The following is a 72,089-nucleotide window of genomic DNA, read 5'->3' as shown; positions in this document are numbered from 1 at the left end:
TAAATAATGGTACAACTTTATCCTGGCTATTTAATATTTTAACAGTGTAATGATTTTACATCACTGTTCCAGGGATATAGGTTTAAATTATTCATGCAAGGGTAATCTTATTCTAAAAACAAATTGAGAAATACACCTTATGTAAGTGATACTTATATATCATTATCTTGATATAGTTTCTTATTGGAAATGCTTATGTTTAACATTAAATTGACTTTTCCATCTATCATTTGACATATCATTTATCTTTCCTAACAAGCAAGTATTTTTTTCAGACAAAAATACTTTCTTTATAGTGGCAAGAAGACATTTTATATTATTAAGTGTAAAATATTTATATTCCACTGTATTTTAACCCAGAGTAAAAATTTAGGTAAGCCAGAATAATAATGGGTTGTCCATAAAAGATACAGAGGCACTATTATATTAAATTTACCAAAAAATATTATTTTAATATATAAAGATTCCAACACATATGAAAATTTTCTTTTATACGGATCACTGACTCTTCAAGGTAGTTACTGCTGATGTATAAAATGCTATTAATGCTTATATATATATTGTATTTAGCTGTTTGTTAACTTTTTTTTTAAAAGGGGAGGAAGGGGTGCAGGGAGAGAGAGAATCACAAGCAGGCTCCACACCTGGCACAGAGCCTGATGTAGGGCTCAATCTCATGACCCTGAGATCATGACCTGAGTCAAAATCAAGAGTTTGACATCCAACCAACTGAGCCATATAGCTGCCCTTATTTGCCAACTTTTAATGATAGTAGGTTTGTATTGGCTATTTGGAACAAAACAAATCATTATCATAATTTCTCCTTTTGTTCTGATATCAGAATTTTTTTTTCTTTCTCATGACACACTTTCTCATTCACCAACTCATCTATTCAAGAAATAGAGAGGTCATGAAAGTTGTGCCAAGCATTGTCCTAGTTTCTGAGAATGAAAGAGTGAAAACAATAATCAGAGCTCTTGGTTCTTCTGAATCTTAAATCTAACAGTAAAATTGAACATCTTATAAATTTAACTAATTCCAGTTACCATAGTATTACAAGTTGCTATAGATGGACACAGTGGAAGTCTGAGGCATGTGAATTTATTATTGCACAGTTCATATTTAAAAGAAGTTATATAACTAAATAAGAAAGCCACAGTAATACAAAAAGATACAGTTTTTAAAGCAGCAGCTGCATCTTCTAAGAAGAAAGCTGCTTCTTCTAAGAAATTTTGATAGCATGAGAAATGAAGAACTTCAGAATAATAAAAGGAGACTTAGATAACTCTCAAAAGGAAATTACTTTCTGCCAAATGCCAAAGAGATATCTTAAGGTTCCTGCACTATAGCACCAGAAAGAATAGGTACACACATGTAATAGTGGCAACATTTAACATAACTGGTTATAAGCCATATATCTAGCTTTCATATCAATTTTCATAAACTTATGCAATGACAAAAAAATTTTAGAGGCCATTGCTGCTGAACTACAATCTTTGAAAACTTTATACCTCTAAATCTCAACTTTGACAGAGACTGAGAATTTTTTGCAATTCTGATATCAGCTATGTCCATAAGGAAATAGTGAATCAAATATGAATCAGCATGGATGTGCATGGAACACAGATGCAATTAGAATAGTAATAAGTATGAGGATGGAGCAAAAACAGACAATAACAACAAAAAAACCCACAAAAAGATAGAAAGAAAAACAGTAATCACAAAAATGAAAATGCATGCCTCTATTAAGAGATATATTTTAAAGCTGGATATTTCCACCTCTTCACTCTTCCAAAACTAGGACACTGACTCATGGGGGGGGAAAAAAAGGACAGTAATGTTAGTAATGAGGGGAGGAAGTAATGTAAAGGAAGAAGACAAAGGGTTAAAAACTATGGAATACTAAAAGAGATCATGGAATACATAGAAGAATAGAGTTGCTATAGAGTTGGACAATGGAGATCATGTGGTGTTGATAATGTGGGAAGGTAATTAGAGATAACATTTGGAGAAGTTGGGAGCCAGATCATTAGGGGCCATTAATCCAGAGTTTAGTTTGGGAAAGCCAGTACAAATATTCTAAGAACAACACAATTTAGAAGGTTCATTCTGTTTGCATTGTGAAAGGTAGGCTGAAGGCAGGTAAACTTGTAAGAGAACTTCTTTTAATAAAATAGAGAAGATATAGTGGGGAGTCTGCTGCTTTCTCTCCCTCTGCCCCCCTCCCCTGCTGTGCTCTCACTCTGTCTCTCTCAAATTAATAAATAAATAAATCTTTATAAAAAGAGAAAAGAATATATGAAAAGAAGGTTAGGAAAAACAGAAAATAAATTGAAAAGATCAAGTATATAAGTGAAGTTCTGAAAGGAGATAATAAAGAGATGAAGGCATATACATTATTAAAAAATAGTAATTGATAATTTTTCAGAAAGTAAGAAAAATACATCTTCAGATTCAGGAAGGCTAATAGATTCACAAGCAGGAATAATTTAAAATGACCTACATCTAGACACGTGGCAGGCTAACTACAGGAATTCAGGGTACAGAGAACTTAAAAGGAGTCATAGGGAAAAAAGATTACCTACTTACAATTTGATTTAGACAACAACTTTCCAAAATCAAAAATGCATTGAAATGAAAGCAGCCAGAATGGACTGGAATAGTATCTTCAATGTGCTGAGACAAAATAGCTGCCAACTAGAAATTATATAGCCAGCAAAGTTTATTTCAAGAATGAACCTGAGGGGCACCTAGGTGGCTCAGGGGGTTAAAGCCTCTGCCTTGGGCCAGGTCATGATCTCAGGATCCTGGGATGGAGCCCCGCATCAGGCTCTCTGTTCAGCGGGGAGCCTGCTTCCCTTCCTCTCTCTGCCTGCCTCTCTGCCTACTTGTGATCTCTGTCTGTCAAATAAATAAATAAAATCTTAAAAAAAAAAGAATGAAGCTGAATAAAGACCTTTTGAGATATGCCAAAATAAAAGAAAATCTAAAATCAGCAAACCCCACCAAAGGAATTTCTAAATATCATTGTTCCTGAAATGAAGAAAAGTGATCACAGAAGGAATACGTGAAATTGGAAAAGCAGCAAAATAAAGAAAACAATAACATATATCTAAAGCTAAACATTGATTATGTTTAATTGATTATATTAAATAATTAAAGTAATTACCAGTTTGTAGAATTTTAAAATGAAGCAAGATAGTTAATAGGAAACAAATGCAGAAAAGCAAAAAGATGCATAAATATATATTTATTAGTACTAGACTTTATTAGATGTGCATCTTAAAATGTCAAGGATAACCACTAAAAGTTGTATTGTATATTGTAGAGAGAGAAAAAACTTCAATGCAAGATACTTCAAAATGAGAGAAAAAGAAACAAAAATCTCAGTAAGTAAACAGCACACAAAAAGAAAGCAGGAAGGAAAACCACCAATAATTGCAAAGATGTAAATGTACTACACCCTTCGGTTAAGAAATATATATTTTAAGACTGGATAAAAAATATATATGTATAGCGAACATCCCAAAACCTAGCAGTTGCTGGTGAAATTGAAGGACCACACAAACACTCCATTTATTATGGCGAGAATGGAAAATGATGCATCCACTTTGCAAGACATTAAGTTATTAGTTTCTCACAAAACTAAATACAGTTTTACAAAATCTAGGAATCAGCCTTCTAGATTTTCACCCAAATGTTTTGAATACTTGTGTCTACACAAAAGACAGCTAGCAAATATTCATAGCAGATTTATTCATAATCACAAAAAAATTGAAAGCAGTCAAGATGTAGATATGTGTATATACATGAGTTAATATGAATAATTTTATTTCTTTGCTCCACAAGATGAATAGGCTTGGAAATGGGACTCTCCAGGACAAGAGTACACCTTACATTCTGATCTAATACCATTTTCCAATAAAAGGGGCCAGACTTTCTTGGAATACATATATATATAATTATATATAAGATTAACATACATATGTTAAAATATATATTTCTAGGACTGGGCAAGAAATATATATAGAACTAGAGTTCTATATATCTAGAGTATTTTCTTAGTACCACAAAGTATGAAAATGCCTGAAAAAATTAAAATTTACATTGATGTGGTTAAGTCAGAGGCACGCAAGAGCCATCTGAAATATCTCCTGAGGCTAATACTGCAACAGTTCAAGCAACAAAAAATAAATTATAACTCAAAATATAAAATAAGTATTCATGTGTTCATACTGATATAAATGATTGAATTAATAAATAAATGGGGAGAAAGAAATAATTATTCCTTGCAAAAGAATTCCAAAGAATTTCAGTAGTAGAGGGGAAGCAAGTCATGCACTACTCCCTAAGTATAGCCTTCTTCTAAGGACTTCCTTTCAGTGTACAGTATGCAAGGAGGGGGCTGTGGAGATAAGACTAACTGTTCAGTTAAGAAACCTAAACTATCTCAGCTGGATAATGAAGGTTAATATCAGCGATAAATCACATTGACATTATGTAACCTTGGAGTGAGGTGACGAAAATGACACTTTACCTCTATGGACTTCCTTCCCAGGAGCCCATTTCCCCATACCAATCATGAAAAAAAAAAAAAAATCAGATAGGAAATGAAAAAAAATTCTGATAGGAGAGAATTCTACAAAATACTTCACTCATCAAAACTGTCAAGGTCATCAATGGAAGGTCTACAAAACAAAGTCAAGAGAAGCCTACGGAAATGTATTATAACTAAATGTAATGTACTCTGGATGGGATCCTAGAATAGGGAAAAAAAAAGGCTGTTAGGAAAAAACTAAGGAAATTTGAACAAAGTAAGAAATTTTGTTAATTGTAACAGTGTGTCAGTATTAGCTCATTAAATGTAACAGTTGTACCATATAAAATAAAACCTATTTTTAAAGGTACTCAGGAATATAATGAATTGTTGTAGTGTAAGCCCAACAGTTGGTTTTTCTTCTTCTGTAATGCAAGTGACTGACTTGAGCTTTGATTACTGAGGCATTCATTTCAAAGAGGCATTGATTTCAAAGATGACTATCTTGAATAAACAAACACATTGCCAGCCACAGAACTAGATGAAGGACTAGAAGACCCTCCCAACCTCCAGTCTCCTGTGTTTTAGAGATCTTAGTTGATTTCAATAAATGGCAATTTAGGCAACTTGTTTTTTCTCTTCCAGTGCTTTAAATTCCCACACTTGTTTTAACTATTCCAATAAATAGTGAGTTTGTTGAAACCCCAGGCCCCTGTCTTAGAGCCCAGTAAAGGCAGAATCCCAGACCAGGGTGCTCTCTCTTTCCCTTCCCACAACCTCGCTTGTGGCCCCAGGTGTGCTGCGTGCTTTTCAGGGCCTGTGAGTAGTAAACCTTTTTATCAAATTCGTGGCATTATTACAACACTCCAGACAGGAGTCTGCCCTGTTATGCACTGTGATCCTAACATATTACTGAACATCCACAAACTAAATTTCTACTTTCATTAGTTGGAAGTAACCATGATGTGGACTCTTCTCCAAGGCCGTAAAGTTTAGAGTTCAATAGTAAGCTAACACATGAAGAAAGGATATGAACATACTTTAAAACATAATAACAAAACACTTGAGAATTAATGCCATGTAAACACAACAAGCGAGCTGCCACTTCTCTGCACTTCCTTAAGGCTCCGTGGAGGTTTACCCTGATGCATCCTTCTCTCCTAGCCATTCTGGGCACTGTGAGGTCCTTGCCAGAGATCATGCAATTCATTAAAACCTTTATTTTAAAACATTTGGCAGAAAATTTCAAATAATATTTAAGACAATCAGGAATAGAATATTTTGTTCAGGCAGACGTGGTTGATATCTTTCTAATAGAAGATTATTAACTATGAAATTATCATAGATTCCATGCTTCAGATAGAAATGTGTGTTTTAGTTTCTTTTGATAAGTTGAAAATTTCTGACATAAGGCAAAAATACTGCTTCCAGTTGCAGTTCATTTGAGTTTCCACTCACATTTTATATTTATGCATGATTATATTCAATTTTTTCACAATAATAATGTATTTAACTTGAGGCAATCATGAAAGGAGCTTTTTATTTGATTTTTAAATTAAGAAATAATAAATACATAAATCTGAATGAACATAATGTGCAAGAAATAAATTTTGTATGAGGATTCAGAGTATTTGAAAAACAGAACGGCTCTCTTTCATAGTACATATAAATATATCCTTATTCATTTTAAACTACCCACTTCATCACAAAATTTTTAAAGGAGTACTGTTCACTTACATGTATTGTGAACAATTATTTGGGAGGAATAAAAATGTTGCTGTTCAACACTTCAATCACAAAAATTTGCCTTATGTTTTATTAAAAGAATATGATTGATATTGTTCTGAAATATAACGTAATTGTCCTTGTTTTTTGAGAAATTGCTTCTTTAAGGGAAATATTTTTTACCAGAAATTCTAGAGTAGTTTAAACTTTTTGGCCCCACAAATGACAGGGACAGATTTAAGTAAATCTCTCTGTGGTCAATGTCTCCATTGATCAGAAATGCACAGGGGCTAGAAAAAAATTATCAGTACAGATTCTTACTACATAATCTCAAAAGTTTTGGGAACATCCAAATTATAAAAAGGAAAATTATAATATGTGGCAGAAAGGAAAATTGAAGAACCTAAACAATGTAGATTTCATATGTTATGTTCCTTCAGACGGGAGTTTCTGTGATCCTTCAAATAATAGAGCAACTCATATCATAGGAAAAAAGAAAACATTCACTCAGGCATATGAAATTAAGGGGGAAAAAAACCCCAGTAATGATGATGCAGGAAATGGAGACACACCACAGATAGTCTTGTGATCCGATCTAAAAATGCACTATCCTTCCTTAAGCATTGATCCAAAGCATACAAGTCTAACATTTCAAGGAATCAGTCCTGGTGAAGCTTAGTAACTTGAAGAAGGCAAACACAATGCAGAAGTTTTCTTAGGCTGCGTCCACTAGGATGCAAAATGTGAGAATGTGTGCTACTCATAACATAAGGAAGGATGTGTGGATCAGCTATGCTTTTGCCTGATGGGAGAAGTGTATACCTCCAAAAGAACTCTCTTTCACTCTATCCTGTTAGTTCCCTCTCTTTTTAAAAAATACATCTTTCTTGTTTTATTTGCATAATCCTGTTATTGTGTATGAAGATAGTTCATTACCCAATTAAAGGAGGAAAGATGACTTTTCACTTGTGTAGAAAAACAAAATAAAGGCTAAATACCCATGAAATGAATTTATTTCTTATTTTCAAATCCTAAAGCAGGATCTAATCTTTATTCCCATTTCAGTGACTATGATTGTATGAAAACTATTACACACTTCTAAAAGTTAAGTTGCATTAGATAATGCTTTAAATTAATCACAATTATTGGACAAAATTACATGGAAAGGTCCCAGAAAATGTGGGCTTTTATTTCTGCTGTGACTTCTTAGAATTTGTTTCTGTGATGGCTTGAATCCAAAAAAAATGAAGAAGCTTATCCAGGTCCTTTAAAATCAAGAATTCTGAATAGATCCCTATGCATAAAGTTGTCTTTCCAACTTTATTCCCATGTCATTCAATGTGAAGAGATACTGGCTGTAATGGGATTATTCTCAGAAGGGCTTTATGACAGTTATTACATCTCCATTTTTTTAAAAAGACAAGGTTCATTTGATTCTCCATTAGAAGAGTATCAGCCCTTCACAAAATGATTCTTTGTATCATCAGTTCTAAGTGAGGCACTCTCCTGCACTCTTCACATACCTATCTAGTGAAAAATGGAATTCTGTTATGGGCACTTGCAAAGGAGACTTATCATTAGACAAAGGCTGAAACACTGACTCACCGTATTATATAACATTATCAGCCATTTTTATTGTTATTGTTGTTGGTTCAGTCTTCTTCCTTTCTGAAAACAAAAGAGGAGTGTCTACTTCTGGAGTCCCTATATCTGACCCAATTAGCTTTCTTATTATTTAAAAACAAATTGACTTTCAAAATCCTCTTTTTGCAAATATTCAGATTCAGTAGCATAGCCTTCATGAAACAGCATTTTCAGTGTATTTAAATTATGTATCTTTCTTTTCTGCTAGATTTTTAATTTTTAAGAATAGATACATGATATGTGTGCACATGATATATACACACACACGTACATACACCCATATGTGTGTATATGTATGTATGTATGTACGTATATGTGTGTGTATATATATATATATATCTCCACAGATGCTTGCATAAATCCTGCTACATGGTGGATAATCATCATGTCCAATTGAATTGATTTATACTTCACATGTCCAGATGTAGATGTAGATCAACTGGTTTAAAACATTTGCATGATAATGCTGCACTTGAATTCATAGAGCTTTAGTCATACCTACATTGAGTTTGTCCAATTCTTTTCTTCTTATTTTTATAAGTGTTTGGTTATTTCTGATACTCCTCTGTAAACCTAACATATCTCTGAGTCACAAAACGTTTGGCTCAACATCCTCTGATCTGTTTTTGCTACTAGGGATCCTTGGTAATTCTATAGCATCTTGACCTGTATTATACTCTGCCTTCCAGAAAAATTCCCTCATTCCTACTCCTCTTTCTGATTAAATTTCCTCTGTTTAAACTGTCCCTGTTTTTTTTCTTTTAGTGTGCCTCAGGTTGGGTATGGGACACAACTAGGGGTAACAATAAGAGCTCTCAAAAATTTACCAAGTGTTTTAAAATATATGTAGGACCCTGGACCACTTCAGTTTAACTCATATAACAGTTTTAATAAATATCTATTTCTTGCCAATGTGGTGTCTTAAATGGAGAAATACGAGTTCCATTTTCTACTCTTTAAAAAAGCTTCTATTGGGGTGCCTGGGTGGCTCAGTGGGTTAAAGCCTCTGCCTTCAGCTCAAGTCATGGTCTCAGGGTCCTGGGATCAGGCCCCACATCGAGCTCTCTGCTCAGCGGGGAGCCTGCTTCCCCTTCTCTCTCTGCCTGCCTCTCTGCCTACTTGTGATCTCTCTCTCTGTCAAAATAAATAAATAAAATTTAAAAAAATAAAAATAAAAGAACTTCTACTATAGTGGACTTTATTGCAAATATCCAACTATATAGTTCTTCATAAGAAACTCCTTATTTTTTTTTTCCTGTTAGGCTTTCTGTGGTTATTCTGTGATTATTTGAAAGCTTCATTATTATGTCAAGATAATTTCCTTCTATACTCAGTTTATTTAGAGTTTTTTCATTAAAGGATGTTGAATTTTAAAAAATTATTTTCTTGCTCTGTTGAGATGATCATGTGATTTTTAATCTTTTATCCTGTTAATGTGGTAAATCATGTTTATTGACTACCATTTCATCCCAGGAATGAATCCCACTTGTGGTATATGATCCTTTTAATGTGCTGTATTTCAATGAGGATTTTTGTATCTACGTTCATCAAGGATATTGGTCTGTAATTTTTATTTCTTATATTATACCTCAACATAAAAAATGCTATATACAACAGTGCCATAGCCAACATCCTACTCTATGGTGAAAAATTGAAAGCTTTTTCCTCTAAGAGAAAGAACAAGAGAGGGTGCCTACTGTCACCTCATTTATTCAACATAGTACTCACAATCTTAGCCAGAGAAATCAGGCAAGAAAAAAAAGGTATCCAAATTGGAAAGGAAGAAGTTAAGTTGTCTCTGTTTGTAGGTGATATGATCTTACATAGAAAAAGCCCAAAAGACTCCACCAAAAATACTGGTAAAACTAAAAAAGTGAATTTGATAAAGCTGTAGGATACAAACTCAACATACAAAAAGTAGTTTTATATGGAAAACAAATTGATGGTTACAAGAAGGGAAGTGGGTGGGCAGATGGCTTAAATAGAAGATGGGGATTAAGGAGAGCACTTGTGATGAGCACCAGGTGTTGTATGGAAGTGTTAAATCACCATATTGTATACCTGAAACTAATATGACACAGTATGTTAACTAACTGGAATTTAAAGAAAAACTTGAAATAAAAGCAGTTGTATTTCTATACACTAACAATGAACTATCCAAAAATTTAAGAAAAAAATACCAGTTACAAAAGTATCAAAAAGGATAAAATACATAGGAACAAATTAAACCAAGGACATGAAGGTTCTGTGTATTGAAAACCATAAAACAATGATGAAAGAAATTGAAGAAGACACAAATAAGTTGAAAGATCACCTGTGGTCATGGATTAGAAGAATTGATATTGTAAAAATGTCCCTATTACCCAAAGTGTTCTACAGATTGATAATTACCAAAGGCTGTCGTGTTGGGGAAAGGGAAGATTTAATTTAAAAAAGAAGAAGAAGAGGAGGAAGGTAGAATGGTAGCTGTCAGGATTGAAAAGCAGGAGTCATTGTGAGCTACTGTTTAAGGAGTACAGACCTTCAGTTTTACAAGGTGAGTTCTGGAGATAGATGGTGGTGATGGATGCACAACAATGTCAATGTATTCAATACCAGTGAACTGTGCACCTCAAACTGGTAAAGATAGTAAATTTTATGTTATGTGTTATTTTAACCACAGTAAGAAAAATTGGAAAAGATAAGAATGCTCCAAATTTAATTTAATTAACAATTAGGGCTTGTTACTTATATTCCTAGGCTAGGTATTAACACATTCTACCATTGCATAAGAGTAATAACAATGCTTATTTAGTGTGTACCATGCAAAGGTATTGAACACTTCATAAATAATACCCTGTTGGGGTGCCTGGGTTAAGTGTCTGAATTCAGCACAGGTCATGATTTCAGGGTTCTGGAATCGAGCCCCAGGTTTGGGCTCCCCATTCAACAGGGAATATGTTTCTCTCTCTCCTTCTCCTTCTGCCTCTCCCACCACTTGTGCATGCATGCACTCTCTCTCTCTAAATAAAGTCATAAATCTTAAAAATAAATAAATAAAATCCTGTTTTTAGTTCTCAGTCAGAATACTAAGTCTTACAGAAGCTAAGCAACTTAGGAATATTTATATAGCTAGTCACCCAGTTAGGAGAAAAAATCTAAATTCAGACCTTTCAGACTCTGGATATGCTATAGTGATTCAGTAAACAACCATCTTACAAACTTACAAACATAAAGGACATACTTATATTATGGTAGGTTTTCTTCTCATCCAGTAAAACAGTCATTTTTACCTACTTTTAAAAAGTGACTTTTACTTATCCCTTAAACTTTACACTTCCTTACTGCCTAATTATTTAAAGAAGCAGTAAGTCATTTGGGGGTTGGGGGGAAGATGTGTATAAGGAGGGAGGAGAACGTAAAGTTACAGCTACAGTGTATGTGTGTGTATGTGTAACTGAAGGCTCCAACTGGCTTCTCACATATATATTTTAAAACTTTGTCTATCCTTGGGAGAGTAAGACAAAATGACCGCTATTCAAAACCCTGTCAAAAATGTCTTCCCTGATATTTGGCATAAGACTATGCTAGAAAGCTTTAGTCTCTCTTTAAAACAGATGAAATTTATATGTACCTTATAAAAAAAATTTAACAATTCATCATTTGCTGTCAGATGCTTGGAGAAATCTGGATGAAAAATGATAAGTAAATAAAAACTCTAATAGTAGAAAAATGAGGAAGTGCTATGTATTATTGGATAGCTCATTCAAACACTTTTTGAAATAATGAATTTTTTATTATCAAGAGTTTGAATTAATTTAAGGAGCCTTCCTCACTGTATAAGTTTATATTGTGTATATTATACCTTATTATAGTAATATGTATTTAATAGAGATTATACTTTATTTAGGATTATATTTTATTTAGGACTATATTTTATTTAGGATTCTATGTCTGTATACATACACACACACATATACATTTATATGTAACATATGTATATAACGTGTATGGTTTTATAATAGTATCAAGTTCCACATGTCCATAAGTTGAAATTCTATTTCAAAATTTCTTCTTCACCTAAAAGAAATAGTCTCAACATTATTTAAAAATGCTTTAAATTTTTTTCAAATAATTGCAAATGTTTTGACCAAAGTAAAAATAAAAAGCAATGGGTAATGGACTAAACTATCACTATCATTGTCCTTCAGATAGGGCAAAACCATTCATCACAAAGAAATATTACATAGGAGACTCAGAACATCTAGAAGATTAACAGGATTGATTTTCTTGAATAGTATATCCCTTGAAATTATATTAAGAAGAAAGAAAAGATAACTGACATTTTAAAAATGTCAGTAATGGTTTAATATAGTGAAAGAATGCAGAGAGAATCAACAGCCTTTGCAAACTTCAAATTGTCATTTCATTAATACATCAAATAATGCACATTCTGTAGAATAAATATTTGGTGGGTGCATACAGGTTAAACATATACATATCCACACCGTCGAGGAAATCTTACCATCTCTGTCAATACATTTAACATGAAGTGCCAATAAGTTCATATATAACAATCACCAAAAGAAAATGAAAGAAAGTGAAATGCCAAAAGCAATAGGTCAGGAGAAAAGCACAGTGTGGATGAGGTAAGGTAAAGGAATTTTGAGTGTCAATAACTCTTTGACAAAATACATCTAGAATCTACAGGCTGCTCAAAGAAGACATTTGAAATCACAAACATGGAACAAAAAAAATTTCCTTTGCAATTCAAATACTAGGGAGTATTCTCAAAGCTGAATTTCTGGGAGGAGTCAAGATGGTGGAGAAGTAGCAGGCTGAGACTACATCAGGTAGCAGGAGATCAGCTAGATAGCTTATGTAAACATTGCAAACACCTACAAATCCAACGAGAGATTGAAGAGAAGAAGAACAGCAATTCTAGAAACAGAAAATCAACCACTTTCTAAAAGGTAGGACTGGTGGAGAAGTGAGTCCAAAACAACGGGAAGATAGACCGCAGGGGGAGGGGCCGGCTCCCGGAAAGTGGCGGAGCAACAGAGCACAAAATCAGGACTTTTATTTTTTTTTTAATTTAATTTTATTTTTTTGACAGATAGAGATCACAAGTAGGGAGAGAGGTAGGCAGAGAGAGAGAGAGAGGAGGAAGCAGGCTCCCCACCAAGCAAAGAGCCCGATGCGGGGCTCGATCCCAGGACCCTGGGATCATGACCTGAGTGAAAGGCAGAGGCTTTAACCCACTGAGCCACCCAGGCGCCCCTTTTTTTTTTTTAATTTAATTTTATTTTTTTGACAGATAGAGATCACAAGTAGGGAGAGAGGTAGGCAGAGAGAGAGAGAGAGGAGGAAAAAATCAGGACTTTTAAAAGTCTGTTCCACTGAGGGACATTGCTCCAGAGGCTAACCACGGTGAAGCCCACGCGGGGTCAGCGTGGCCCCAGGTCCCACAGGGTCACAGAAGGATCAGGGGTGTTGGAATGTCAGAGCTCGCAGGTATTAGAATGGGGAAGCTGGCTACAGAGAGAGAGCCGAGGACTGAGCTCTCAGCTCGGGGTTACCTTGAACCGGTCTCAGGCTGGGTGAGCTCGGAGCGTGGCTGGAGGCCAGGAATACGGGAGTGATTGGGCACTGTTCTCTGGGGGTGCACTAAGGACTGGGGTCCCGGGCTCTCGTCTCCTCCGGGCCAGAGAATGGGAGGCTGCCATTTTCATTCCCATCCTCTCCAGAACTCTATGGAAAGCATTCAGGGAACAAAACCTTACAAAAGCGAACCCAAGTGGATTACTTAGTCTGGCCCTAGTAAGGGCGGTGCAATTCCGCCTCAGGCAAAGAACGTGTGAGTCACTACAACAGGCCCCTCCCCCAGAAGATCAACAAAAAATCCAGCCAGGATGAAGTTCATCTACCAAGAAAAGCAGGTTCAATACCAAGGACAGCAGTGGAATTCCAGAGGCAGAGAAAGCAAAGCACAGAACTCATGGCTTTCTCCCCATGATTCTTTAGTCTTGCGGTTAATTTAAATTTTTTTAAATTTTTTTCTTCTGTTGCTAATTTTTTAAAACTTTTACCCTTTTCTTTTGTAACGTTTTTTAACCAGTTTATCTAATATATATATATTTTTCTTTCTTTTTTATATTTTTTCTTTATTTGTTTTCTTTTTTTAATTTTTTCTTTTTTTTCTGAAGCTCATTTTATCCCTTTCTCCCCCCCCAATTTGGGATCTCTTCTGATTTGGTTAAAGTGCATTTTTCTGGGGTCTTTGCCACCTTTTTAGTATTTTACTTGCTCCTTCATATACTCTAATCTGGACAAAATGACAAGGTGGAAAATATCACCACAAAAAAAAGAACAAGAGCAGTACTGAAGGCTAGGGACCTAATCAATACAGACATTGGTAATATGTCAGATCTAGAGTTCAGAATGATGATTCTGAAGGTTCTAGCCGGGCTCAAAAAGGCATGGAAGATATTAGAGAAACCCTCTCTGGAGATATAAAAGCCCTTTCTGGAGAAATAAAAGAACTAAAATCTAACCAAGTTGAAATTAAAAAGCTATTAATGAGGGGCAATCAAAAATGGAGGCTCTTACTGCTAGGATAAATGAGGCAGAAGAAAGTATTAGTGATATAGAAGACCAAATAAAAGAGAATAAAGAAGATGAGCAAAAGAGGGACAAACAGCTACTGCACCACGAGGGGAGAATTCGAGAGATAAGTGACACCATAAGATGAAACAACATTAGAATAATTGGGATTCCAAAAGAAGAAGAAACAGAGAGGGGAGCAGAAGGTCTATTGGAGAGAATTATTGGAGAGAATTTCCCTAATATGGCAAAGGGAATAAGCATCAAAATCCAGGAGGTGCAGAGAACCCCCCTCAAAATCAACAAGAATAGGTCCACACCCCATCACCTAATAGTAAAATTTAAAAGTCTTAGTGACAAAGAGAAAATCCTGAAAGCAGCCCGGGAAAAGAAGTCTGTAACATACAATCGTAAAAATATTAGATTGGCAGCAGACTTATCCACAGAGACCTGGCAGGCCAGAAAGAACTGGCATGATATCTTCAGAGAACTAAATGAGAAAAACATGCAGCCAAGAATACTAGATCCAGCTAGGCTATCACTGAAAATAGAAGGAGAGATAAAAAGCTTCCAGGAAAAACAAAAACTGAAAGAATTTGCAAACACCAAAACAGTTCTACAGGAAATATTGAAAGGGGTCCTCTAAGCAAAGAGAGAGCCTAAAAGTAGTAGATCAGAAAGGAACAGAGACAATATACAGTAACAGTAACCTTACAGGCAATACAATGGCACTAAATTCCTATCTTTCAATAGTTACCCTGAATGTTAATGGGCTAAATGCCCCCAATCAAAAGACACAGGGTATCAGAATGGATAAAAAAACAAAACCCATATATATGTTGCCTAGAAGAAACTTATTTTAGACAAGAAGACACCTCAAGATTTAAAGTGAGGGGGTGGAAAACAATTTACCATGCTAATGGGCATCAGAAGAAAGCTGGGGTGGCAATCCTTATATTGGATCAATTAGATTTTAAGTCAAAGACTATAATAAGAGATGAGGAAGGACACTATATCATACTCACTCAAACGGTCTGTCCAAAAAGAAGATCTAACAATTTTAAATATCAATGCCCCTAACATGGGAACAGCCAACTATATAAACCAATTGATAACAAAATCAAAGAAACACATCAATAATAATACAATAATAGTAGGGGACTTTAACACTCCCCTCACTGAAATGGACAGATCATCCAAGCAAAAGATCAACAAGGAAATAAAGGCCTTAAATGACACACCGGACCAGATGGACATCACAGATATATTCAGAACATTTCATCCCAAAGCAACAGAATACACATTCTTCTCTAGTGCACATGGAACATTCTCCAGAATAGATCACATCCTGGGTCCTAAATCATGTCTCAACCAGTATCAAAAGATTCGGATCATTCCCTGCATATTTTCAGACCACAATGCTCTGAAGCTAGAACTCAATCACAAGAGGAAAGTTGAAAAGAACACAAATACATGGAGACGAAACAGCATCCTTCTAAAGAATGAATGGGTCAACCAGGAAATTAAAGAATTGAAAAAATTCATGGAAAGAAATGATAATGAAAACACAACGGTTCAAAATCTGTGGGACACAGCAAAGGCAGTCCAGAGAGGAAAATATATAGTGGTACAAACCTTTTTCAAGAAACAAGAAAGGCCTCAAGTACACAACCTAACCCTACACCTAAAGGAGCTGGAAAAATAACAAGAAAGCCTAAACCCAGCAGGAGAAGATAAATCATAAAGATCAAAGAAGAAATCAATGAAATAGAAACCAAAAAAACAATAGAAAAAATCAATGAAACTAGGAGCTGGTTCTTTGAAAGAATCAATAAGATTGATAAACCCCTGGCCAGACTCGTCAAAAAGAAAAGAGAAAGGACCCAAATCAATAAAATCATGAATGAAAGAGGAGAGATCACAACTAACACCAAAGAAATACAGACAATTATAAGAACATATTATGAGCAACTCTACACCAACAAATTTGACAATCTGGAAGAAATGGATGCATTCCTAGACACATATAAAATACCACAACTGAACCAGGAAGAAATAGAAAACCTGAAGTAGCCCATAACCACTAAGGAGATTGAAACAGTCATCAAAAAATCTCCAAACAAACAGAAGCCCAGGGCCAGATGGCTTCCCAGGGGAATTCTACCAAACATTTAAAGAAGAAATAATTCTTATTCTCCTGAAACTCTTCCAAAAAATAGAAATGGAAGGAAAACTTCCAAACTCATTGTATGAGGCCAGGATCACCTTGATCCCAAAACCAGACAAGGATCCCACCAAAAAAGAGAATTACACACCAATATCCTTGATGAACAGAGATGCAAAAATTCTCACCAAAATACTAGCCAATAGGATTCAACAGTGCATTAAAAGGATTATTCACCACGACCACGTGAGATTTATTCCAGGGCTGCAAGGTTGGTTCGACATCTGCAAGTCAATGTGATACATTAATAAAAGAAAGAACAAGAAGCATATGATACTCTCAACAGATGCTGAAAAAGCATTTGACAAAGTACAGCATCCTTTCTTGATCAAAACTCTTCAGAGTGTAGGGATAGAGGGCACATACCTCAATATTATCAAAGCCATCTATGAAACCCCACCGCAAATATCATTCTCAATGGAGAAAAACTGAAAGCATTTCCGTTAAGGTCAGGAACATGGCAGAGATGTCCATAATCACCACTGCTATTCAACATAGTACTAGAAGTCCTAGCCTCAGCAAACAGACAACAAAAGGAAATTAAAGGCATCCAAATATGCCAAGAAGGAGTTAAACTATCACTCTTTGCAGATGATATGATACTATATGTGGAAATCCAAAAGACTCCACTCCAAAACTGCTAGAACTTGTACAGGAATTCAGTAAAGTGTCAGGATATAAAATCAATGCACAGAAATCAGTTGCATTTCTGTACACCAACAACGAGACAGAAGAAAGAGAAATTAAGGAGTCAATCCCATTTATAATTGCACCCAAAACTATAAGATACCTAGGAATAAACCTAACCAAAGAGGCTAAGAATCTATGTGCAGAAAACTATAACGTACTCCTGAAAGAAATTGAGGAAGACACAAAGAAATGGAAAAATGTTCCATGCTCCTGGATTGGAAGAATAAACATTGTGAAAATGTCTATGCTACCTAAAGCAATCTACACATTTAATGCAATCCCTATCAAAATACCATCCATTTTTTTCAAAGAAATGGAACAAATAATCCTAAAATTTATATGGAACCAGAAAAGACCTTGAATAGCCAGAGGAATGTTGAAATAGAAAGCCAAAGTTGGTGGCATCACAATTTTGGACTTCAAGCTCTATTACAAAGCTGTCATGATCAAGGCAGCATGGTACTGGCACAAAACCAGACACATACATCAATGGAACAGAATAGAGAGCCCAGAAATAGACCCTCAACTCTATGGTCAACTAATCTTCGACAAGTCAGGACAGAATGTCCAATGGAAAAAAGACAGCCTCTTCAATAAATGGTGCTGGGAAAATTGGACAGCCACATGCAGAAAAATGAAATTAGACCACTTCCTTACACCACACACGAAAATAGACTCAAAATGGATGAAGGTTGTCACTCTTAATCTCACAAAACAAACTGGGGGTTGCTGGGGGGAGGTGGGATTGGGAGAGGGGGAGCGGGCTATGGACATTGGGGAGGGGAGGCGAACCATAAGAGACTATGGACTCTGAAAAACAACCTGAGGGTTTTGAAGGGTCAGGGGTGGGAGGTTGGGGCAACCTGAGGGTTTTGAAGGGTCAGGGGTGGGAGGTTGGGGGAACAGGTGGTGGATAATAGGGAGGGCACGTTTTGCATGGAGCACTGGGTGTTGTGCAAAAAGAATGAATACTGTTATGCTGAAAAAATAAATAAAATGGGGAAAAAAAATGGATGAAGGACCTCAATGTGAAAAAGGAATCCATCAAAATCCTTGAGGAGAACACAGGCAGCAACCTCTTTGACGGCACCAACATCTTCCTAGGAACATCGGCAAAGTCAAGGGAAACAAGGGCAAAAATGAACTATTGGGATTTCATCAAAAGCAAAAGCTTTTGCACAGCAAAGGAAACAGTTAATAAAACCAGAAGACACCTGACATAATGGGAGAAGATATTTGCAAATAACACATCAGATAGAGGGCTAGTATCCAAAATCTATAAAAAACTTATTGAACTCAACACCCAAAGAACAAATAACCCAATCAAGAGATGGGCAGAGGACATGACAGACATTTCTGCAAAGAAGACATCCAGATGGCCAACAGACACATGAAAAAGTGCTCCATATCACTTGGCATCAGGGAAATGCAAATCAAAACCACAATAAGATACCACCTCATGCCGGTCTGAGTGGCTAAAATTAACAAGTCAGGAAACGATAAATGCTGGCGAGGATGCGGCGAAAGGGGAACCCTCCTACACTACTGGTATGAAAGCAAGCTGGTACAGTCAGTCTGGGAAATAGCATGGAGGATCCTTAAAAAGTTGAAAACAGAGCTACCGTAAGACCTAGCAATCACACTACTGGGTATTTACCCTAAAAATACAAGTGTAGTGATCCAAAGGGGCACATGCACCCAAATGTTTATAGCAGCAATGTCTACAATAGCCAAACTATGGATAGAATCTAGATGTGCATCAACAGATGAATGGATAAAGAAGATGTGGTATATATATATACAATGGAATACTATGCAGCCATCAAAAGAAATGAAATCTTGCCATTTGCGACGACATGGATGGACCTAGAGGGTATTATTCTGAGCAAACTAGGTCAACCAGAGAATGACAATTATCATATGATCTCCCTGATATGAGGAAGTTGATAGGCAAAGTGGGGAGTGGGGGGGTGGGTAGGGAAGTTAAAAAATGAAACAAGAGACTCTTAATCTCACAAAACAAACTGAGGGTTGCCCAGGGGAGGGGAGTAGGGAGAGGGTGGTTGGGTTATGGACATTGGGGAAGGTATGTGCTATGGTGAGTTCTGTGAAGTGTGTAAACCTAGGGATTCACAGACCTATACCCCTGGGGCTAGTAATTCATTATATGTTAATAAAAATTATAAAAAATGATGAATGAATAACCAAAGTGTAGTATATAAAATTATGATGGAATATTATTCAACTCTAAAAATAATAAATAATAAATAAAGTACAGATACATGGAACATGATGAGTCTCCAAAGCATTATGGCAAGTGAATGAAGCCAAACACAAATGGTGACACACTGTATGATGTCTTTTATGCAAAATATGTGAAATACATAATTCCATAGAGAAAGAATGCAGACTGCTGGTTTCCAAGGCCTGGGAGAGGTGAAATAGGGAGAAACTGCTTAATTTGTAAGGTGTTTACTTTGGAGTGAGCTAAATGTTTAGGAACTAGATAGATATGTTGGTTACATAATATTGTGAACATACTAATAGCTACTGGATTGTTCACTTTAACATGGTTTGTGTTACATGAATTTTTGCCTTAATAAATTATTAAAAAAAAATAATGGTTTCAAACTGCTGATGCTCATCTTCCCAAGATGCTTATCAGTGGGCAAAATTGACTTGCACACAGGGAGAAGTATGTAGTAGTCATGATCGTTAAGAAGCTGAGGCAGCAGCTGAGTTCTGATTGCTCATGTTATTCTGTGGACAGCCCACAAGATTGGTTTCCTTTCTTCTTTCTTTGGGTATGGAGGGTGGTAAGTACAGGAGCGACTTGTAATAAGCTTAAACAAAGTCTAGGTAAGGAAAAGATCATGTCTGAAGTCTTGGCTCTGGTATCTATAAAATGACAATCACATAATCAATAGAGTTGATTATAAATTCATAATGTTTTTCTCTTACACAGTTTTTGTCACTGTAGTTTCCATCCTTTTTTTTTTTTTTTTTAAGACGTTATTTATGAGGTGCTTAGTGGCTCAGTCTATTAAGTGTCTGCCTCCAGCTCAGGTCATGATCCTGGAGTTTCAGGATCATGTCCTGTGTCAGAATCCCTGTTCCGTGGGAAGTCTGATACCCTCTGACCCTAACCCCTCTTGGGCATTCTCCCTCTATCTCACTTGCTCTATCTCAAATAAACAAATAAAATCTTTAAAAAAAGAAAAAATAAAACATTTTATTTATTTGAAAGAGAAAGAGAGAGAGACCGAGCATGAGCAGGGAGGAGGAAGCAGAAGGAGAGGGAGAAGCAGACTCTCCAGTGAGTAGGGAGATTGACATGGGCCTAGATGCCAGGACCCTGAGATCATGACCTTTGAGCTGAATGCAGATGCTTAACCAACTCAGCTATGGAGCATCCCTGCAGTTTCCATCTTTAAATTGCTTTTTTTCCCCTTAAATAATAAATTGTATTTGGAATGTTTTTCAGTGGCTTAGACTGCCACTTCTTTCCCCTAATACCTGTTTCTTTGTAGTCTTTGATCATCAAGTTTTCCTCATTGGTAAGATTATAATCAAGAAGATTGAATGTTTTATATTATTTCTCTATTTATGTAAATATTATGAATACTAGGAGGACCTTAAGTATCATGCCATGCTAATAACTGGTTTTCTGCTTTCTGACTGTCTGAGTAATTCAAATAACTAACCAACATCTGATTCTGACACAAGACCACTCTGATAAACGGATTGAACAAAACATTATCTAATTTATTCTCTATGCTTAAAATCGTCAATTGCAATTCTTACCACATCACCATTTCTTATTGATTCTTCCCTATTAAGTTTAATAGTCTCTATTAGATTCCCTTTGATCACTCATCTTAGATGTCTGTGTACTTTTGTGACATTCAATAGGATAACATCATGTCTCTCTTTCCCCTACTTATCTCTTCTAAATAATCTATGCTGGCTTAAAATTTAAGGGCTATTCTATTAGGCTCTGGTTATGATTTAGTCATGATTCAAGTCTGAAGTTAATATTTAAGGCTTCTGTTGACATATGTAATGAAAATCAAATCAATCATACATCCTTATGCAGGAAGACATAGATAGGAAAGACATTTATGCCAAGGAAAAGAGGAGAAATTCAGCTTTTTTTTTTTTTTTTTTGCTTTTCCCCATTTCTTTTTAAAAACATATAATGTATTTTTATCCCCAGGGGTACAGGTCTGTGAATCACCAGGTTTACACACTTCACAGCACTCACCATAGCACATACCCCCCCAATGTCCATAACCCCACTCCCCCTCTCCCAACCCCCCCTCCCCCCAGCAACCCCCAGTTTGTTTTGTGAGATTTGATTTGTGAGATGAGGTAGCACAGACATTTTCACAATGTTTATTCTTCCAATCCAGGAGCATGGAACATTTTTCCATTTCTTTGTGTCTTCCTCAATTTCTTTCATGAGTACGTTATAGTTTTCTGAGTACAGATTCTTTGCCTCTTTGGTTAAGTTTATTCCTAGGTATCTTATGGTTTTGGGTGTAATTGTAAATGGGATTGACTCCAAAATTTCTCTTTCTTCTGTCTTGTTGTTGGTGTAGAGAAATGCAACTGATTTCTGTGCATTGATTTTATATCCTGACACTTTACTGAATTCCTGTATAAGTTCTAGCAGTTTTGGAGTGGAGTCTTTTGGGTTTTCCACATAAAGTATCATATCATCTGCAAAGAGTGATAGTTTGATGATTTCTTGGCATATTTGGATGCCTTTAATTTCCTTTTGTTGTCTGATTGCTGAGGCTAGGACTTCTAGTACTATGTTGAATAGCAGTGTTGATAATTAACATCCCTAACGTGTTCCTGACCTTAGCAGAAAAGCTCTCAGTTTTTCTCCATTGAGAATGATATTCACTGTGAGTTTTTCCATAGATGGCTTTGATGATATTGAGGTAGGTACCCTCTATCCCTACACTTTGAAGAGTTTTGATCAAGAAAGGATGCTGTACTTTGTCAAATGCTTTTTCAGCATCTATTGAGAGTATCATATGCTTCTTGTTCTTTCTTTTATTAATGTATCACATTGACTTGCAGATGTCGAACCAACCTTGCAGCCCTGGAATAAATCTCACGTGGTCGTGGTGAATAATCCTTTTAATGTACTGTTGGCTCCTCTTGGCTAGTATTTTGGAGAGAATTTCTACATTGGTGTTCATCAAGGATATTGGTGTGTAATTCTCTTTTTTGATGGGGTCTTTGGTTTGGGGATCAAGGTAATGCTGGCTTCATAAAATGAGTTTGGAAGTTTTCCTTCCATTTCTATTTTTTTGGAACAGTTTCAGGAGAATAGGAATTAATTCTTCTTTAAATGCTTGGTAGAATTTCCCTGAGAAGCCATCTGCCCTGGGCTCTTGTTTGTTGGGAGATGTTTGATGACTGCTTCAATCTCCTTACTGGTTATGGGTCTGTTCAGGTTTTCTATTTCTTCCCGGTTCAGTTGTGGTAGTTTATATGTCTCTAGGAATGCATCCATTTCTTCCAGATTGGTAAGTTTGCTGGCACATATTTGCTCATAATATGTTTTTAAATTGTTTGTATTTCTTTGGAGTTTTGTGATTTCTCCTCTTTCTTTCATGATTTTATTTATTTGGGACCTTTGTCTTTTCTTTTTGATGTCTGGCCAGGGGGTTATCAAACTTTTTAATTCTTTCAAAGAACCAGCTCCTAGTTTTGTTGACTTGTTCTATTGTTTTTTGTTTGTTTGTTTGTTTGTTTCTATTTCATTTATTTCTGCTCTGATCTTTATGATTTCTCTTCTCCTGCTGGGTTTAGGCTTTCTTTGTTGTTATTTTTCCAGCTCCTTTAGGTGTAGGGTTAGGTTGTGTATTTGAGACCTTTCTTGTTTCTTGAGAAAGGCTGTATCACTATATATTTTCTTCTCAGGACTGCTTTTGCTGTGTTCCACAGATTTTGAACCATTGTGTTTTCATTTTTACTTGTTTCCATGAATTTTTTCAATTCTTCTTTAATTTCCTGGTTGACCCATTCATTCTTTAGTAGGATGTTCTTTAGTCTCCATGTATTTGTGTTCTTTCCAAATTTCCTCTTGTGATTGAGTTTCAGATTCAGAGCATTGTGGTCTGAAAATATGCAGAGAATGATTCCAATCTCTTGGTACTAGTTGAGCCCTGATTTGTGACCCAGGATGTGATCTATTCTGGAAAATATTGCATGTGGACTAGAGAAGAATATGTATTCTGTTGCTTTGGGATGGAATGTTCTGAATATATCTGTGATGTCCATCTGTTCCAGTGTGTCTTTTAAGGCCTTTATTTTCTTGTTGATCTTTTTGCTTGGATGTCCTGTCCATTTCAATGGGGGAGGGGGTGTTAAAGTCCCCTACCATTAATGTATTATTGTCAATGTGATTCTTTGATTTTGTTATTAATTGGTTTATGTAGTTGGTTGCTCCCAGGTTAGGGGCATAGATATTTAAAATTGTTAGATCTTCTTGTTGGATAGGCCCTTTGAGTATGATATAGTATCCTTACTCATCTCTTATTATAGTCTTTGGCTTAAAAATATACTTGTTCTGATATAAGAATTGCCACCCTGCTTTCTTTTGATGTCCGTTAGCATGGTAAATTGTATTCCACCCCCTCACTTTAAATCTGGAGGTGACTTTGCATCTAAAATGAGTTTCTTGTAGACAGCATATGGATGGATTTTGGGTTTTTATCCATTCTGATATCCTGTGTCTTTTGATTGGGGAATCTAGCCCATTCACATTCAGGGTAACTATTGAGAGATACGAATTTAGTGCCATTGTATTGCCTGTAAGGTGAACTGTTACTGTATACTGTCTCTGTTCCTTTCTGGTCTACTACTCGTAGGCTCTCTCTTTGCTTAGAGGATCCCTTTCAATATTTCCTGTAGAGCTGGTTTGGTGTTTACAAACTTTTTTAGTTTTTGTTTGTCCTGGAAGCTTTTTATCTCTCCTTCTATTTTCAATGATTAGCCTAGCTGGGTATAGTATCCTTTGCTGCATGTTTTTTTTCATTTAGTGCTATGAATATATCATGCCAGTTCTTTCTGGCCTGCCCAGTCTCTCTGGATAAGTCTGTCGCCAATCTAATGTTTCTACCATTGTATGTTACAGACTTCTTGTCCCAGGCTGCTTTCAGGATTTTCTCTTTGTCACTAAGACTTTTAAGTTTTACTATTTGATGACGGAGTGTGGACCTATTCTTACTGATTTTGAAGGGGGTTCTCTGTACCTCCTGGATTTTGATTCTTGTTCCTTTTGCCATGTTAGGGAAATTCTCTACAATAATTTGCTCCAATATACCTTCTACCTCCCCTCTCTTTCTTCTTCTTCTGGAATCCCAATTATTCTAATGTTGTTTCACTTATGGTATCACTTATCTCTCGAATTCTTCTCTCGTGGTCCAGTAACTATTTGTGTCTCTTTTGCTCAGCTTATTTATTCTCTCATTTGGTCTTCTATATCACTAATTCTCTATTCTGCCTCTTTTATCCTAGCAGTGAGAGCCTCCATTTTTTGCACCTCATTATTAGCTTTTTTGATTTCAGCTTTGTCAGATTTTAGTTCTCTTATTTCTCCAGAAAGGGCTTTTATTTCTCCAGACAGGGTTTCTCTAATATCTTCCATGCCTTTTTTGGGCCCAGCTAGCACCTTGAGAATCATCATTCTGAACTCTAGATCTGACATATTATGAACATCCATATTGATTAGGTCCCTAGCCTTCATTACTCCCTCTTGTTCTTTTTTATTGTGGTGAGTTTTTCCACCTTGTCATATTATGCTGATAAGAATATATGAATGGGAGAATAAAATACTAAAAGGGTGGCAAATACCCCATAAAAATGTGTGTTAACCAAATCAGAAGACACCCCAAATCATGGGGATTAAAGGGGGTAAAAAGAAGTTCAAAAAATAAATTTTTTTAAAGAAAAAGAAAATATATATATTAGGGTGGTGAACAGAACAGAACCACCGACTTGATTTTGGGTATATTTTGGTCTCTTAGAAGAAACTACTTCCCAAAATTTTAAAGAAAGAAAAACATATATACACAAAAATAAGGGTAAACATGATGAAGGGATGGAATATGACTGTAAAAATGAAAATTTTAAAAAGAAGTTGATAATATAGGTTGATTGGGAAAGAACGAAAAGAAAGTGGAAAGAATTTGTTCAGGTTGGTGACTAGAACAAACCCTGTGCTAGATTTAGGGTATATATTGATCTATTAGAAGTTGTATCCCAAAATGTTTTAGATGAAAATACCCTATGTGTATACAAAAGATGAAGTTAGATACAATGAAGGATAAAATATGACTATAATAATAAAAGTTCAAAAAGATTTTTTGAAGGTATTATTAAGATAAACCAGTTAAAAAGTGTTAAAAGAGGAAAGAGTAAAAGTTAAAAAAATTAGAATAAGAAAAAAAATAAAATTAAAAAAATTTAATTAACTTTGCAAGACTAAAGAATCATGGGGAGAAAGCCATGAATTCCATGCTTTGATTTCCCTCCTCTGACTCTGCTGTTCTCCTTGATCAGTGAGCTTGGTCTTAGCTGGATTTCTTACTGATCTTCTGGGAGAGGGGCCTGTTGTAGTGATTCTCAAGTCTTTGCTGAGATGAAATTGCACGGCCCTTGCCAGGGGCTGGGCTAAGTAACCTGTTCTGGTTCGCTCTTGGGAGCTTTTGTTCCCTGAAGGCTTTCTGTAGAGCTCTGGAGGACAGGAATGAAAATGGCGGCCTCCCAATCTCCGGCCTGGGGGAGCCAAGAGCTCGGGCCCCCACTCTTCAGTGCACCCTTGGAGAAAAGCACTCAATCACCTCTTGCTCCCTGGTCTCTGGCCCGGCTCCGAGCTCACCCGGCCTGTGACTGAGCATTTCTGTCTCTGGCACACAGCCCCATTTGGAGTCTCCAAACCCAGCAAATCCCTGTCGATCTTCCAGGGGGTCTCCCCAGATCTGCCTCTTGTGGGGTCCCTGCTCAAAGAGCAGTGGTCTGACTGTGCCACAGATCTCTGTCTCTGTCTCTGTAGTCGGCTTCCCTGCACTAATACCTGTGAGCTCTGCTACACTCAGAAACCCCCGATCCTTCTATGACCACGCAGGACCTGAGTCCACGCTGTCCCTGCGAGGGCTCCACCCCCACTTAGCCTCTGGAGCGATGTCCCTCAGTGGAGCAGACTTCTAAAAGTGATGATTTTGTGCTCCATTGCCCTGCCACTTGCCGGGAGCCGGCCCCTCCCCCCATGTTCTCTCTTCCTGTCACTTTGAATTCACTTCTCCACAGGTCCTACCTTTCAGAAAGTGGTCAATTGTCTGTTTCAAGTATTGCTTCTCTTCTTGTCTTTGATCTCCTGTTGGATTTGTAGGTGTTTGGAATGGTTTGATAACTAGCTTAACTCCTGCTACCTGATGTCATCTCAGCCTGCTACTCCTCAGCTATCTTGACCTCTCCCCTCATTCATCATTTATCATGTTGAGGAATTTCCCTTCTATTCCCAATTTTCTGATAATGTTTAACATGTGAGGATGTTAATTTTATTAAATATTTTTTATCAGATGTTATTTGTGAGAAGTATTATCTTTTGGAAAATACTGAAAAGAAAAGCTCTTTGAAAAATGATACAGAACATGTATCATTCATGATACAGAACATGAAACAAAAAAAAAAGAAGAGAGGAATAATATTGGTAATCATAGACTCATTAACTCAAACCCTGAGAAGATACTGAAATAAATCTTCTAATAATCAATTTATAACCATCTAGCAGAATATAAGATACTAGATAGTATATGAATTTAGAAAGTGGAAATAAAGCCTCCCAAATGCATTGTTTTCTTTGGAAGAGTGAACACCTATATAGAAAAAGTTGATAAGATGAAAGAATATTAGATAATACCTTTTTATTATAGTTCATGGCATTGTCATCTGTAGGGCAGAATGAAATGGTATTAGATTGAAAGTTATTTGTAATGTTGCAGATAGGTATTGAATTTTAAGTATCATTGATGCATAAGAGAGAAACACTGCTTATCCATTTATTAGCTGAAGGTTATTAAGGTTGTTTTCAGTTTTTAGTAATTACAAATAAAGCTGGAATAAACATTTGTGTAAACATTTTCATGTGAAGATATTTTTATTTTTCTTGGACAAATACCTGGTATATTGATTTTCTATTGCTGCTATAGCAAATTATTGTAAACTTAGTCACTTTAGACTGTTTATGATAGGTCAGAATTCCAGGCTCAGAGTCTCTCAAGTGATTTCTCTGGTTTCAGGTCTCAGACTAAAATCAAGGTGTCAGTGGGACTGCATTTATAAACTCTCTGACAGAATATGCTTTCAAGTACTTTTAGGGTGTTGGGAGAATTCAGTTTGTCCTTATATTTTTCATGTGGCCCCTCTATTTTCAAGCCAACAAAAAGAGCATTGTTCGTATGCTTTGACTATCTCTAATTTCTTTGGCCCTCAGCCAAGTTTTCTCTTGAGTTTTAAGAGCTCATGTGAGTACATTGGCCCACCTGGATAATACAAAATAATCTCTCTATTTTACTTATTTATTTTTATTTTTTATTAAGTTATCTCTATACTCAATGTGGGGCTTGAACCCTTAACTCTGAGAACAAGAGTTGCATGCTCTACCAGCTGAGCCTGGCAGGCCACCCAATAATCTCCTTATTTTAAAATTAACTTAAGTAAGCTTAATTACATCTGCAAAGTCCCTTATGCCATGTAAAGTAGCATTCATGAGTGTAATACTAAGGGACAAAGGTCATAAGGCCAAAATTCTGCCTGCCTTTCCAGGGTCATGTGGTAAGTGTACATGTAATTTCATTAAAAACAAATAAAAACAACAAACAATTGTCTTCTGTTTTTGCAGTTTTTGCCGAGTGTTTTTCTTTAATTATTTTCTTTGTTCCTCTATATCTAATATGTCTATTTTTCATCTCATGGTCTTAATGATTTTTCTTTCTCTGCATTGTATTAAATGTTTCCAATTAAATCTCACCACTACTTTATCAGATTGAATATAATGTGTCTACATGTGGGGTTTTCTGATTGTTGTTGCTGATTATTTGTTTGGGTTTGGTTTTGGTTTTTGTTCTGTTTGAAGTTCTTTAAGCCTGAATCTTTTGTTTAACATCTTCTAATGTTTTTGAAACTCTTAGTCGTTATCTTTTCAACTCTTTCCTTTGTCCTTATTTCTCTTTTCTTTTGTGATTCCAATTAACCATATGTTCACATTTCATATTATTCTACATCTTATGTGTTCTATTGTTTTTTGCCTCTCTTTGTTTCAATTTGTAATTATTTGACTTACTTACAGTTTCATTAGTCACTTTCTTTTCTGTAGTATATCTGATAATTGGTCTATCAACATCACACATCATCTCTCTTGCTGTGTTTTTCTCTAGCTTTAGCCGTTGTTTCATTCTTACTGTTTTTTTCCTCTCTGCTGAAGTTTCTTGTCTCTTCATGCATGCTGTCCACCTTTTCTATTAAGATAATAATTAAATGATTTTTTTTCTTTTTTAATTCCTTAGACTACAATTTTAACATTCTGAGTCCCCTCTGAAATTTCTGTTGAATGCTGTTTCTTGTTTGTTTGGCTTTTCATTTCCTTACTTTTTTGTGATCTCATGATTTTTAATTGCATGTCAGACATAGTGTGTAGGATGACAGAAATAGAAGGAAAGAATATTTGTGGCTGGAAAAGGGCATGCCTTTTTTTCTGCTATGTTGTGAGTGGGGAAAATAAGTCGATATTGTCAGGAATTGTGCATTATTGGGGTATTATTTTTGCTGTGGATACTTTTAGTGCACCAGCAGTTTCAAATCCTTCTGGTACAATCTTGTGCTTAAGTTCTTGGTTGGTTTGTAAGGGTGGGTTTCCTCAATGTTCCAACTCTACTCTCAGTTCTATGCCTTTCCTATGTTCCTGCATCTTTGAGAGGGTGTTTCCATGAGTTTTACCCCTCCGCTGTATATACTTATTTCTTTTTACTTTGCCTCACTGGTATAGTGGAGAGACACAAAGATGGTTATCTTTTTTCCTGGTTTAGCCTAATTTTTAGGTAGGTCCCTGTTGTTGAAGTATGTTGCTAAAGTATGGGGCTTTCTCAGTTATTCTGCCTTTCCTCCAGTGATAGATTTCTTATTGTCTGGGCCCTTCCCCTAATGGCTTAAGGCTTTGTTCTTTGTGGAGAATAGACTAGATGGATATTTGCGTTTTCCTTGAAGTTTTGGGAACTTTCCTTCTCTAAGCCTAAACTACTAAGGAAGGATTTCTCTGCTCTCCTACTCTGCTGCCAATATTTCTCATGCATATCCAGGGAGGTTGTAACCTTGAGATTGTAAGCATATGTTGTTCCCAGTGTTCTATATTTGCATAATGGCCCCCACTCAGAATTTAGCAGTATATTAAAATGGTGGTAGAGTGTTCCTGCCTTCTTGTATGTAGGCCTTGTCTGGTCCCTTCTGTCACAGGTTAACTAGGGCTTTGCCCCACCTTTCCATATATTGCAAGAAATACAGTTTTTATCTATGACCTCAGCTCTTTCTTGGACTCAAGAAAAGTACAACTTAATACATTCATTATCCAGTTTATTTTCTTATAGTTAGGGTGAGAACGACACTCTTCAGGTTTCTATATATTTGACAGAAACTTGAAGGCAATTATTATAAAGATTCACTGAATAATTATATGCCTGGATAGATAGATCTTTGAAGACAAGAGTCATGTCTTACTTATTTATATCTCTACAACACTAGCCTCTACACTCAGGGTAGGCATGTTGTATGAGCTTAATAAATGGTACTGAATTGAATTTATAATCTAACTATCAGAACTAATATATGATTAGACTAGTGGTTTTCAACAAGGGTGACTTTGGCCTCCATCCAGGGGACATTTGACATTGCATAGAGGCATTTCTTTTTGTCACACCTAGGGAACATTGTGCATGTAGGTATATGTGTGTGCTTACTGACATATGCTGCTAAAAATCTTACAATGCACTAGACAATATTCCCACACTAAGAATTATTTAGCTCTAAATATCACTTGTACTGAGACTGAGAAACCTTGGATTATACTAACACAAGGATTATAGAGAACATTCTACATAGGCCAGATTAGGCTAATAGTCATGTGACCTTTTCCATAAATAGATAAATGTAACAAGAGTATTGAATAGCACATGTTAAACATACTGATTTCTATTTATATACATCAGGTAGGATATATTTGGCTGCAAGTAATATAAACCCTAATTAAAAATTATATAGGCAATAAGGAAATTTATTATATCAACTTAATAGGGAGTCTAAAATTAGAGCAGATTTTAGACAGAGTAGCTTCAGGATTGTGGTTCTTTTCCTCTATGATTTTATCTGATTCTTTTCTCTTTTTACAAGTTGTCATTGTTTAGGGATTACCGCCTCTTGGGATCACAAGGTGGCTTCCAGAAACAATGGGAAAACAAGCTTTATTATCATATCTTATATGAATAATGGTTCATAATATCATCTCTAAAACAGGCAAGTTCAAGTTAAATGACTAGAAAGATTCATTGTGGTACAGGCTTGAGGCAAAGAACCAATCCCAGGATGATTTGAAGATCATTGAAAATACAAGGACGTGAAAATATATTTTCTAAAACTTTGTTTATTTGCAAAGAAAAAAGTCTGGAAGGATATAAATCAAAATATTAAGCAGATCGTATGGGTTGGAATTTTAGATTATTACATATTCTTTTTTTCTTTAAAGATTTTATTTATTGGAGTGCCTGGGTGGCTCAGTAGGGTAAATGTCTGCCTTCGGCTAAGGTCATGATCCCAGAGTCCTAGGACGGAGCCCCGTGTAGGGCTCCCTGTTCAGCAGGACCTCTGCTTCTCCCTCTACCTCTGTCTCTTCCTCATCCCCCCGTTCATGCTCTCTCTCTCTCAATAAATAAAATCTTTAAAAAGAATTAATTAATTAATTAATTAGAGACAGAGCAAGTGCACACATGAGCAGGGTGGGGGTGCAGAAGAAGAGGAGAGAGAAAATCCCAAGCAGACTCAGTGCTGAGCATGGAGCATGATGCAGGGCCTCATTTAAGCACCCTCAGACCATGACCTGAGTTAAAACCAGGACTCGGATGACGAACTAACCAAGTCACCCAGATACCCCTACATATTCTTTTTATAGTATTTCTACTAGTGTATTGCTTCTATGTATTACTTTTAAACTGCAAAGTGAAGGGAAGGTTAGTTCCAGTGAACTAAAATAAGATGTTACTAATAAAACAGAAGGAAAAGAAAAAAGTTTAACATATATTTTTAACAGAAATATTCAGACTGTTAATTTAGGAGGGTCCCTTTTATCAATGAAGTTTACCTTAGAAATATCAGTAAATATCTTGGCTTAAGCTATTGACTTTGTGTGGATCACTAAGAAAATGTAAATATATTTAGTTCCCACCTTTCATCAGGCAATTCATCTTTATGCTCTGGCAGAACTTTATTCTTTGTCTGTTCAACCCTGAAATGTTCATCTTTCTTTCTCATTATGCTCTGCTGCATATACACTCTATATCTGTTGTTTTTCAATTCATCCATACCTACGGACTTAAAACTTTGAAGTCGTTCTTTACTCCTTCTTTGTCTCAAGTTTCACAATCAATCACTAATCACGTTCTGAAAATTCTATCTCTGGAAGATCCCTTCTAAATACCATTTCCCAACACACTGCAACTGCCCAACTTCAGTCTTCCATCATTGCTACCTGAATCATTGCACTTTTAGCTCCGTTGGCCTTAATGGCTCCGCATCTAAAATATTTACCTAAATTCTCCATCACAGAGGATCTGTTTTCAAATAAAGTGAAATCATGGTATCCCGTATTTTTAACAAATGCAGTTGTGTCTTATATCTTACAAAATTAAATAGGACTCTGATATAGCCTTCTCTTCTTTATCTGTATGTCTTAAATTGATTCATGTTAGTCACAGATTGAATGTCTTAAGTCTCCCCTAAGCTAAGCCCTACCCTCAAATAATTTTGAGTTGAATGCTCTTTCTCAGCATTCCCAGCACCCCCGCATTAGTATGAGAGTCAACTCTGATTTCATCTCCTCTGTCATGTCTTTAGTGTTTAAAATATGCCAAAGATTTTACTGAACGTTTTATACACTTATCTCATTAATTCTCACATCTAACTTATGAAATATGTTTTACTTACTATTTTCCCCCAATTAATAGATGCAATATTTCATCACAGAGAGATTTAAGTGGCCTAAAGTCACACAGCTGGGAGATGGTGGAGCTAGTTTCACACCCAGCTGTCTGACTATAGGATTAAGGTTCTTTTTCACAAAAGTAGAATTCTAATTTCATTTATTACTGGAGCACCAAAGCAAAGATTTAACGTTTCTAATTTTTATTTATTTCCATATGGTTTTATTTTTAGTCGCTAACTTGTCTCCCCAGTGATTTGTAAAGTTTTGAAGAAAAGGATTTTGTTCTATTATCTCAATTCTGAAGTGCTTATCATATTTTGTAGATAGTTGATATTAAATGAATGTTAGCTAAATAATTCATTTGCTTTATAGAGTCTCCTTATCTCAATTCATCTTATAGTTAACTAATAAATTATTCCTATTAATTCTGATCATGTCACTATTTTGCTAAAAAGCTTTCAGTAAATCCCAACTACATAAGACTCCAGAGCCTCAAATTAGCCTTCCATGGTCTAAACCAGATATTCTTTTGAAATGTCCTGTTTCACCACTGCTTTTTACAAAGTCTCTGCTTATTCAAAACTTACTGTTTTATACATGCTTCTTTTAATCTTCTTGTCCTTCGCTCAATAAGCCCCTCACTCGTAAATTACTGTTTTTCTCACCTCGAAATGATTAAATTCAAAACTAATCTTCTCTGATATGGTTCACCCATATCAGTCCTCTAAACATTTGTATTATTTTATCTGCACTATTTCGGTGGTCTGATGTTTGATTTACCACTGTTTCTCAAACAATATTTTCAATGTTTCTCAAACAATAAACTAAATATACCTCAGTACCTTCCAAATAGCAGGGCATTCAATAAATATTTGAGTAAGAAAGTGGGTGTTACACGTAACTAATGAATCACTGAACACTATATTAAAAAATAATGATGTGGGGCGCCTAGATGGCCCAGGGAGTTAAGGCCTCTGCCTTTGGCTTGGCTTATGATCCCAGGATCAAGCCCCCCATCGGGCTCTCTGTTCAATGGGAAGCCTGCTTCCCCATCTCTCTCTCTGCCTGCCTCTCTGCCTACTTGTGATATCTGTATGTCAAATAAAGAAATAAAGTCTTTTTAAAATAAATAAATAATTAAAAATCAACTTTGATGATGATGATGAACTTTGAACATCAATAATTATTTTTAAAATACTAATGATGTATTATATGTTCACTAACTGAACATAATAATAAGAAAATTTGTAATTAAATATGCATTAAAAATAAATAAATTAACTTACCTATAACAATGATAAGATTTCTAAAAAACAATGAACAAAACTTTGCAAAAATTTTCCCACACTGATGAAGACACTCCTGTGAATCATGTTGCATGGTCTTACTGATATGAATCAGAAAGAGTATATGGCAATTGTGTTAAAAATATAATTAAAATATCTAACATATTACTAAAAAAAGTGGTGAGGATAAACTTTTCATATAATTTGTATATGCCCCCCATTTAAACAAGCTGTATAGAAATTTTTTCAATGGTTTATATGAGAGAGGAAATATATTGTCAAAATATAGGCAATGATCTTTTGAGGGAAACTGCATGAATATGAAATATTAAACCTAGAGAAAACTGTAACCCTGATGCCTTTTACTGCTTTTATTGTGAGTAATGTTTAAAACACAATGGATTGAAAAGAAAAGAGCATTACAAAATTATGTCTTTCAGACTAAAGAAGATTGGCATGGAGAAAATTTTTATTTCAGTGAGGAATGGAACAATTTTGTAAGACTATATATACTCCATTCCACTCTAATAAACATTTTCGATTAGGGAGAAGACTATTTCCAGGTATATGGCAAGATACACTATTCTTAGTGTGTACCAGAAAACAAATATATAATAATATTAAAATCAGAATTGAATTCAATAAACCTATTAATCAGATTTCTATTTTAAAAGTTAATGAGAAACTATATAGAAGAATGATATAGGTGTACTGGGGGAAAACCAATTAGTTTAATGTGCTAGACGGGTTGTTGGATTTGAATTAAGGAAATAAGTGAAATGCCAAAAGCAAATGCTAAAACTGACTTTAAGGAATTCTAAGTTTAATCTTATGATTCTAAACTTACTAGTAACCTGACTTTGTAGGCAATTCTCCTATGCAAAGAAGTAAATTTCAGAGGTCATTTTTGGCTTCTACTTCTAAACTGATGCATCGCTTTTTGCTTTCCGATGATTTAAGGTGGAGAGAGAAAAGATTATACTCATTCATCTTCCTAATGATATCTGCCTTCCAGACCATACTCTGCATCTCTAAGATGAATTTTTCAAATAGCAAATAATTCAATAGAGAAGTGCCCTTTCTAAGGGAATATTTTTGTGGCAAGATAATTTTTGAGATATCCATTTATGATTCCTCTCTATATTTTTGTTTTGTTTTTTTTTTTTCTTGTAGACTCTGCTCTGCTTGCCTTGTGAGAGATTTGTGGTGGATCTTCCAGGCTTTTGTTTCTAAACAAAATTTACTGAGACCAGTTAAGGAGAACAGATTTTTGAGATAAGAAAAAACCCAGTGAAAATGGGGAAAAAATAGAATAAGTATTGATGGACATTATAAACATAAAAAATATATAAAATAATTACATATAATACATGAAAGTATGTAATTTTTTTTAAATCCCCCATATTCACAGCCATAACTCAGGCTTTGGAAGATGAGAAGTGAAAAAGTGAAGATCTTGGGTAATCCCCAAAGACAGAGCATGCACTGAGTGGTGTGTGTAGATAGAAAAACAAGGAAGTATATCTCATCCATCAGAGGGTCACCATGAGGAACATTGCTCCAGCATCATGGAGCCTTTTACAAGATGAATCACCATTTGAAAACTGAATGGCCTTCTCTGATTGGCTGGACTGAGGGATTATTGCATGTATGCATGGGTGTGTTTGTGTGCATGTGTGTATATTTAAAGGCAAATTTATTCATCTTCGTCACCAGCCATTCATCTACTTGCTCCCTCACTGACTAAGGATGCCCCAACTTGCATTAACATTTTCTTAATTTTTGGTTGTATACATGAAAGCGCCTAGCAGGCATCCCCAAAAAGACAATCAGGAAAACTTCAGAGCAAGAAATAAGTGGCTTTCAGGGAACATGTGTAGTGACAATGTAAGCACCTAAAAATAGGCATGCATATAACTGCCCGAAACTATGCCTGAAACCAGAAATAAACCCAAAAGAATGAAAAGTGTCAGTATAACCAAATCGGCATTGAACAGAGCTCTAATGGTAGTGTGGGAGATGGATTAGAAATGTTACTGGATATTGTAGGGGAAAGCTGCCAAGATATGATGAGCTCAAAATTAAAATTATGGTGGTAGGAATAAGATAAGCAGATGGATTGGAGCAATGTTAAGGAGATACACAGGGCAGGCCCTGGACTGAAAGCTGGGTTTCAAAGAATCTGATAGACAGTTAAATTCAGCATTCTCTGAAATGAGAAAGGCAAAGCATGTTTGAGAGGAAAACTTGTAAGTTCCAATTTGGACATGTTTTGTTGAGAGATCTATCAGATGTGTGCATTTGGAAGTTCAGAATTAATGAGAAAGTTCTGAGCTGGATATGGCAAGATTTGAAACTTTTTTAATATGTATTTTTGAGAAAGGAATGTCTTAGTAGTAGAAAGTTAAAGAAATATAACTAATTATCAGGCCTCACAATTAAAGGAGTACAAATGATCATAAATGGGTGAATCTGTTTTGAGTAATATTTAATGAATTCAGCCCCTGAAGGAAGAAGAATACTTAAAGAGCAGTGTATCTGAAAACCAAAATGTTCATACGGAATAGGAACATGTATAAAGATATTTCCTTATGCTGGCACATGCTGTTAATTTTCAGAAAATCTAGCAATTATGGCCTTATTTAATATTCATGTCAACTTATTTACCTTAGATAATGTGTACCTTACACAGATAGATACTGTCCTTATTTGGAGGATGGAGAAACTGCATCCCAGAAAGAAGAAAATGTCTTTCCACAAGTAAAAAGAGAGTTGATTCCATTGACTTGGCTTCCTGATTCTCACTCACATGACCACTCTTCCAGTATGCTCTATACCTTTTTATTCAAGGAAATTATGGACAATGTGACAGTTATAAGTCCCTACAAATTATAAAATATCTTTTTAAGGGCTGGGAAAATAATTATTTTTATTTAGATTCAAGAATTGGTATTTGAGTCTAGTCAGAGTACCAAAAACTAGGAAATTTCACCCAACACAAATCTATTGTTTCACAGCCCTGGAGTCTAGAAGTCCAAAATCAAGATGCTAGCAGATCCAAGCTCCATCTGAAGCCTTTAGAGAAATCTTTCCTTGTCTCTTTTTCGTTTCTGCTGGTTTGCCTGACACCTTTGTTGTTCTTTGGTTTGCAGCTGCTTAACTCCAGTCTCTGCCTTCCTTATAGCACAGTGTTCTACCTCTGTCTCCAGATAGCATTCTTCTTTGAAAGATAACCAGTTCTACTAGAGTTGAGGCCTTCCATACTCCATATCACCTCATCTTAATTGATAGCACCTGCAACAACTCTGTTTCCAAATTGGGTGGTGTTATGGGAAGCATGGGGTTAAGAATTCAACATACTTTTTTTTTTTTTTGGTGGGATTTGGGGAGCAAAATTTCAACCTATAATGTGAATATATCTAACTATATTAGTAAAATATCTAGCTGTTATTAATAAGCTTAATGAAATGAATATATTTTAAATATTGGAAGAGACATTCAGCAGATTCAGAACTATCAACTCACACTTTAAATTACATTAACAAAGTATCCCTGAAGGACTTTAGGATATGATACTTAACTAACAAAGGAAAACGGGTAATATACAGCCTTAAAATCTAATTTTTATGTGAACTAATAATTTTATTTTTCCTGACATAGAACAGTACACTTTTAGTATTTTAGCTAATTTTCCATAATTATGAAATAGGTTCATGATGAAAACATGATTGTTATTCACTTTATCAATTAAAAAAGAAGAAATTTGCATTTTGTTTTGTAAAGAAAGTATATTTGTGCAATGAGAAACTATTACATATGTATTTCCTTATGTAAATACATACATTCACAATTTTATACAAATCTATGATTTTAAATATTATTTAACTTCATATAAATTCATACTATCTCTTTACAATAATGAAAATATTGCTGTGTATTTTAGTCTTCCTCTACTTGACAAAGAGCTACATTATCTCCTTGTAAACTGACATAGAAAATTTATTCAGAATATACTGTAACAAAGATATCCAGGTGTATCTAGTATATTGTGCTTTGCAGATATTGCATTTTTACAAATTGAAGGTTTGTAACAACCCTCTAGCAAGCAAGTGTTTCAGCACCATTTTTCAACACCATTTGCTCACATTGTGTCTCTGTCACATTTTGGTAATTCTCACAGTATTTCAAAGTTTTTCATTATTATTATATTTGCTATGGTGATCTGTGATCAGTAATTATGATGTACTGAAAGCTCAGATGATGGTTAGCTGTTTTTAGCTAAAAGTATTTTTAATGAAAGTATGTACTTTTTAAAAAAAAATTATTTATTTATTTGACAGAAAGAGACACAACGAGAGAGGGAACATAGCAGGGAGAGTGGGAGAGAGAGAAGCAGGCTTCCCACTGAGCAGGGAGCCCTATGGAGGGCTCGAACCCAGGATCCTAGGATCATGACCTGAGTTGAAGGCAGAAGTTTAACGACTGAGTCACCCAGGCACCCTGAAAGTATGTAAGTTTTTAAAAACACAACACTATTGCACACTTAATAGACTACATTATAGTATAAATATAACTTTTATATGCACTGGGAAACAAAAAAGTTCATTTGACTTGCTTTATTGCAATATTCAGTTTATTGCAGTGGGCTGGTACCAAGCCTTTGCAATATCTTCTAGGTATGCCTATATAGTAATACTGTTAATAAAAGCCCATTGAAAACACCAAAAATTTTTACTGCATTTGCCCTGCCATGGAGAGAAGGAAAGTACATGTGTACTTTGCTGTAGGGAAAAATGGTTTAGGGCAACTATATCTGAACAGAGAAAACTGTAAATTTAATAAACCTATATGCCATTTCTTTTCCAGATATAGCAGGTGGATGTTTACTCAACTGTAGCAACCCAAATTTATGAAGTAAATGGAAATTCAGTGGCTAGGAATACATTTTTCCTCCCCTTTCTTCTTACATATAAAATAAACTGGTTCTATGTCACATCATAAATCAAAGATTCTTAATGGTTATCCATAATAATAACTATGTGTAATGCCTAGGAAAAAAAGATGCCTAGTAGAAAAAGATATACCTTCTTTTACTTTTATAAATACTTGTCATTCAACTGTATGATATGTCCATTATTGTTACTACAAGCAAACAAGCAAAACACACAAAAAAAGCAAAGAGAAATGAATGTCCAAAGTACTTTGAACAAAGACTATTTTCAAATGATTTTAATTATGTTGTCAAATCCACCTCCAGTGCCAGATATGTAGAGGCAATTTGACGTCGTTACCCAGTCCTGAACTCTTGGAAGTAATTGATTCAGTGACAGCACTAGTCCTTCCCTTATGCGATTAAAGAATGAGCTAGAAATTATTCCATCTGCTTCTCTCACATGAGCCATTGGCTAAAGCCCATAGAGCTTAAGGTACAGTTGCTGGCCCTTCAAAAGTTAGTTTTTTTTTTTTTTTAAATAAAGATTTTACTTATTTGTTTCACAGAGAGATAGAGACACCGAGACAGGGCATACAAGGAGGGGGAGCAGGAGAGGGAGAAGCAGGCTTCCCACTAAGCAGGGAGCCTGATGCGGGGCTCACTCCCAGAACCCTGGGATCATGACCTGAGCTGAAGGCAGACACTTAATGACTGAGGCATCAGGTGCCCCAAAAGTTAGTTCTTAGAGAAAATAAAATGAATGAAGTTAAGTCAGTTAAAGTTTATCTTTCTCTATTACAGGTTAACCAAAATTTTGTGGGATGTTCTAAAATCCCATTCGAGATAAAGATAGAGGAAACTTAGAAACTTCTAGCAGATAAAAGCTAGAAATGCATAGGTTCATGGCTGCACCAAATGTCTTCCATTTAGCTTTCCTCCTCTGAGTTAATTAACCTCCGAGTCTTACTTTCCTACTCTTGTGAAAACGGGGAAGATAATTGTGACTTCCTTCCTTATAAGTCTGTCGTTAAGACTAAATAAGACAATCCATGTAAATCAAAAGGCACATAAAAAATGCTGTAAAAATTTTAGCTTTAACAATCATTAATATAGTGGTTCTATGCAACTGTTTCTGAGAAAAGTATTGAGCAAATGCTCAGAAGAAGATTCTTTCAAATGTTGAAACCCTGTATATTTTAATTTTAACATTAGCTCATTGGCTTAATATTTTAAAATAAGTTAAATAAACATAACTTCATAGGACATCTTAATTTCATCATGAATTTCTTTCATGTCAGTTATTCATAATTTTTACTACATGAATATATTACTACTTTCAGGACCTGTCCAGCCTGTATTCCTAGCCCCTACTTAATAAAGTTGTGGCCATGCTGTGATGTCAGGTAGCCACACAGTGAAAAAAATTACTAGTATGCTTAACAGAATCTAAAAAAATGTCATTGGACTCCCAGTAACTCTTGAAATATGCTCCAAACCTAGGTTAAAGGGAATACTTTGACAAAAAAATAAGTAAATAATAGCTCATTTGGGCCATTTCCAATATCTGGTATTAAATGAGTAAACAGTCTAATGTTACCCTTATCTTCTATAATAATAGCTAAAGTATATTGAACTCTTAGGATATATCAAGTACCATGCAAAGTGTTTGACTTGCATTATCTCCATTATTACTGAGAATAACTTCAGGAATAAATGTTATCCTAATCCCCATCTTAGAGATGTGGTTATTTAGATTAGTTTATCATATAGTTTACACACGTAAGAGCTAAGATTCCAATCTAAAACACTTAATTTTCATTCGATAAACTGTTTTAGATATGGGAGTCAGATCTCCAGGTGGGGTTGCCAGATAAAACATAGGAGGCTCAGTTAGGTGTATATCCCAGTATTACAATTTTTTTTTTATTATTTATCTGAAGTACAAATTTAACTAGGCATCTTACATATTTATTTGATAAATTTAGCATTCCTACTTCTGGAAGTTTCTGTTAATTTTAATAAGCAGATCCTGAATTATTTCATGAGAAAAATAGGTTCACCTCACTAAATGGTTTTTATTTAGCCATTTGTAATAGTTGAGAAGATTTAAGAGGGTTGACCCCAGAAGACAAGGCTGGCGATGCATCTGAAAGAAAAGTGGAATTTAGGGAAAAAATCAAGATGTTTAGATGGAAGGTGAGGTTATGTGATATGGCAGACAAAATAATTTTCCTTCTCCAAATAGACACAAAAGCTGTTAAAACTTCCATGAACTCATTTTGGAATGTGACGAAATCTTGAGTTTTGCTTCAAAGTGTGGCCTGAGACCAGAAGCTACCCATGAAGATCCAGTTAGATCTACAATATATAAAATAGTTGTTATTTTCCTCAAAGCATTCTCATTTGCTTTACTGAGGAAGGATGGCCAGGTAGGGAAGGAGAGATTAAAGATCAAATTAAATTCTATGTTGGTTCTTTAAGTTTGTATTAAGGATGCTACATTTGAATTTAACCAGTCGACTCAGTATGAGCTACTGTAACAAATTACCATAGACTGAAAGGCTTAAACAACATTTATTTCACATGGTTCTTCTAGAGGCTAGAAGATCAAGATTAGGGTACCACCACGGTCAAGGTATTGGTGAAAACCCTCTTCCTGGTTATGTCCTCACATGATTTTTCCTTGGTGCAGGCACACAGAGCTGTGTCTTCACCTCTTTTGATAAGGGCATTAATCCCATCATGAGGGCCCTATTCTCATGACCTCATCTAACCCTAATTACCTTCTAAAGACCCCACTCCCAAATATCATCATATTAGTGTTTGGGGTTTCAGTGTATGAATTTCGGGGGACTCATTCAGTCCATAGCATTGGTTAACTTATTTTTTTTTAAAGATTTTATTTTTTTTTAAGATACATTTCTTTTTTTTTAAAGATTTTATTTTTTATTTATTTGATAGAAAGAGGGAGATCACAAGTAGGCAGAGAGGCAGGCAGAGAGAGAGGGGGAAGCAGGCTCCCTGTTGAACAGAGAGCCCGATGTAGGGCTCGATCCCAGAACCCTGAGATCATGACTTGAGCTGAAGGCAGAGGATTAACCCACTGAGCCACTCAGGCGCCCCTAAAGATTTTATTTATGTATTTGTCAGAGAGAGAGCACAAGCAGGCAGTGTGGCAGGCAGAGGCAGAGAGAGAAGCAGGCTCCCTGCTGAGCAAGGAGTCCGATGTGGGACTCCATCCCAAGACCCTGGGATCATGACCTGAGCTGAAGGCAGTGGCTTAACCAACTGAGCCACCCAGGCATCCCCGAATTAGTTAATTTAAAAACAATTGACTCAGTGAATTTCAAGTTATCTTTTTTATTAGAGCAGTCTGCACATAATACATATGAGGATTTCTATCAGCAGTAAAGGGCCTGTCTACTAAACTACAGAACCTTATGCATTATTGACCAAAATATTAAAAGTAAGCCTCTTTGACTCAGTTGTAATCAGACCTAACCTTTATAGCTTATACGTCATGGCATTTACATCCTATAAAATCCAATTAAATGGAAAACTCTACAGATAGGAGAGAGAGGAAAAAAAAGAGCATATCAATAATCCTTCTTTATATAGATTCTGTGATTGATATGCTTTCAAATTATTTTATGTTGAACATATAAGAAGGTTTAAGATTATTCATAGGCTTCTAGTAAAAATAAAACAAAAGTCTAATGTATTCAGGAAAGAGTCAAGTTATATACTTTTTGTTAGGATTAACCTTTACTGCCCAAGATTTACTGAATTGTGGAGATGAGCTGGAGAAGAATAGATAGTGTGGTGAAATGATCAGGAAACAATACTTGTGCAGAAGTGAATTCAGATGAATATGTCATTGTTAGTATCTGGTTCTCACAGAAACTAGCAAAAACTTGCTTCTGCTCAGACTTCATGGGCCTTCTGGAGGACTAAGTGACTGCCATCAAAAACCTGTCTGCCAATCCATTCTTAGGAAAACTTGTTCTTACAAAAAAAGGAAAATAAGAAAAGGAAAGGAAAGAAAATTTGGGGAAAAAAAATGAAAGAGGGTAAAAGTGTAGTTTTGAAGGAAAGGCCATTTTTAAATTACTACATGGATTATTTAAAAGAATTAAAATTTTTAAAAAAGGAAAATGATTCAAAGAGTGAAGAATAATATAAAGCTGTTAATTTGATTTTAATCCACAGAATGAAATCCACAGCAGAATAGATAATGGTTTCTGTCTACCTTGATTTTTATTTCCAGACCTCCTATTACAGGTAGCATCATTGAGCACAAACTCTAAATGCTGCTCTTTGAAATTCATCTTTGTGTTTTCACTGAGGCTACACTCCTTCCCATGGTGCTAAGACAGACTATTCCTGGGAAACATGAGCCTTGTTTTTGTCTGCCTTTAGTTTAAGGACTCTACCTTGGTCTTGCCAAACTTTCCATTTACTACAAAGCCATCCATGATGCTTTCATCCAACATTCTTTCCCTCTGACCTTCACTCTGATCAAACTTCATAGTGATGTGAAAACCTTCTCAACCTGGAAAAGGCAAAACTATGCAAACAATAAAAAGATCAGTACTTCTATTTAGGGAAATGGGGCAAGGGTATTGGGGGCAGTGAATAGGCAGAACCCAGAGAATTTCAGGGCATTGAAAGTACTCTGGTATGATCCGATTCAGGGTGGATACATGTCAATATACATTTGTTCAAACCCACAGAATATATAATACCAAGAGTGAACCCAATTAAACTATGTGCTCTGAGGGGCGCCTAGGTGGCTCAGTGGGTTGGGCCTCTGCCTTCGGCTCAGGTCATAATCTCAGGGTCCTGGGATCAAGTCCTGCATCGGGCTCTCTGCTCAGGGGGGGAGCCTGCTTCCTCCTCTCTCTCTGCCAGCCTCTCTGCCTACTTGTGATCTCTGTCTGTCAAATAAATAAATAAAATCTTTAAATAAATAAATAAATAAATAAATAAATAAATAAATAAACTATGTGCTCTGAATGATAATAGTGTGTCTATGTAGGCTCATCAATTATAACAAATGTAGTCCTCTGTTGGAAGATGTTGATAAAGGGGAGGCTATGCATGTGATAGAGACAGTACACAGGAACTCTGTGTACCTTCTGCTCAATTTCTCTTTGAACCTAAAACTGTTCCCAAAAGTAGTTTAATTTTTTTTAATTATAGTATCTGCTCCATTTTTATCCTTCACAATTGATCTTTTCCCATTTACTATGTATTTTCAGTGACAGTTGTGGTAACCCAAGACCATTATTTTGATTTCATCTACTTTGTAGAAAAAATTATACTCCAAATACCATAGTCCAGTAGGGGTATATATTATATATATTACATATATATATATATATATATATATATACACACACACACATACACACACACACACACACACACACACACACACACCATAGTCCAGCAGGGGTGTATATTATATATATATGTATTATATATAATATATAATATACCTATATATATATGGGGTATATAATATATTCCATTATAAATCACACTTCTCTAATTCTATTTGAATTACTTTAGACTGGATATATAAAGCAAGTGTGTCTTGACAAATTAAGACCTAAAGATTGTGGACCAAGAATTCCTTTAAGGTGCTTGCCTTTGTCAGGTTCTCCAGAGAAAAAAAGCTGGCAAGATGGCAGGCTGGAAATTCCATAAGAGTTGATACTGCAGTTTTTAGTCCAAAGGCAGTCTAGAAGCAGAATCCCATTCCGTTAAAGGGACACCTTTTCTCTTAAGGCTGTCAACTGAATGCATGAGGCCCACTCAAATTATGAAAGGTAATCTATTCTATTCAAAGACTACTAGATCTAATATTCATATTAATCATATTAATCACATCTAAAAATATTAATCATATCCAAAATATTGATCATATCTAAAAAAGTCACTACAGAGCAAATTCTAGACTGATGTTTGGCACTATAGCCTAAGCAAGTTGACACGTAGAATTAACCTCAGAATACTACCAACTCTTTTGTGGATTCTAGTTAATTTTCTCAGTACTTATCCCAGTTTTCAAAAGTTATGGGAATCATTCCCCCTTGTGCCTTTGATCAAATTTTCCCCACTCCCAACCTTTCATATCTCTCATTATGCTAGCTGTCTTTTATTTCCATAATGAAGACCCATATGTAATTATTGAGATAACAGGCCAATTACTATCTTTTGAACATTCTCTTGGCTTCCCAAGGTAATAAGACTTTATGTATAATCAGACTGATATGTTGTGGTAATAAAGAATCCCAAAATGTAAGATTTGACAATAACAAATGTTTATATATTTTCAATCACAAATCTATTGATAGATGGTCATAGTCCACACTGACTTCATTCCAGGACTCAAGCTCTCTTTATAGCATTGTAGTTCTTGAAATAGAGGGAAAAAGAACCATATACTGACTCTGCCCTATAATGACATATATCACTTCTGTCCACATCTGTTTGATTAGGTAAAACCTGAGTTTGTCAGAGTGAGGATTTATAATCTTCAAAGGGAAAGAATTGTATCTTTCTGGTAAATTATATGCAGTCATAGTCAAGGATTTTGTCTAGATAAAATCTTTGAGTTTGAAGTCTTAAGTCTCTATTCTTTTTCTACTGGCCTCTACAAAGCTGTTCATACCCTGGCCTTTAGTTTAAAGGTCTTAAAGCAATTTGGCTTTGCCTGCTGCTGTCTTAAAGCAATTTTGTTGTAGGCTCCTACTCTTATTTAGTGGAAAACACTCAAAGAAAAGTAATTGGCAAAAGCATGTCACTGAATTACTTCCTGTTAGAGTTGTAGCTTCAAAACCATCATAATAACCCTTACAGTTTAGTCTTTTTAACCCTGGAAACTACAGATTGTGGAACTCTCAGTCAATTTTGATTGCAGGTCAGAGGTAGAAGGCAACTTTTAGGACGGAATTAGTGCCTTCTATTTCTACCTCTATTCTTTCTTGCAAGACTCAGAAAACACCAAGAAGTAGCAATATTCGGATTTTTTTTTTCTTCCATTCCCCGCTCTTTATAACCTGTCATCACATGATATGCCTTTTCTTTTTTTTTTTTTTTAAAGCGCTCAGTGTTTGGTTTATTTGCAAGATGTCACACAAGTAGTATTCTCCTTTTTCTCAGTGATCTGATTCAGAACATCAATAGTATCTCTGATCAAGGTCTCAAAGATCCTGTCAGCTAGCTGTATCTTCACACACAATTCATCCTCATCATAGTTCACGCACTGTGCCTCCTCTTCATGGAGCTCCTGGACCAGGATATGATCCACCCGATCACTTTTCTTTCTTCCAGATTTCATCATTTTCTGCCAATCTGTTTTGTGGTTTGGCTCCTTTTTAAGACTAAACAACTTGAGTACTTCTGTAACTATGAAGTTCTTGATTTCATCAAGGTTATTTGGGTTTTTCACTCGTTGGAAATAACTGGAGTTGATTCTACATGGCTTCATCCAGACAGGTTGATTTAAGTTGGGACACTCTGCAAATATTTCCTAAAAAATATCTTTTGTTAAGTCAAAAACCACCTGTTTGTAGACCTTTCACTAGTGCTTTCTAAATCTAGACCCTTACTAGCACAGCCAAGCAGTTTTGTAAGAATGCTAATGCTATGAAGATCATGACCTAATTCTTTCCATTTCCAAAGTTCTTCTGCTGCATTATGGGCAAGAATTTCTACTTCCTCTGTAGTATGTGAGACTGCCAATACTGTTTCACATGGCTTCTGAGGAGCTCTTTTAGGTTCTGCCATTAAAGGTACAATTGTTTCTTCTGCCTTATTTTTGGGGATCTTGTAAGAAGAGTTCAAACCAAAGTCTTCATCAACCAGTCTTGATCACCTCCTTACACACTCAGGAACCCCCGGCTGATCTCAAGTTCAGCAAGTCTCTTCACAAGTTCTTCCTGCCTACTGGCACCAAATACTGGCCTCTCAGGTCTGGGGCATATATCTGGTGAAAAAAAAATCTCTTCTTTTTCATCTTCCAATTCGAATCTTAAGAAGCAAGCTGGAACACTTGATGAATGTTCCTCAAAAATTTAGGGATAGGGCTTAGGGTGGTACTTTGATCATCATCAAGAAGCTCCTGATTGCTAAGTTGGATTTTTTCATTCCTAGCTTTTTTGACTTCTTGTAGTTGATTGACTATGTCCTTCACAAAGACTATTAGTAAACTGTTTGTCAGTAAGCTGACTTTTTCTAGCTGTTGCTTTGACTTTTTCCCCTCACTTTGTGATGACCTCAACTGAGCTTCCAACTGGTTCTTTTCTCTCGTTAAAAGATCCAGAAGCAGAGTAGAAAGCTTTTCTGACACCTCGGGATATAGGTTCTCTTCCTTTTCTGTAAGCTGCTCTTTCTTCTTTAACTCTTCAGAAAAGTTATTATCTAAAATATCACCTTCTACAGCAATGGAAACACTTTCTATGGCAGCAGAAACAAGGTCTTTGTTTTCCTTTGAACAGATCAATGAATCCACCAAAGACTGCTGGTGAACATGGGTTTCAAGTACCCCAGAAATGTCCTGAATGTTGTCTGTTTCTATTTTAAGGCTTCTATCAAGTGAGGCTTCTATATCATGCATACTAGAGAGTTCTCATAAAAATATGCAACTGCATCCTTTTCTTTGTCAGACTTTGAATCCACTATATCTTTCTGTTCTTGATTATAGAATTGATACTGTCCATCTGAGTAAGACTCTTCATCTTCATTTATGTGTACATAGTCCTCAAAGTTTTCTGGAATGTGCGATAATTTCTGAGGAGGAGCAAAACTACCATGCTTCTCTTTGCATACAGAGTATACAATGCCGTCATATGTTCCATTTTTATTTCCTTCAGCTTTATCCAACTCCACTCCAGCCCAAAATCCTTTAGCAAAACTAGTCACACCTTTGAATCGAAGAGTTTCTGGCTGAACATTGCCAGTCAACACCCTATCACCAATATGGAAATTATGTAACTCATCTGCCACAGAAATGGGATTCTGTAACTCCCTGTTCATGCTCTACATCACTGAGCTCCTTACTTTTCATAAGCTCAGTAGGGTACTTGAGTTCAAACAGCCCCTCTGAGTGGACACTCCTATGAACAGAAAGGTTTTTCTCACTGAGGCACTCACTGATTTCATCATCACTGCCAAAGCTAATGGCTCTACTTATAGAGTTTCTGGTTGGCTGTGATTTGCCTTTGCAACACTGAGTCTTTCCTGAGTGACAACAAAGATGACACCTGGAAGTCATCTTTGTACAATTCAGCTGAAATGTCTTTCTTAAAAGAAGACACTTCAAAATCCTCAGAGTATGAGAGCAAAAAGATGTTCTGACAAAGACAAGTCTATTTCCTTTATATTCTTTACTTCTTGAATGTCTTTTTCTGATTGGATGTTTAGACTATGATCCATATCTGGATCTGACTCTTTCTCTTTCAACTCCTTTCTATGAAGATTTTCAATGGCTAATCTATCCGAGTCTTTCTGAACATTTACAGAATCTAAAGGAAGATCTTTCCTTGAAAGAATTTCAAATGAATCTCCCTATTTCAGGTCTAGTTTCAGTAAGACATCAGAAGACAGCAGGAAGGCAGTAAGACATCCCAGAAGCACTGGCTTCTTGTCTCAACTTCCTGTATAGATTTGGAGATGTTGAGAGGACCCATAGAAATTCCTCCTGGAAATTTAGACCATCACCTGTTATTTCATTCAGTTAGCTTCATGATCAATATCAATCACCACAGTAAAACCATTATCAGCAATTTTCCTGCTTGCTAATTCGACTAGAAAGAAAAAGCCATTAAACTATTCCATTCAAATCCAAAAATACTGCTATTGGAAATTTGCCAGATGTTTAATACAGCATTGAAAAATAATGATAATATTTAAAATTATATCTTAATAGAAAATATCATTAAGGTTTCAAATTCCATTGCAAATTGGAACACCATTTAGTTTCATGGCTGATTAAAATATCTTCTACAAAGATATCCTTAGGAAATTATCTAGGGTCTAGTTTGATAAATATACTTTTACTATATTTTATTTTATATATATATATATATATTTATATATTTTAAAAATATATTTTATATTTTATTTTATATTTATATTTGAAATATAATATTTCAGTTGTTTTATACATTCATATTCATGATGAATATAGTACAAAGCAATCAAGAGATTTACATTTGGTAGTCTTGCAAAAGGCAGATTTTTTAAATGTTTCTCTAACCTAATTAATTTTCCAAAATAGGTCATTTTAGTTTACTTTAAGGTTAGATTATAAATATTCAGTAATTTACATAAAAGTAATATCTAATTGCTGTTTTATTGTAGATGTATATATATTTTTTTCTTTTCAAGGACATTTCTATTGTGTTTTATTTTTAGTATTTTTTTATCATACTAAATGTAGCTGTGTATCTTTATTTTTCCTGTATTAAAGTTCTGTTTTCTTAAACTTTTTCTCTTTGCTTGTATCTTTATATTTGACTTAATATCAGTTGAATACATTCCAATTCTTGCCAGAAATCCAGTGGGGGAAAAAATTGCTTCTCTTTTGCGTGTCTCATTCCACAGAGTCTGAGAGTTTCATAAAGTCAGTGCTCAGTAAATACCTCCTGCATGAGAGAATGAGTAAATGAATGGACTGATTTTCTGGAAATTCATCCTAGTATCCTGTATTAATAGTGAATCTTCCTTATTCAGTTCATATTAAGAGACAGAGACCATAATTTTTACTCACTATTCTGTGTCTATATAGAAAAAGAGGAGCAGAAAAATTATCTTGAAATTTTTCTCAGCAGCAGTCCTATTTGTGTTTTCTTCTGTTTTGTAATAGTAATGGAAAAGTCAAAATTCTTTCAGTATATAAAGCAAATAGATTGTCTCATCATAGCACAATTTTCATCATTTAAGGATGGAAACTTGCATTTACATATTTACATATTCATACTAGAATAAATTTAAATATTGCCTTACATTAAAGACTATTACCACAGTTAGGAATATTATTTCAATTATCAATTTATTTAAAGTAGTTTGAGATAGTAATCACATATATTTTGTTGATCAAACTTCAAAGAGAGCTTTTTGAGAATATCTACTTTCTAATGTAAAATAAGCAAAATTTGTGACTTTTATTTCCAGTTGAGTATTTATTGTCAAATTGTAATGAATATTACCAGTCCCAAAAATGAGATTGATTTTATTATAATGGATAATGTAATTTGTCAATTTATTTGTTGAAAGATAACAATTTAATATAAAGATAACATTTAATTTAAAGACATCATTCACATGTTCCATAAATTTCATTTTAAATTGAGTGTCTTCCTGCCTTAGCATTAATATTATTAACAAAACAGGAAATTAGGAAGTGTGTTATGAAGCAGCTCAAGCTTTTTACACTATGTAATTGCTTCTGTCGTTATGTAGGTGATATATTAAAGACCAAGGTTACTGAAGGACAATATTTTACCATTACACTGAAGTGGAGGAATAAATGAGGAAGGGGCTTAAGCCTATATAGAAATCTGATTTAGTATAATTGAGCAACTATTAAAAGTGTATTTTAACACAATACCTGGTATATAAGTGCAGCTCAAAAAATAATTGACTTTAAAAAAAAACGCATTTAATACAAGTATTTAAATAATTTCATTTCCCCTAATGTATACTATTTCCAATACAAGAAGGATGAGGGCATTTAGTCTCTTTAGTGGACCAATAACTTTGACACTTGACTCTCTGTTTTTTCATTTACCTAGAGTTTCTTTGTCATTTTTGGTAAATTCTCAATGTAATTGATAGCCCACCAAAACATTAGCCCATGATTTTATGTTATTTCTTTTTATTAAAAAAAGAAGAAGAAAGCCTTCAGTTACATTTACCTCCACCCTTCCACTGCAACACCTAGGATGAAGTTATTATCCTAAAGTATTTCTTCTTGGATATATTATAATTCAACATCACCTTTATGGAAGCAAGTTCTTCATCATTTCTTACATTTAAATGCTGTTACTTTTATTTCATCAAGGCGAGTTTCTTAGTCTTGCCATTTACTCATATATAACTCCCTTCTGACTCTACTCTTTTTTATAAACTAATTTTCACATTCATCTTGCCAAATGTTTAGATAATTTTAGGTGCATGAAAATAGAATTTCAGTAAGGCCCTGCTTCTTAGTATGGGAAAGTGAAGACTAATTCTGCCCTATTCAAGGTATTCACACAGGAATACACTGTGAAAAGTCCCTACATATTCTGAAGCTTACAGTTATGATAGATACATATGTTGACAAAAATATGTATATCCTCAGAGTGAATATGAGCTTACCTTATAACCATTTCTACAGTTGCTTTAAGTCTTGCCCATAATTGTGGCAAGTCAGCAGACCCAGCCACTATTGTGTGTGACTTCTGGGGCAGGTACATGGATTAAGAAAGCAAAGCTTTCAGTTGCAATAATGCTGCCCTGTTCTCTGCTCTAGGTGGAAGCCATCTTCTTGTAGATGTTACTTGAAAGAATCTCCCCTTGGGGTGCCTGTGTGTCTCAGTAGTCTAGCATCTGACTCTTAGTTTCAGCTCAGGTCATGATCTTGGCAGCAGGCTCTGTGCTTAGTGGGAGTCTGCTTGAGATTCTCTCTCTCCCTCTCCGTTTGCCCCTCCCCCATTTGTGCTTGCTTTCGCTCTCTAAAAAAATAAATTAATTAAAAAAAAAAAGAATCTCCTCTTATTTGCCTGTGTCTATTGATATCTTTTATCAATTTCTAGCCTAGCAGTAGTCAGTCAGTGTACAAATAAAGTTATTTGGAATGCATGTGTAAATTTACCAAGAAAACTAATTTAGATTTTTTTTTTAAGATTTTATTTATTTATTTGCAGAGAGAGATCATAGGCAGGCAGAGAGGCAGGCAGAGAGAGTGAGAGGGAAGCAGGCTCCCTGCCAAGCAGAGAGCCCGATGCGGGACTCAATCCCAGGACCCTGAGATCATGACCTGAGCCGAAGGCAGGGGCTTAAACCACTGAGCCACCCAGGCGCCCCAAGAAAACTAATTTAGATTTTTAAAGGAAACTAAGTGCATGTTTTATTTTCCACTTCTTTCCAAATGAAAGGAAAATGCTTTATTTCATCATTGAAAATTTGTGAAACTATTATTTTTCACATTTAGAATTGAGTATTTTTTCTTAAGCAAATTATTAATGTATTACTTAAATTTTCAAATTCCAGAACCAGATAAACTAGCTCAAACTAGCTACCACTTACAACCTGTGTAATCTTGGGCATCCTACTCTGAACATCAGTTTCCTCATTCATAAACTAGAATGACAATAACATTTATTTCACAAATTATAATGAAGTGTAAGTGGCAAATAATCAGTGTTCAGCTAATGTTAACTATCAAAATTATCATCATTATTATTAGTGCAATAATAGTAAGTGAAAAATATTATTAACCTCAATTGTTTAACAAATCCTTTCGTTTAATTCTAAAGTCTTCTCAGTGTGAGTATGAGGTTGTGTTTATACAGATACGTTTAAATAAATAATTTACTTTTTTTAATTTGGTAAGACCATTTGAAAAAATACTTAATTAACATAAATATTAAAACAGACAACATGAACCATACACAAATCAATAATATTAGTATGATTATTGGCAAATCTCTAAATTTCCAGAATATCTCACATAAAGAACTCAAAGTTTGAACAAATAAAACAACCACTAGAAATATCCTCATGGATTTTATATTATCTATGGAAAGCATAGAAAACTAACTCTTTTTCTGTTTTCTGTTTTTTTATACTACCCTCTAAAAACTGACTGAAATGCAATTGGAAAATAAATCATCACAAAATAAAGCAATTCATAATGCACAAAGCAAATATATATTTTCATAGATGCATTTCTTTAAGTCTTTTAAAATTCTATCTCAATTTTATATTATATTTGTAATTACTTTTTATAATGCAGGTATTTCAAATGTACCATATCATGTGGTTCCAAAATTTTTTCTCAATATAACAAAGGGAAAACCTTTTAGAAGAGAAAGTAGAAATCCTAGATTATCCTGGAATATACACACAATGAAAAGTAATCATGTATAATCAACATTGTCCTCCTAAACATGACATACTGAGAGCAATAGCTCTTAGTAGCATCACCCATATCAGAATCACGATTTTAGGCATTAATCCCCAGGACACACATCACATTCCCAAAATCAAATCTCTGGAACTAAAATCTGATATTCTGCATCTATTATAAGCACCCCAAGTAATTTTTATGCATATAAAAATTAAGAACTACTAACCAAGTCAATTCAACAAAGTTCCAAATGCATCTGTTCTGCATGATTTTATCGTCTTACACAAATTCTGATCTGATCTGCATCCAAAGATTTCAGAAAAATGAAGAGGTGCTTAAAACACCTGTACAAAAATTCAAATTTTGGTGTATACAATTAGTCCAACTTGTCATCTGTGGGCAAAGTAACTGATTCATTATGTAATGAGTTATCATTAATAGGGGACTTGCTATGTCTCATATACTGTGTGATAAGTACTTGCTCATTTTTATTTCACAACTCTATAAACTAAACATTGTCATCCCATTTTATTTTTCTTTTTTAAAGATTTTATTTATTTATTTGACAGACAGAGATCACAAGGAGGCAGAGAGGCAGGCAGAGAGAGAGGTGGAAGCAGGCTCCCTGCTGAGCAGAGAGCCTGATGTGGGGCTCAATGTCAGGACCCTAGGATCATGACCTGAGCCCAAGGCAGAGGCTTAACCCACTAAGCCACCCAGTCGCTCCTGTCATCCCATTTTAAAGATGAGGAAAATGAGAACAGTGAAATTAAATACCTTGCCCAAAGTATTTCAGTTACTAAAGGACAGATTGTGGATCTTAACCCATGCTGGTTTGATTTCAAAAATTGTACTTTTGTCTACTACATAATAATGTCAGCACACCTCCATAGCACCCACTACTGCCAGATAGGCCCATGCAAATACTAATCAATATACCTGTACTAACTTTGTGGAAGCATGCTTTTAATCATGCCTTATAACATGGTCTTATTATAAAAATATACTTTTTATTACTTAGCAATTTTTTTTTAAGATTTTATTTATTTATTTGACAGTGAGAGAGAGAGATCACAAGTAGGCAGAGAAGCAGGCAGAGAGAGAGAGAGAGAGAAGCAGGCTCCCTGCCGGGCAGAGAGCCCGATGTGGGACTCGATCCCAGGACCCTGAGATCATGACCTGAACCGAAGGCAGTGGCTTAACCCACTGAGCCACCCAGGCGCCCCAGCTTAGCAATTTTTAAAACATGTTTACTTACACTGTCTTCTTGGATCTTCAAAACAACATACATATACTATCTTCTTGGATCCTCAAAATGTCATAAGACAAAGCATATTGTTATTGTCATCTGCAAATGGAGAAATTGAGACTTAGTTATCTTACTTTGTCCTAGAGGCCAGAAATGGAGTGGTGTGGAACAGGGATTGATGGAGAATGTGATATTTATAGCTTGTGGTATTTCTTCTTATCCCCACTATACTGGCTTCTTAGAAGACAAGAATTTCCCTAGTATCCAGCTTAATGCAACTGTTTCTATAGAAAGAATAGGCTAAAGAAATCTATGGTAAAAATTTGACCTACTGATAGCAAATTGAGAGGCGACTTGCAATAATAATACTGATTTTCTAGTGTTATAAAATATATAAACATTTCTCGGTGTTTCAAAAACAAAGCTTCTATCTTTTCCACTCTCTTTATATTGCCAGAAAGTGAAAACAGCTACTACTTAACATGACTCTCTACTATTAAGGCTGTATTTTATGAGCAAAGATTAGTTCCTATAATAGACTCATAACGTTATAATCTCTTCTTCACGTATTAAATCCTTTAATATTGTACTTTACAAAGAGAAAAGTAAAATCCTAGCCGCATCTAGCTAAATCCACTCATCCATTTGACACATTTTTATTGAGTGCCCAAAATGCAGGAGGACCTAGCTGTGTTAGCTGCTAGGAATGCATAGATGATGAAGTCACTCCCTTGATTAGCATTTACTTTCTTCTACTTAGGATTCCAGTGACTCCTAACTTAATAGGCATTTTTGGAGAGGAGATATCTGAAGTGAAGTGAAATACTTTTCAAGTTGACATCTATTCTATTTTAAACCTTCTAAGTCTTCAGTGGACTCATGCATCACTTACTCACAACAGGGATATAAAATTGCCTGGGAATGACTATTTCTCCTACACATTCATGCATTACATTTATTTATTTCAATATGAAAATAAAATTAACAAGAACCTTGACATGTTGATACATTTAAAACTATCTTATTGTGGTTATTTTCATTAATTTCGTTGCCTAGATGAGTTACCTGCTCTAATTAAGTGCTTTCCAGTGCCCTATTAGCTATGTTTCAGTGTCACAGTAAACGGGGTTATTATGAGGAAATTATATTATAAATGCTATCTTGGTGGACTCCCAGTCTTCTATCTACTCCCTAGGTATTGTACGCATATCTTATACACAGACATCTCTTCAAAAACATACACTGAAGAATCTTCGGTCTCACTAAAGATGTACAGTGTACATAACTGTTTGTTACTGATTATATCCATGAGGAGAGTCTAACCAGAAGATAGAAACTGTACAATAATTTGAACAGGAAAAGTTTAATATAAAGAATTACTAACTATAACAGGGAATTAGGAAATAAAGGATTGGCGAGGAAGGAGAAAAAGAACTCTAAAGAACATAGGAGTAAAAGATGTAGAGGTGTCTGGGTGGCTCACTCAGTTAGGCATCTGCCTTCAGCTCAGGTCATGATCCTAGAGTCTCAGGATCAAGCCCCACATCAGGCTCTCTGCTCAGCAGGGAGTCTGCATCTCCCTCTGCCCCTCACCCCTCTCTCATACTCTCTCTCACTCTTTCTCTCAAATAAATAAATAAAATATTTTTAAAAAAGAAAAGAGGAGCTACCCCTAGGGCTAAGACGGAAACATTCAATCCCCATGCTGGACATTTGAAAGGCCTGAGTTCCAGATATCCTTGGACAGTAAATAGCTGTAACTCTGGGTAGTGGAGACATTCACTGAGGCTACTGTAGGGCCCCAGAGCAGGCTGCCCAAGGTGGGCCCACTTTGGCATAAAGAGTGTTTTCAGTTAAAAGTAATCAAAACTCAACACAGGAAAAGTTCTCTGCCTCCCCCACAATTGCATACATTTACAATGGAAAGGAGAACCTGTAATAAGAAGAGAGCTATTAACAGAGACTTCCCTTTATCTGTGGAACTTATGTGCATTTTAGAGCAACCTTGTTTTCCCAAGCATCTCCTTTCACCTTCTTGCTAATGAGCTCTCTCCCATTTGTATCCTCAAGCTCCTACCCCTCTCCTTAGCTCATGTAAGATACTTGTGGCCTCATTGTTTTTGGAATTTCGTGTCTATGTGGATTCCCCATTTGTACACCTTTTAATTTTCATTTCTCCTGTTAACCTGTCTTATGTCAACTTGATTCTAATTCCAGCTAGAAAGACCATACGGCAGAGAGAAGGTCTTCCTTCTCAGTACTACCAAGCTGCCTGAGAGGGGACTAGGCAGGCATTTAAAGGAAGTACTAGTCTACCTGACTCTGTTCAGCCAGGTGCCGCAGCAGCCTCGTCTTACAGAGCATGCTGTGTTGGAAGTGCTGGACACTGCAGAAATCACATACACACGCTAAAATCCTGCCTATAGGAACACAATGGGCCCCAGAAGAGAATCCCTTTGTTTTCCAGGGTCCCTCCTATACACTCTACTGACAAAGCTTAGCCTCATGACAGCTGGCAAAGGAGGAATAGTTAGAGGGTCCAGCTCCTGGATCACAGAAAAATCAGTCCAACGTGGATCTGAAGTTCAGAGGCTAAATTCATAACTGGCACATTGATACAAATAGTATCACTTTTTACATTTCTGAGTTAACTCAATTTTAATGCATCTTGATGATGTCTTAAGTAACTTAATGAACAGCATCCATCAAGTAAGGTGAGAGAAATAAGAACATGGTAGAAGAACAGCCCGTTTACAAAACTTATGAGACTAATAGTACTAGATGATGCCTAGTAAGAGTTCAAAAATTTACATAAAATATAATGATGTGCGTCAGGGAACTATTAATATGAACAAATTCTTTTAAGTTGATTAGGCCAAGAAAATCATGGACAACAATCACACACACACACATATGCATCTGTGCATTTTAACATTAATGAATTAAAAACTGAATTTCACGTATGAATGAATATCTGTTAGTAAAAAATTAAACTAAACTATCATTACACATAGAAAATGTAACATCAGGGAATCATTCAAACTTTTTGTGGAATAGTAAATTGTAACAGCAAATTATCAGTTCACATCAAGTCATTTACATCTGCTTTATATTTAAATATAAACATTCTTTTTGAAATGGATTTATATCTACTCAAGTTTAAAACACAAATATTTTAGGGACGCCTAAGTGGCTCAGGGGGTTTAGCATCTGACTTAGGCTCATTTCAGGATCCCAGGATCCTAGGATCAAGGCTGCTTGCAGCTGGGAATCTGCTTCTCCCTCTCCTTTTGTCTCTTCCTCCCTCCACTCCCTCTATCCTGCTCATGCTCTCCCTCTCAAATAAATAAATAAAATCTTTTAAATAAATAAATAAATAAGAAGCATATACTTTGATGTTTGACTGATCCATAATATTTTTAATTTTATGCTATTAAAATTTATGTCAGTAAGTCCTTGAGTGAGTGATTTAAAGTAACTTAAAAAGATAACATTCTCCAAAATTACTTTTTATTTGAGAAAAAATAATACCCAAGAAAAATTAGAGATGCAAATTTCTATATTGGGCTTTTAATCCTCGTAAATAATATATTGTACATAAAATGCTGTATTCATCATTCTATTTTCATTTTAAATATTTAAACTTAAATATATAACTTACAAAAGTTCTGCAGAAAACTACATTTCCTCATATCCTTAAGTTCACTCTGCTATTTTTAAGGTTTGAGATAAAATAGAGATTTTTTTTAAAAGAAAGCACAAGTCAGCACCTTAATAAAATTTCAGTGTCCTATTACAGTTCTAAGAAATATTTTGTGACTAGAGATTGTTATTCTCAACTCAATGTCCACTCCATTTTTTAAAATCTTGTTTTGAAGGTAAAAGTACAGCCATCTCTTGGGGCGCCTGGGTGGCTCAGTGGGTTAAAGCCTCTGCCTTCGGCTCAGGTCATGGTCCCAGGGTCCTGGGATCGAGCCCCATATCGGGCTCTCTGCTCGGCAGGGAGCCTGCTTCCTCCTCTCTCTCTCTCTCTCTCTGCCTGCCTCTCTGCCTACTTGTGATCTCTGTCTGTCAAATAAGTAAATAAAATCTTTAAAAAAAAAAAAACTACAGCCATCTCTGAAGACAATCAGGAGTACAGTTGCTCAAATCACACTACCTGGATTTGTCTCCTATTAGTACTAGTCTTAGTATGACCCTGGGCCATACTAAACTCCCATCAAGTACCCGACTGTCCTTTTGTGGATGACAGAGATAATAACTGCCCCAGAGGATCATTACCTGTATTAAGTGAGGTAATATACATGTAAGAATATATGCAGAGTGCTTCACATACATTTAGTACTTAATGTATATTTATAGTTAATATAATGATGAAAATATAAAACCTCATTGAATGGGAACATAGAATTTAGAAAAATATATTGCACTTATTAAAAGCAAACACCAGGGTGCCTGGGTGGCTCAGTGGGTTAGGCCACTGCCTTCGGCTCAGGTCATGATCTCAGGGTCCTGGGATCGAGTCCCGCATCGGGCTCTCTGCTCAGCAGCGAGCCTGCTTCCCTCTCTCTCTGCCTGCCTCTCTGCCTACTTGTGATCTCTCTCTGTCAAATAAATAAATAAATAATTAAAAAAAAAAAACAAACAAACACCAAATCTTCTAGGCACCTGGAATTAAGGGGTTTCATGTTGATAAGTATTTCTCAATAATATTAATTATGGGAAGAAGAGATACCAGTCATACCGCTGCTTATTTGGTTCTTTTCGTTGTTTTAAATTCATTTGATTTGTCAGGACCTAGAAATGAAAATATGGACATAATGCATACAATTTTATATCCACACAATCAGGTTTTTAAAATGTATTTCATTTATTTGTCAGAGACGGAGGGCGGGAGAGTGAACATAAACCAGGGGGAGCTGCAGGGAGAGAGAAACAGGCTCCCCGCTGAGCAAAGAGCCTGATATGGGGACTCGGGATCTGAGCTGCAGGCAGCTGCTTAACCAACTGAGCCACCCAGGCGTCCCCACACAACCAGTTTTAAAGTATGTTTTTTGGTGAAAGGAAGAATAAGACAAAGCAAAATATTCCTAAAAGGAACTAGGTAGGCTATAAGAAAATTTAATTTGTATTATGTTTACTTCTAAAACAGAAGACATAAAAACTTCAAAAACTAATACCTTAGAAACTGAGTAAAATTTTCAATCAAAGTCTTAGAAGGAACCATATGCATGAGAGCTCATGTGTTTCCTGTGCCTGGAATCAATAAAAGTGGAAAGATACATATGAAATATAATCGCTTTCAGTCAATCTGGTAATGGAAAGCATATTTATAATCAGATAAGCTATAGGGTGAAGGTTTCCTCTGTGATGATGTTCACCATAGGAATGCATCAGCTAGGTCCCTCCTTATGGTATTTAAATTTTAACTGAATATTTTAAATCTTTTATATATAATTGTTCCAGGGTCATCTATTCTGAAATTGAAATTCCCTTTATTTTGCATTCGTTTTTCAGCATCACCTGAGGAAATTAATAATAACGAATTCCCTGTGATAATTAAATATTCTTTTTATTCTATTATTTAATTTTTTAAAGTTAGCAAGTATTTATTTCTTGCCCCTATATCAGCGTAAGATTCCCTGATAACCTTTGTATTATACCTAATGCAAAAGGAATTACTCTAAGAAGAAATACTTCCTTTCACACAGTTTTTATCCTCTGAATCTGAAATTAATAGTATTGTTTAAGACTGAGAAAAAATGACCAGGCCGTTTACATTCATCAAGTGCACAGGTCTGGTATTTAGAGATTATGTTCCCTTGCACAACTGTACTTACAAAAACATACTTATAAATATTTGGCAGTCATATCTATCCTCATGGTCACCACTAAAATAATGATAATAAGAATATTATTAATAAAATGATTACAATAATATTATTAATAATAAAGTTGCTGTTTAGTGGCAGGATGATTTTTGAACATGCTTATTAACCTCCCTATGTTTTCTTACTCACATACTCACATACAGTAGTTGACATCTACTACACAAAGTAGATTGACATCTCACAAGTGTTTATGAATCATAAGAGCATAAAATATTTTGTTTATGATTACCGTGTTCTATGAAGATTCGCCGAGAAAATGGAGATATATTTCTGTCTTTCAATTTCATTGTCAGTACGCATTTTTCTTACTCTATTGGCCTCAACCTAAGTGCATCTTTTAGCAGTTTGTTCAATCAACAGAAGTGCAATGAATTTTCTGTGCATAAGACACTGTGAGAGGTTCTGAGAAAATAATGCTGCCAACACATAAGACATTTCCTTTCTACCTAGTTTTCAAATGAAAACAAATTTAAAACAATGCAAATGTTTTCAAAAATGCATAAAAAATGATGACCATATAAGTTAAGACTATTGGGGATTTGCTGTGGGTTTGGTTAGTCATGACATTCAATTCTATTCAAAGACTTACGAAAAAGCTACCATACACAGGCATTTTGCTATATGTTGGATTTAAAACCAGTTTATAATCTACCTAAGGAATGAATAAAAAAATAGAAATACTATGTGAACAATATAAAATGTGATTTGGGGTCTAAATTAGTTTCAGGTATCAAAAAGAAAAATCAAAGCAAAACAAAACCACCCTCCCCACACAAACACAAAATCCAAACTTCTTTTCAGGCATTCCAAATTTAGATAGTAGTATAAGATAAAATGTGGAAATAGAAATTTGAAGGTAAGTTAGTGACTGGATTGTTAATGGTGGATCTCAGGATCTTTCTGTATTTCTTAAAGATTTTATTTTATTTATTTATTTGACAGAGAGAGATCACAAGCAGGCAGAGAAGCAGGCAGAGAGAGAGAGGAGGAAGCAGGCTCCCTACCAAGCAGAGAGCCCGATGCGGGCAGGACTCTATCCCAGGACCCTGAGACCATGACCTGAGCCGAAGGCAGAGGCTTAACACACTGAACCACCCAGGTGCCCCGTATTTCTTATCTTATTACACACATCCGACACTAAAAAGTGTTAATGCTTCCTTGCTCATGCTCTGGTTTTTCTTATATATCTGGCCCCTATTTTTTCACTCACTCACTTGTGCCATTTATTTAATCATAAAATAAAGCAAAATATCAAATGGTACAATGAGATTTTTATAATCAGTGGCCTTACTCATACTGCCACAGCCACAAAGACTATGAACTGAAGACTGTATTCTGAGAATTATCATCTCTAAGTGAATGGTTTTACCTAAATGATGTCTAAATGTGCCTGCTCTTTAATTTTTCAATAGGTTTTTAAGCAAATTATGTGATTAAAATTGTTCTGGTTCTGATTTAAGCAATTAAAATTAAGCAGTTAAAATTAATTATTGTTTTACTTCTGTATACTTAGGTAACTTTTAAGTTATTTGCTAAAATCAACAGTCTTTATTTTTAAAAGTCACACCATTTATTTAGAAATTTTTTAGATCATTAAATATCTAAAATGGAATTTCAGCTTTAAGATAAAAGCAAAAACTCCATTTTATTTTTAGATACTTAAAAATACAAATCAAAATAACAAAACACAATTAGATTAGAATGGAAGCCACCAGCTTCATATTCAAAGATGTTAGTAGATATTTATAATACAAAACACCACATATAAAGAATGAAAGATTAAAAAGTACAAACTGAATTTATGGAGTACAGGAAGGTAAATGGAGATGTCAACAAGAAGCAACCTCAGGGTGCCTGAGTGACTGTCTGTTAAGCATCTGCCTTCAGCTCAGGTTGGGAGGGATCCTGGGGTCCTGGGATCAAGCCCTGCTTCAGGCTCCCTGCTCAGTGGGAAGCCTGCTTCTCCCTTTCCCTCTGCCTGCTGCTCTCCCTGCTGCTCCCCTGCTTGTATTCTCTCTCTCTCTCTCTCTCTGTGTCAAATAAATAAATAAAATCTTAAAAAAAGAAGAAGAAGAAGCAAGCTCATTTGCTCTGCAAATTCCCCGAAAGCTTCATAATTTGAAGCAGTACTTGCCACAGGAATCTGCAGTGAGGCAAGAGGTGAAAATCTAAGAAGGCGGCACACAGAGCACAAATCCTCCCTCCTGTCTCAACCAGGCAATTACTGTTCTATATTTGAAGGAGATGGGAAAATAATTCTCTAGAAAAATAGAATCAGAAAAGATCTGGACTTGAGAATAGTAGGTAATCATAAAAAAGAAAGAAAATGCTATGATGGACTGAAAATAAAGTATTAGTTGTAAATCAAGGGGCATCTTTATAGCCCCAAGGCAAGAGCTAAAAGACCTTTACCCGAGGAGCCAGGACCACACTGGACAAAAAGGCTTACATAAAGTGACATTTAAGGGTCTTCCAGTGGAAAAACCATTCCAGTAAAGCCAGTTTGTAAACAAGACTGACCAGGTCCATAAACTTATAATTGTTCCTTAATTGTTGATTCTCAAATATGAGTGAACTAGCATCGATTGTGAAAAATTTACCTAAACTTCCATCATTACAAACCAAGGCAATGGCTAAAATTAATAATACAGGGAACAATAGATCTTGGCAAGGATGTAGAGAAAGGGAAACACTTTTATGTTGTTGGTGGGAATACAAACTGGTGCAGCCACTCTGGAAAACAGTATGACATTTCTTCAAAAAGTTAAAAATAAAACTACCCTCCAATTCAGCAGTTGTACTACTAGATATTTACCCAAAGGATACAAAATACTGATTTGAAGGAGCACATGCATCCAGTGTTTAAAGTAGCATTATCAACAATAGCCAAATTACAGAAAGAGCCCAAACATCCATAGACTGATGAATGGATAAAGAAGAAGCAGAGTAGACACACAATGGAATATTACTCAGCCATTAAAAAGAATGAAATCTTGCCATCTGCAATGACATGGACGGATCTAGAGTGTATTATGCTAAGTGAAATTAGCCAGTCAGAGAAAGACAAATACCATGTGATTTCACTCATATGTGGAATTCAAGAAACATAACAGATAAACATAGGGGAAGTGGGGGGGAAGAGGGAGGCAAACTGTTAGAGACTCTTAATGATAGAGAACAAACTGAAGGTTAATGAATGAGAAGTGGGCAGGGAATGGGCTAAATGCATGACGGGCATTTAGGAGGGCACTTGTGCTGAGCACTGGGTGTTATATGTAAGTGATGAATCACTTAATTCTACTAATTCTAATCACTAAATTCTACTCCTAAAACCGGTAATTCACTATATATTAACTAGCTAGAATTTAAATAAAAACTTGAAACAAAGAAAAAAGAAAAAAGACAAAAAGAAGAAATTTGGGAAAACAATACAATGGCAGAAAAAAATATATATTCCCCCAACTTAGAGATAATTTACACAGATAAACACATAAATTAATACATGAGCCATAGCAAGATGCCAAAAAACATGATTAGAAACTGTAAAAAAATCAACAAAAGTGCAAAATTGTTGGCAGATAAAATCAAGGAAATACAGTAAATAGAAAAAAAATTGTCAAAGAAAGGGAGAATAGGAGGAAAAGAAAAGAAAAGAAAAATTAGTTGAATAAAATCAACATCTAATAGGATTCTCTGAACTAGAAAAGCAAAAGGTAAAAAGTATCCTGCAGAAATAGTACAAGAACATATTCCAGTACGGAAGGAAATGAGTCTACAGATGGAAAAGGCCCCTAAAAATCCAGCACAATTATTGGGGAAAGATTCACAACAAGATGTAACACTGAGAATTTTCAGAAACCTGATATTGGGAGAACATAAGAAACAGCTCATATAATTAGTATGGACCTTTTCAATAGTAATATTAAAAGTTAAATAATCATGGAACAGAGCCTTCAAAATCCTGAGAGAAAAATAATTTATAATGGTCTACCTATCCTAAATATCAATCAAGTGTGAGAGAAGAATTAAGATGCATCAAACATGCAGATTTTTTTTTCTTTTTAAAAGATTTTATTTTTTTATTTGATAGAGAGAGAGACACAGGGAGAGAGGGAACACAAGCAGGGGGAGTGGGAGAGGGAGAAGCAGGTTTCCCACTGAGCGGGGAGCCCAATGTGGGGCTCAATCCCAGGACCCTGGGAGCATGCCCTGAGCTGAAGGCAGATCCTTAACGACTGAACCATTCAGGCTCCACCATACAGAAACTTTTAAAAATGTACTTTTCATGTAATGAGGAATGGAGATCCTCAAGAAGAGAAAAGCAGGATTAATACCTAAGCCAATAGCTTTAACCATTTAGAAACACACACACACACACTTCTGGATAATAAAACATTCTTCAATAAAGGAAAAAATATAGTAGTAGATTTCTTGGCTCAATTTAATTATTTGTATTGTTTTAATAATATAAACATTGAATATTCATTTCAGCAAAAATTGAACCATTCATTTAGAGGGTGAGGGAAGGGAAAAGAATCTATAGGAGAATTCAATCCTCATTATATTAGTGAAAAATCGGATCTTGATCATGAGAAATAGACTTGGAAATCAATGACACACACAGTAGATAGAGATGTCATTTTCTGTCTCTCAAACACACAAAAAATGTTCAAACATAGTCATCGAGGGCTCCAGATCATCAGTGTGCCAGGTTTCTTCTATTTTTCTTCTCCTGTATTCAGACAAATGGCTTCTAGATTAACTTTCTTTTTTGCCATAATAAATTACCACAATTAAGTGGCTTAAACAATACAGATTTATTATCTTCTAGTTCTGTAGGTCAGACATCCAATATGAGTCTTACTGAGCTAAAAATTCAGGTGTCAGTGGGATCGCATTTCTTACTGAGGCATTGGGGAGACGTGGTTTCCTTGCCAATCTCAGCTTTAGAAATCACCTACATTCCTTGACTTTTGGCCTGCTTCCTCCATATTAGCTATGCTAATTATTGGTAGAGCAAAAAGGGAACTAAGTTCTGCCAGTCCAATGGTAAATACCTCTAATTGGGTCTGTCCTGAGATTTAAGTCAATCTTCTTGAACACACAGAGACAGCCAACTCTTTACCTGAAGTTCAACAGTGATTCTTATTTTGAGGAAGAAGTTTGTGGATAAAGCAGAGAAAAGTCTAAAGCAGACTTCCCAAAATAGTGAAATACATTTTATAAAAATGGTATCAGTGCGAATGTGACTTACAAAGATATTTTTGAGCGGGTTTACTTTCTAGCCATCTGAGGGTACAAGTGTACTGCATGGTTTCCATCAACTTTGAGCACAGTTCCAAGTATCTTCCCACATCTCACTTACATCTTGTGAAAGACCTGACTGGGGTGGGGTGGGGAGAGAAGCTTAGTAGAACAAGAACAGAAGTGAATGGGAGCCAGAACCACCCCATCCCACCCTTACCTCATCCCATTGAAACCCTGTCTGGGTTCCTCCTCCTTTTCAGAGACAGTCTTTCTGGGAAATAGTATTAGGTGCACTTTTTTGTAAATATTTCAAATGTTTTCCCTAAGCCGCTGCAGAATACGTCCTTTAGTTTTATCAAACTAAAAGGCTGAGTGAGAACCGGGGGAACTTCCTTCCCCTTCAGTATTCTTTTCCACTTTCAGTGAATACTCTTATTTTGTGCTCCATAGGCCAACAACTGCTAATCTCATGATCCTATAAACTCCCTGTAAAATTAGTGGTAGACCACATATTCCATGAGCGGAGCCTTGTTATTGGATTGTATTTTCTAAGAAGCAAGTAATTTTGATCAAATAGTTTATTAGCATTTTCCAGGAAACAAAACCAATTGTGTGTGTGTGTGTGTATCTGTGTAGAGAAAAAGAGAGAGAGGAAGAGAGATTTACTATAAGGAATTGGCTTATGGAACTATAGCGGCTGACAAGTCCCAAGATCTGTAGTGATAAGCTTAAGACTGAAGAGAGCCAATGGTGTGGTTCTAGTAGTTCTGATAGGATAGGCAGTTAGCTAGACATGAAGAGGGACTTTCCAACCATTGAAAAAGATTAAAACACAAGAAACTGCCAACCACCCCATCATAGCTCCAAGGAGGGATTTTCCCACAGCGGGGGTGGGGGGAACCCTGCGGCCCACACATGCACTCTTCCCTATAACCACTGCCCTAAAGTAACCTATAGCTTCATTTTAATACATTTACATTGCAGTTTTGACCCCCCTTGAGGGGGTTGCTTGCCATGATAGTTCCACTAAACACCATACACAGTCACAAACTCCCTCTACTATCCTGTAGGAGGAGACTCCCATGTGATTGGAGAACCCTCAAAGGCCTCCCCAAGTGTGACCCTGCAACCCAAACACAGATAAAAGGAAAAGACACCCTTAACCCCAGTGCAGGTGCCACCTCTGCCTCTGCCTCTTCTCCTACCTTTAGAGCATACTTTTGCTTTGACCACTATTAAACTCTTAAGAGTTTGGCTCTGAATTCTTTCTTGGCAAAACTCAAGAATTGAGGCTAGGGTAGGGGACTCACAGCTAAGGGTTGTAGTCCAAAGGCTGGCAGGCCCAAGAGCCAGAAAAAGCCTATGTTTCAGTTCATATCCAAAGTCAGGAAATAGCTGATGTCCCAGCTCAAATGCAGTAAGGCAGGAAAAATTTCCTCTTACTCCAGGGGGGATTTCCTCTTACTCCAGGGAGGACCGGCCCTTTTTTTTTTGAGATGTTATTTATTTATTTTTAAGAGACAGGAAGAGAGAACGCACACACAAGCAGGAGTAGGGGCAAAGGGAGAGGGACAAGCAGACTTCCCATTAAGCAAGGAGTGGGACTTGGAGCGGGATCCCAGGAGCCTGGGACCATGACCTGAGGCGAAGGCAGACACTTAACCTGAGCCGCTAGGCCCCTGGGAGGGCCAGCCTTTTTATTTTCTTCAGGCATTCAATAGAGTGGATAAGAGAGGACAAATTGCTTTACTCAGTCTACCAATTTAAATGCTAAGTTCATTCACTGGGTGTTATATGTGAGCAATGAATCACTAAATTCTACTCCTGAAACTAATACTACACTATATGTTAACTAACTCAATTTAAATAAAAACTTGAAATAAAACAAAACATACATACATACATAAATATTAAGCTCATCCAAAAATACCTTCAAAGAAACACCCAAAATAATATTTGACCAGATATATAGGCACCGTGTGGTCAACTGATACATAAATTTAATCATCACAAGCGGCTCACTAATTTTATTAAAAGACATTTCCAAGGAAGTGGGCCTTTTTCAAACAGCTGAAATCAGTGGTCATGCATTCCAACACAACTAAAAAATGGCTTTATTTATTTTTCTTTAAGGTGAGGGTGGTTCATATGGGTTAGTTTTTGTAATTAACTTTGAAATATACTTCTCTCTCTCTCTCTCTCTCTCTCTTTATATATATATATATATATATATATTTCTTGAACCCTGAAATCACCAGTTCTCTAGAACTAAAACTGTGAAAAAAAATTTGCTTGCAGTTTTTTTTTTTTTTAATTTTTTTTTTCTTTTTTACAGATAGAGAGAGAGAGAGATTACAAGTAGGCAGAGCAGCAGCCAGAGAGAGGAGGAAGCAGGCTCCCTGCCAAGCAGAGAGCCCGATACGGGGCTCGATCCCAGAGACCCTGAGATCATGACCTGAGCTGAAGGCAGAGGCTTAACCCACTGAGCCACCCAGGCGCCCCTTGCTTGCAGTTTTAACAAAATTAGAAATTCTTCATAAATAAAGCTTATTTTTGTTTTTTAAAAAAGGAAGTTTCGCTCTAACCCTTCTTCAATTACCCTTTTTCTGACCACAGTTGCGCAAGGTTCTTTGCTTTTAGGGAACCATGTGATTTGTTTGCACTCATCTGGATAATCCAGGGTGACATCTTTATCTCAGGGTCCCTATCCTTAATCAGATCTGCAGAGTCTTTTTTGCGTGTAGTCACATATTCTGGGGATTAGAACATGGACTTTCTTGGGAACTAGTTTGGGCTGTTTTCCTGCTAACCACCTCTTCTTTTTTTGGTGTAATTTCACAATCACAAGAAAGGTGCTGCAATTCCAGTCACTAGTCCCTTCTTCCCAGAAGAAAAGATCTAGAGGGAAATGTAGGCAGTGCCTGTCAGCTGATCCACCTCTTTTTTAGGAAGCTTCATTAGAAATCCATCTAGCAATTTCCACCTTCATCTAATTGAACTAATTGGATGTCTAATTGGGTGTCACATGAGAACTAGCACACTCATCTATCGTAGTAAGAAGTTAATAAATTATGACCGAAATCTATAAATTAAGAAATAGCAAAATTAGTTAAATATATGGAACTGTGAGTTAAATTCAAGAAAAAATAACTATACAAATTGCAAGAATGGAATATGTATTTGGAAGGAAAGTGGGGAGAGATGGGGAGGGAATTCTTTTGCCCTAAATTTCATAGCACTATATAATTCATTTAAAAATGTGTATGCACCCTTTGATAAAAAGCAAAATAATATAAAACCAGATCTACTGATTAGCACCCCTGTTATCCTGATTTTTCCTCTAGACTTTGAACAAAGATGGACCTCATGCCTAGAATTTCATCATTATATAAGTCCAATAAGATTTTGTCCTCCAAAGAGTTGCAGAAAAACCTCCCTCTTTAACTATATTGTGTTTCTTATTGATTATCTTATTAATTGAAATATTGGAGTATTTAAAAAATACCTATCTCCGCTGATTCTCTTACCACTCATACCATATATAAATATTAACTTTTCAATGTCTTAAATTAGAAGCTCTTAAAAAACCAGGAAGTCCTTGTACAGCTCTTTTTACCCAACACCCCAGCTCCGCATTTAATAGATGCTAAAGAGGAGATTTTGTAATAGAATTTCAAAGTAGCATTCTTTGGCAATTGGAATATTGTGCATTTTGATTAGCTAAGTTCTGCAATTTCCAAAGGTTTTCTTTTTTTTTTTTTTAAGATTTTATTTGTTTATTTGACAGACAGAGATCACAAGTAGGCAGAGAGGCAGGCAGAGAGAGAGGGGGAAGCAGGTTTCCCGCTGAGCAGAGAGCCCGATGTGGGGCTGGATCCCGGGACCCTGAGATCCTGACCTGAGCCAAAGGCGGAGGCTCAACCCACTGAGCCACCCAGGCACCCCCAAAGGTTTCTCTTTAAGAAGAGAACTAGTTTAAAATCTTTTCCATGCGTTCCCACATGCATAAAATACTGAACTAGAAAAATGAGACAGACTTTAGGATGGTTCTGTATGAGTATCCTGCATTTTATAACGTGATTGCTGAACTTCATTTTCTTTAAAGCACCAGTGTTCATTCACCATTCATTCAGCATCCTCCCTTTTGCTCTGAAAATAGGAATCTCAATTTCTGTGATGCTCAGTGAAACTTTTGACAATTTAATGAAGGAGACTTGAGAGTGCAGAGGGTAAGCAAAGAGATTTTTTTTTTCCCCTCATATCAAGAAGTATCACTGAAGTGGTAAATATGCGGTTTTATTTCTGTTCTTAGTATTGTATCCTGGCCTGACTGCCCCTAGTCTTAAATTGGGAAACACCCCAGAGAATTCTCTGAACAATAACTATTTTTTTCCATTTTCTTATGATTTGCTACCCCTATTAGATTGAAGTAACCCCTATTAGATTGAAGTAGGAGGCATTCGCAGTTAGTTCAGACTGAAGGAGGATCGGTTCTTCCTACTTCGCAGTTTTCTACTGGTCTTCATCTCTCCCTCCCCACCTCTAGCCAGGGAAATATATTGTAACTCACAGACTCACAAAGGAATTTCCAGCTGTGTTCTGTTGTATTGTGAAAACTTTATACAAGACACATGACCCAGGATAGACGGGGGTAGCAGTACACCTTGGGCCTGTGCTTTTCCTATAATTCTATTTAAAAATCATCTAATGGGGGCGCCTGGGTCTTAAAGCCTCTACCTTCGGCTCAGGTCATGGTCCCAGGGTCTTGGGATCCCAGAGCCTTGGGATCGAGCCCCGCATCGGGCTCTCTGCTTAGCAGGGAGCCTGCTTCCCTTCCTCTCTTTGCCTGCCTCTCTGCCTACTTGTGATCTATCCGTCAAATAAATAAATAAAATCTTTTAAAAAAAAAGCATCTAATGTATCTAGTCCTCTGAGGGAGTGAAAAGGTGATCTGTATCCCTCGGTAAATTATCCAAAGCCAGGCTCAATTGCCTAAGAAAATCCTGGATGTGATCAAGGTTAACACATCTCTCTGCTTAGAAAATTGCGTTGTTAGTGTGACCATCCAGACACACACAAAAATAATAATAGTGATAACAATATTATGCTGAATGACAAGAATGATTCTAGGATAATACCTGATTTAAAAAATGAAAAAACAAAGGTGACTTAAAAACATTATATTAAGTTAAATCAGTAATTCTCAACTGAGGTGATTTTGCCACCAGTCCCCCTCGCTCCCACCCTGAGACATTTGGTAATATCTGGAGATATTTCTGGTTGTCACAACTAGGGGAATTCTAGTGACATCTAATACGTAAATGTCAGAGATGCTGCTAAACATACTACAACACACAGGACAGCCCCTAAACAACAAAGAATTAAACTAGCTTAAAATGTTCATAGTGCCATGGGTGTTGTATGGAAGTGTTAGGTCGTATATTACACACCTGAAGTTAATATTACACTGTGTTAACTAACTGGAATTTAAATAACTTAAAAAAAATGTTAATAGTGCCAGAATGAGGAAACCCTGGGTAGATGTTGCTGTAAACTGCATGTCAGTTGTGTCCCCAAAATTCATATGCTAAAGCCTAATCCCCATTTCCATGGGGATTAGTTTGGATGGTGCCCCTTGGGAGATGACTAGGTCATGAGAGAGGAGCCCTCAGGAATGGGATTGTTCCTTTATTAAAGAGGCCCTAGAGGGCTTACTGCCCCCTTCTACCAGGTGAGGTTATAGCAAAAAGACAGCCATCTGTGAATCAGAAAGCAAATCCTCACAAGACACTGAATCTGCCAGCACTTTGATCGTGGACTTACTGACCTCCAGAACTATGAGAAATAAATTTCTGTTTGTTTGTAAGCCAACCAGTTTATGGAATTCAGTTACAGCAGCCCAGACAGACAGATAGATAATAATTTTAAAATCTATTTATTGCAGAAGGCAATGATAAAACTAAAAGACTAAGAAAAATATGGTACATTATGTTGGATCTTAAAAATGAGATAACCACAATGTGTCATTATACTTTTAAAGTAGGCAGGAAATATATCAAATAAAATACATCTTCCAAAATCCCTGGATATTTCATTAGAAGCAGATGCTGGTCATTTCAACACTCTCAGCCCTTTCAGTAACTATTATGTTCAGTCTCCATTGCAGTTCTGATATTTCTGTTTTCCTAGAAATGTTATACATTGAAGGCAGAGAGCTAGTAGAATACATTGTCCCTTATATAACAGCATTGAATCTTCCGCCTCGAGCTGAAATTGATCTTTTCTAACAACTGTCTTTTAAGTACCTTCCCTGCTCAAATGTCACCCTCCTGCTAAAGCCTTCCCAATTTCCCCAGGAGAGAATTAGTCATTTTCTCTCTGTTATTGCAAGAATACTTGGTGTATATCTTATTTAGAACTCTTTTCAGATAGTATTACAAAATCTTGCTTGTTATTTTCCCTAAGTCCAAAGTCTGTGAGTTTGTCCCAGATCGAGATTACATCTTAGTTTTCTTAAAACTGAGCACAGTGCCTGGGCCAGAGTGGATGCTTAATAAATGTTGATGGGATGAATGAGAATGAGTACAGAATTTGTGTTGTAAGACTCAGGAGGTTTTAATTTGAACTTTTAGACTCAATGATACTGAATATGACTTAAAGGCTCACCCATTCAATTCTTGCCTAAATAATA

Source organism: Meles meles, chromosome 3, assembly GCF_922984935.1.
Source record: "Meles meles chromosome 3, mMelMel3.1 paternal haplotype, whole genome shotgun sequence".
In the NCBI taxonomy this organism is placed as follows: Eukaryota; Metazoa; Chordata; class Mammalia; order Carnivora; family Mustelidae; genus Meles; species Meles meles.
This window is presented reverse-complemented; position numbering follows the sequence as displayed.